The sequence below is a fragment of the Castanea sativa genome, chromosome 6 (genome assembly GCF_040712315.1).
Source record: "Castanea sativa cultivar Marrone di Chiusa Pesio chromosome 6, ASM4071231v1".
NCBI classification, from domain to species: Eukaryota; Viridiplantae; Streptophyta; class Magnoliopsida; order Fagales; family Fagaceae; genus Castanea; species Castanea sativa.
Genome location: NC_134018.1, coordinates 56,144,538 through 56,216,313, shown reverse-complemented (window position 1 = coordinate 56,216,313; position 71,776 = coordinate 56,144,538). Strand labels below are relative to the sequence as shown.

Genomic DNA, 71,776 nt, shown 5'->3' with positions numbered 1-71,776 from the left:
TAATTTTTTTTCTTTTTTAATTAAAAAAAACACAAAAATATATATATGAAACTTAGCGAGCATTTTATCAAAGACTTTGATATTGAAAGGGTCACAAGAACATATCAACTATGATAGATTAGATCTGTATCAAATCAAAGGTAATAAAAGCATTTTGTCCTGATAAATCAAAGGTAATAAATCAAAGGTAATAAAATACGTTGCATTAATGTGAATATAAAATTGCAAAAAGCCTGTCTCTAGCCAATGTACAATCGAAACTAGAACAAGGATTTAGGCACAAAAATAATAATCACCTCCAATTATTGATGCTAAAGCAACCAAGGGACCTTGTTGTCCTGATAGAAGAATGACTATTGAACTCCAAGCAGAGAGAATCCCGATTTTCTTAATAACTAAGTTTTCCTTGCCATCTAAAAATTTATCTTTGTTGAACTGCCGACCAAATGCCAGTAGTAATAATTGCCCAAACCCAATTGCATAAATTATTTGAGGGATGCAATTTACGCCAATGACATTAGAAACCGAGCAAGACTCCTTATGCTACTTTCTGAGGCCCAATGCACTGCTATGAGAAAATAACTTAAAATGGTTCCCATGATCACGTACTTCCATATCCCTCTACAAGATCTGCTAGAAATGGTCTTGTATAGCAAGTATGCCAATAAAATCAGCACTAGCAATGGCACAACCTCAGCTATAAATGTCCAAGAAGTAACTCCTGAGGCAATACTGGTCATCCATGAAGTAGATTCATTCGAAATTGTGAGGTAGCAGCACTGCTTTGATAGCCCAACTTCAATAGAAAATCTGCGAGAAGGTGATCAAAAGAAGGAAGACAAGCACTGCAATACATGACTGAAAAATTAGCTTCAAGAGAAACAAATCTTGAATAACCTTCTGTAAATGATATTACAATATTAAATACAAAAGTATTAAGAGGGTCTCATGAACCACAAAAAAAAAAAACCACACAAACCATCATTAGTGTAACTGGTTTTGATTTGGTATTATTTGGTAAAAATCATGAACAGGGTCTCAATTTGATGTTTATGAGCTAAAAATTGAAAACCAAACTAAACAAAATATGAACTTTATCAAATACCAACCTAGATTACTATACAGTCTCGACAAACTTGCATATAAAAACATGAGTTTAAGTCGATTTTTTCAGGATGAGCACAGAACCTAAATCCTATGCTTTGCAAACATACCCTATGTACAAATTATAATATCATACCCACAACATTGAAGGTTGCTGAAAAATTAATTACAAGAATCTCAGGCAAAATACCTACTTCTAATAGCATCTTCTTCTTCATGATCGAATAACGTAACTTAACAAAGCCAGTTGTAGCCAAAAGAAAATTTGCTACTTTTCCTTCTTCCACTGATCCCAAGGTTCCCAAAAACAAGGTTGCAAATGTCAGCATATAAGATGGAATGTGCAACCATAAAGCCAAGAAAAGTCGAGAGACATGGAGCTTACAAATAAAACTATTTGAGAGGAAGCTGCTTGCACGTATAATTACTACAAAACAAGCACAAATTAAGCCAAAGGAAATCCCAGAATCTCCACATGAAGTGAAAGAAGCACCATACTGCTTGTTCACCCTCTTGATAGCAAGAAAATGGACAAGGAGCGATACTAACATAATGCCAAAATCAATACCCATCATATTTAGATTAAACTCAGTCCATTTGGAGCGTGCTAGCTCTGCAACACTTGTTAGGAAATTAACATATAAATCAATTTGCCTCTTAAGAACGAGGTAATGAATCACAGCATTCATTTTTATCTAACAATGATTTCTTTGTATGTGACCAATTCTCCTCTGCTTGAGCATATATGTCTGCTATTTGCAACAAGTCTTCATGGGAAAATCCAATGACTGATGACGCTGAATAAACATCAATATACCTTTTCACCTAAACAAGAAGTGTCCTAGTGTTACTGAAGTAATGATTAACAAAAAGAAAAATGTGTCTAAATGAAGAATTTGTAGCCAGCTAATTATTAAAACAATAATAAAACAGAACTAAAAAAAAATTGTGGCTTTCTTAATACATAACGGTTTGGAGGCATACCCCAATGCAAATTTTTAAGGATATAGATCTCTATGCATTTTGATGATATTGTTATGCGAACCTTTAAATTGTAGCCTCCCATGCAATTCTCTACCATCGGCAATCCAGCCACTTTAAATAGTTTCTCCTGTTGTTGCATCACTTAAATGAGGCCCAACCATGGCATTGGGAAGAAAACACAACTAAACGCAACGAACGAGATGCAATAATCAATCTAATAAGAGTACACTGGCTGACATTCTCATCTGCAACAACATCAAAGGTGAAGCGGGACTCAGGGTGCCCAGTCCAAGTAATAGGCTGACCTGACCAATCCTGCACAATATACAAGAAGAAAAAGATTACAGCTCACCATTTCTCAGTAATGTATGCAAATTATAAAAGCATCATGTAGCATCAGAAGCATAATTCAGGATATGTTTGAGATATCTACCTTGAACATTATGGCACTAGCAATGATAGTCAGAGTTGTGAACACACATTCGCCATAAATTTTATTTCCCAGATACTGTAAGAGTCCCATCACACAAGACCAACACATAGTTTAGTAACAAGTTCTCAATAGAACACAAGTACATGCATAATGTTATTGCAAAATATTGCCCACCTTAAAATTCCAATAATTTCTAATAAAATTATTTACCACATTTCAGGTATTGCTTCTTTTTCAAGATTCACCAATTTTGCGTTTTTTAACCCTTATGTAATGTTTGGGCGCGGGGGGAGGAGGCTGTGGGGCATCATCCTTAGGCTCATCATCGTGCTGCAAAGACATTAGATGCATACAATCAATATTCGGTGTAATGATAAGAATAAAGTGAACCACAAGATATATCATTACATTGTTGGTAATGTTATCATACCATAGAGCCGCCTTTGTGTCCTATTTTGTGTCCACCGAGTCCCACAAGTGGGTGCTCTTCTAGTACGTTGTGGTCTACCTCGTGGGGGTGAGGGCTGCGAGGGGGATGCTCGTCCGGTACATCGGTGTCAATCCCAACCGGAGGCCACAAGGGTCGGATGTGGATGAGGTAGGTGGTTAATGATGCTCTGTATAGCTAGGAGTGGGGATCATTGTCATGGGCAAAGTGGGTGCATTGGAGCTGGTGGGTGGGTATGAGGGTGTCTCAGGGTGTGTAGGAGAGGTCATATGAAAATCAAAACCAAGATCAAAACTAGGCTGCGAAGGAGGGGTGGGTGAAGGGACCTCGAGTTGAGGAGATGCATGCAGGATGGGTGGAGGAACCTCAGGTGGAGGAGATGCGTGTGGGCTGGGTGCAAGTACCTCGGGACTAGTTACAACCCGAGGGGTTGTTGCACGCCGACCACGGCCCCTACCTGCACTTGTGCTTGGGCTTGCTGTAGCAGGCCGACCACGGCCCCTAGCTGCACTTGTGCTTGGGCTTGCGGTAGCACCTTGACCACGGGTCGATGTACTTCGGGGTCTTTGGGTTTGTGCTTGGGGTTGCGGTAGCTGTTGACTCGATCTCATGCCCATTGTTTGCCTGCCCATTTGCTGCAAGACCACCACCAAGCCCGGCCACATTATTTAGGACACGTCGGACATGGTTGTGTGCTCGGCTGCCTACGGGAAGCATCTCCAACGGTGCTAAATGGCTTTCAATCTAAAACGGAGAAAGAACCGGTACAATCAGATTTGATCTACTCAAATACTCAACTAAGAACAAAAAGTGTTATTAGAATACTATATGTAATAGAAAGTCTTTTTAATTGGAGGTCGGTCGGATCGAAGCCGGATTTCTTTGAAAAAAGAAATCAATTGATTCTACGTTCCTACATGTGCGAAGAAAAAACAACGTAGGCAATAAAATCTAATTTAACACATTACCATTATATCTAATTTAGCGGCTGTTGCGGTCGACATACTTTCGAGTGACCGAACGGTACCGGCGGTAATAATCATGATTGCGAGGCATCTCACCAATGCGAGGAGGTGCATGGCAAACTCGTTGTTGTCTCGTATCCCATGTAAGGATATACGGTCCATGCTCCTCCCTCCAATTCTTTTCCACCTTCCCACGTAAGTCTATTCTATGCGATCTATCATCGTACACAACATGGTCGGGCCGCTCTTGCGCCAACCCAAACCGTCGAAGGACACGATGCGGGTGGTGTGTCTCTACTATGCAAAAACACACCGGTGGCACCCTTGCCGTCCACGTATCCCTCCTGCAACGCGAAGTCGGGAAGGTGGCCGAAGTACGCCTCATATGGCTGCCATATAATCTACGGTAGAAACAAAATACAATTATCATAGCATCTTAAAATGTGAAACAAAGGAGAATACATAGATAAAGGGAAAAACAAAAATTAAAATAGAAGATATGTTAAAGCAATGATTTCAACATATTCTTAAGGAAAATTAACATAACTTCCACGAAATTTTGTATATTATTACCTGGTCCGGCTGCATTCTAGCTAATTGCTCACGATAATGGATCAACGCCGTGCCGGATGGCCTACTCTTCGGGCTTGGCACCCGCACCCACCTACAGTTACGATCGAATAACATAAGATATTACCACTTAGTTACTAACAATAGTACATTGCATAACACACACTAAGTATCTGGAAAATACTTACTTAAATGCAAGTGGAGCTTTTGGCCATGGGCCATAATCGCATCCGGTGGAGGCTCTATCCTCGGGCACAAGAATGGCAACCTCGCCCATGCCCAATACTGGACCAATTGCAACGCCCCACCAATCTGCGATGCCTCTTTATCACTTGCCCGGCACAACTCTCTATACAACCATGCCAGGCAACCACTACCCCAACTATACTTTGGCGGATCATGAAGGTTCCGTAGGAACTCCAAGAACATCAGATGCACCCTATCTCCCGACTTATCCATGAAAATCTTATCCCCTAGTAGTGCTAAAATATAACACCGGGCATACTGATGTACTTGCTCCTCCGTTGCATCATGAGGCAGTGGCTCTGCAATGCGCTCAACAAGGCGGCTAATGAGAATTCTTTGCCCCACAAATTTTTTGTTGTCTTTCTCGGGAACGCCAAAACCAAGCAACTCCACGCACAGTTGCCTCCAATTCCCATCCACCACAGTAGTCGGCCCAACCAAGACCTCACCGTCTATAGGAAGTCCAAAAATGACCTCCACATCTTCTAGGGTGATTGACATCTCACCATGTGGAAGATGGAACGTATGAGTCTCCGGCCGCCATCGCTCAACTAGGGCCGATATTAGGCAATGATCTATCTCTCTGGAAGGGACCCTAAACAATCCTTCTAACCCCACCAACTTGATAATATCAATCACCCGATTATCTTGCATCGTTATCTTTGCCATCTTCTTAGCGCGACCACGGCATGTAAGTGAGCCCGAGTCCTGTAAAATGGATAAAAATTATAGCGGTCGTTAGAATTAGATATACAACTTTCAAAGAACTTGCTAAAAGTCAAAGACGACGTAAAAATTAAAGCAGTTGTTAAAACTAGATATTTCACCTCGCCATTCCAAATGTCCTCTGATCGATGATTTCGTTGTCGCGTCAACAATGAAGGATCTTGGACCGGGCGCACAATCTCTGGCTCCTCATCGATCCCGGGCTCCATACTGCAAAGAGTGCAACAATATTCCACGAGAATTAAGTCTTCATAAATAACTCTAATGCCCACAAACAATTATATTAAGCCTAGTAAAATTGTTAAAATACATAATTATTTCATTTCTTAAAAGGGCTGTTAAAGTTGAAGTATGCACGCACACGCACACACACACGTGTATATGTATGTATGTACATAACAAGTCTAAAACTAACAATTTAAACACATTAGATTGCATTCCACCTGTAGATTTTGGGCATGTAGCTAAAAAATGGAGGCTCTTACTCTTCCTACGAAACTAGGAAATATAGTAAGCTGAACTCCAATTTTCCTAGGCTCGAATTCTTGAGCTTCTACATAACCATGAATGCAGCCAAGGCTTCTTGGAACCAATCTAAAACAGTTATGAGAAGACAAAACGGGTTGAAATGACATGAGCCCTAAATGGGATATAGTATTCTTAATCGGCAATAGACTGCCTTACATTAGAGTAGACCTGGTTTTTATAGTTCTATATTCTCCTAACAAATACCTACTACTTTCAAGATTCTCTAGAGACCTATCAAACAAAAACAAAAAAGATTACGTAGAGACAACTAACTCAATAATACCAACTAGTCAAAAGTGAGATCAGACTTGTCAACTGACTTGAATTCAGCACAAACTTAAAATAAAGGCTAAAATGCAAATTGCACCCTCTAAGTTTGACTAAAATTCATGTTAGTCTTCTAACTTTACTTTCCTTCAATTGAATCATTTTAAGTTTCAAATTTAGTCCTTTCATCCAATTTTGTTAAAAATTTAGAGAACTCAATTGAACAAAAATAAAGTTAGAAGATTGAAATGAACTTCAGTTAAACTTAGAAGGTGCATTTTGCATTTTAGCCTAAAATAAACGACTTAATAACATAACGAGACCCCTAAATCAAAAGTAAATAGTAAACTACCCAGAAATATTGAAGAGCCATTTTAAGCATGAAATTTAAATCATAGTTGCTGGCTGCATCAATTATCCACAAACAATACAACAATTCAACAATCAATCAAAAAGAGTTATCAAAACAAAAATGTTGCTGAATGTTTTTCAAAAAAATGTATGTTAGTGGTCAAAAGGGTCCACGAAGTGCTTCTTAAAAAACAGTTATATGCGAGGCACCCATAAATGAGTGAAATTTGCGCAAGGGCAAACCATTGAAGCTAAGAAATGATGCAAGAAAATAACACGTATTAGTCTCCACTACACTTGGCTGCCATGGGGACCAATTGTAGACGGCTTCCTTTTATGTAGCAGGTATTCCAACATACGGCTTTCTTTTATGATGCTTTCGAAGGTTGGGGAACCGTTTAAAGGGCGCACCTGAAAATAAATGGTGAAGATTATATAGAATGGCTGCCGGCTGCTAAAAGCAGATTTCTCTTAATCTTGTCCAAAAGAGATCCTTCTCCAAGCATTGGTTGGGAGGATTTTGTTTAATAAAATAAGAATTTTATAAAAACTCCTATACTTTAGTGGTTTGTAGTCAAAGGTTAGCTACAAAAGCCATGACTTTTTGGTTGAAAAAAGTGTGTTGTATTGAATCTGGTGCATTATATGCCAGAAAAAATCATGTTGGTGAAAAGCCTTAAAATCGAGAGGTTAATCAATTAAGAGAGGTTGTATGTTTAGACTTGACCCAAATTTATGATTTTATTCTCTAAATGGTGGATGGAGAGATTGTACGTTTTAAAATTTAAATTTAGGGTGAAAAATATCAACTTTGAGGCCAAAAACTCGTTTCCTGAGGCTTCTCCATAGGTGTAAAAGGTTTTGTAACCCACAGGCATTTCGGCAGTTTGCTGATTTTGTGATGCAGCTTGACTTTTTAGGCAGATTTTGTTAATCAGCCTTGGGTTGCTTCTGAAAGCAGCTGAAGCTTTTTCCAAAAAGCTGTAGCTCTGAGAAAGCTCAAGCCCTCCTAAGTCCTAACCCCTTAATGGCAGGAAATGTTTATAAAAATATATTGGATTCAGGGTTTTAAAAGATTAACATAAAGGGTAAAGTTTGAGCTTACAATAAAGTAAGAAAACCCAAGTTTAAGGAAAGTCTGAATAGATTTAAGAGTTTTATATATGGGAATTTTAAGGGCTGATGGGGTTTAAAATTGGTTTCAGGGTGCCAAGGAAAAAGAAGAAGAAGAAGAATTACAAATCCTTAAAATCAAAATAATTTAAGTTTCAGATCATGAGGGTAAGAAAAAAAATGAAAATGATAAGTGATAACTAAAAGTTACCCATAAAGATTAAATATTAACTTATTAGATCATTGTCTAATTTGTTTCTTTTTCCCTAGTCTATCAACAAAATATACAACTAGCCAAATAGAGAAGACTTAAACCAGTTGACATGGGTTTACACAAATTCAGTCAATGTATTAGAAGGTTGCGCGTTATTCTCTAACAAATTTGCCAAACAGACTTGTCAATGTGGTGTTGATATGCTCCAACTAGCCCAACCTGTCACCACCCTATCTTAAGTTGAAAAGATTAAAGGTTTGACAAGAAAATAGAATGTAGTGGCTGTATATTCTTACAGACCAAAGCTTGTGCATATAACCTACTAATGCCCCTTGGCGCCTAGAACGGTTGGTGAAACAAATTTTAAAGCCAGCAGAATGCAACAATTCAACAATCAACAATCAACAATCAATCCACAAACAATACAACAATTCAACAATCAACCCAAAAGAGTTATCAAAAAAATGTTGCTGAATGTTTATTCAACAATAAAATTTTTTGAATTAACTGAGGGGAGTGTTACTTTAGAGTTATAGCTGCAAAGTTGTGTGTAAAGATTTTTATTTTTATTTTTTGGAAAATTGTTTTTATAGACTTTTTCTATTGATGGTGAAGAAACACATTCTGCCATTGATAACAATTTACCGTCCTCCTCTCTTCAATCAGCACATTGCATATTATCAACTGGAATAAGCTTGAACACCCACCATATCAGATTTCTACACACAATCAGCATACATATACATATTATAAAATTAATCAATTAAATTTCCACAACCCCACAAAACGTAAAGTGAATAGGAGTTGAAATCTGGGGACATGGAATAGAATTTGAGAATTTAGAATGTGAATAAATTTATAGTTGAAAGAAGTGTTTGCTTCAAATTCGTGAGTAGAAAATCTTTACACACAACTTTGCAGCTATAACTCTAAAGTAACATTCCCCTCAGTTAATTCAAAAAAAATAGAATGTAGTGGCTGTATATTCAACTAAAATGTTGCTGAATGTTTATCAAAAAAATGTATGTTAATGGATATTCGGTTTGGCTATTTAAATATAAAGATGGAGCAAAGAAAAGAAAGATGAAAGGAAATGGAGAGAAGGGAGAGAGGCTTACCGGCGGTGTTACGGCGGACCGGCGATCGGTGTAGCGACGGGCGAGAAGCGAGAGAGAGAGGGTTCGAAAGAGGAGAGAGAGCGTTTGAAAGTGTTTGACGGATTGAGAGAGAGCGTTTGAGAGACCGAGAGTTGAGAGATTGAGAGTTGAGAGAGAGAGGCGAGAGTTGAGAGACCGAGAGTGTTTCAGTTACGCGTTTGAAAGGTAAAGTGAATATTGTGTGGATTTCGAGTTTTAAAATCTCGATTTTTAATGCATATTTCGAGTCTTATAAACTCGATTTCTACGTGGCTAAATTCCTCCAGGTGGAAACTTTGTCCACGTAATCGAAGAACAAACACGATAACTCGAGTTTTAAAAACTCGAGTTTTAATTAAATCTCGAGTTTCTAAAACTCGAGATGTTAGTTTCCCAAATTCTTACAAAACCAGCCAACTAACGAAATCATTTGTACAGTAGCGTTATTTGGAAAGGGTGTCCCAAAACTCATATCCCAAACTCAACTATCACTCAAAAAATCCATCACTTTTGTTTGCTCACAAAACTCAGTCATATATCTCAAATTTTAACTTCACTTTTTGTGACCCACCCACTGACACTACACATAAGAATATGGTTACTACCCGCGTCCCTTTTCTTTTTTGCTCTTCAAACCCAACAACACCGAAACCCAAACCCTTCATCCACCACCATCAACGAAGCTCCACCACCACCACCGGCAAACCCAGAAATCCACAATCATAACCACCACCACCAACAACCCTCAACACAACCACAACCTCCACCAAAAAATCCAAATGAATCAAAAATCCAAACCCACCAACAGCCCTCAACCAAATGTGTTTGGTTGAAGAAGAAAAAAAGAAGAAGAAGAAGCAGCTAAGAGAAGAAACCAGAGTGAAGAAGAAAGAAAGAAAGAAAAGAAAAAAAGAAAAAAAGAAAAGAGAGAAGAAAGCATCAAGTCTCATCACGTTGGGAGATGGAAAGCATCAGGTCTCAAATCCCCTGTCGCCGGCGAAGCTTCCGATCTCAAGGTCCACGTGCATAGCAAACCTAAACCACAAACATATCAAACCCAAACTTCCGATTTGGGCTAAGCTTGAACCGATCTGGGCTGAGCTTGAACCGATCAGGTGGTTCCGATCTTCAGTTTTTCGATCTGGGCTGAGCTTGAACCAATCTGGTGGTTGCTCGTGACAGTGATGACTGGTGTGGTGGTGGTGGCTTGTGGAGGAGCAATGAAGGGCTAGTGAGAAGAGAGAGCTCTGGGTAAAAAAAAAAAAAAATGAAGAAGGAGAAGTGACAGGAACGGGCGGAGAGAAAAAGAAAACAGTGGGAGAAAAAAGAGAGAGGATAAAGTAAGAGAGAGAGAGAGGGGGGTAACAAAATCAACAGATATGGGCCCCACAAAGATAAAAAATTTACACAACTGCCATAGAGTTATGTAACTTAGAAACTGAAAACACCAATTTGGTGTTTTCGGTTTTCATCACTCAAACTCAAAATTTTTGAGTTTGAGTGATGAAAACAAGATTAGAAAATCAAGCCAAACATTCAAAATTGTGTGAGTCTCACATTTTTTGATAACTCAGTTATGAGTTTCCAGTCATATGACTTGAAACACCCCTAATCCAAACAGGGCCGTAATCTCAAGAATACTTAATGATGAGCTTGTCAAAGCATAAAAATCAAATTTGAAGACAGTTTATATATGACAAGGTGTCTTTTACTAAGTGACCAAAATCAGACTCAAGCATATCACCACCTAAGGTTACTTTCCTAATTAAATTCAAATATTTAGTTGCAAATCAATAAAATGCAAACACTAGTTTTTTTTTTTCTAAAAAACAATTAAATTAAATTCACCAAATATCTAAATTTTATAGAAAACTCAATGGATATCATAGCTGAAATATTTCTGTTTTAAATACCAAAAAATAAAGAATCACATTAGATTAGACACTTTAAAATAATTTTTTTATTGATGGGAGGGAAAGGTGGCATTATAAGGAAAATTCTAGATCCGCCCTTGACCAGGTGTAATTTGAACCCAACCTTATATATATATATAAAGAGTAATACTACATTTACAATAAATTTTAGATGATTGTTATTAGTAGATAAAAAAATGATGTTAACATGGGCCTAAATTAGAACTAGTATAAACTAAATACTTAAGATATATTGTAAAAATATTGTGATATAGCATTATTTTAAATCAAGAAAGAAATGAATACAACAAAAATTCACATTAAGTTCTGCTAACATTCTTTATAAAAAAAATAAAAAAAATTCTCTTTGGCCTTTTTTCCAAGAGGATTCTCTAGAGTAGGGGGTGTCCACGGGTCGGTTTGGGTCAGGTTTGTGCCCAACCCGCAATCAACTCGATGACATCAAGTTTCCAACAAGAAAACCTACCACCAATTGCAAAAACCAACAGGTCAAGTCGGATCGGATTTGGTTGATCGACGGTCGGGTCGGTTGAAGCCGACGAAGATGTTGCCTAAGGTTCCTTTTGGCAGCAATCTGTATTTTTTGTCGGTTTTGTCCAAAACTCACTAGATCTGAGCAAAAAAACACCAAATTGTCACTGGATTTGAGCAAAACCCATTCGAGTTTCGCCAAATTTGAGTAAAACCCATTAGATTTTCACCGGATCTGAGCCGTATTTAAGTAAAACCCACAAGATTGTAGCTGGATCTGAGCAAAAACAACGAGATCTCACCAAATCCGATGGAGATTTCATGCTATGTATCTTGATCGATTTGGGTTTCTTCGGGTTTTAGGGAGAAGATTCGAGACCGAACCAACCAGATCAGATTTTGGAGAAAAAGACCCGTCATCGATCGCCAAAGTAGTCAGGTCGGCCCGGGTCTGGTCGAGTTTACCGAGTGGATTGGGCCAACTAAAATGCAGAAAAGTAGTTAAGAAGTGACTATAAAAAAAGGAAAAAAAAAGAAAGAGTAGTTGAGAAGTCACACTGTAAGTCACATGTAATTCATCACCTAACAACACCTTGATTGCTGTATTTTTTGATGATTTTTTTTTTTTTTTGATGAATACCTTCGCTGCTATATATGTGATACATCAAGACACCACCTTATGTCGCACAGCCCAATCCTAATACTCATTGTCGTATTGTAACGTAGTCCTTCAATACACACACACACACACACACACACCATGGCCTTAGATACATTTCTTCTTAGAGAACTGGTTGCTGCCATTGTTGTCTTCTTTATCACCCGATTTTCCATTCGTTTACTCTTCAAAAACCCTTTTAGGAAATTCCCACCAGGCCCTAAAGGCTGGCCTATTGTAGGTGCACTTCCACTTCTAGGAACCATGCCTCATGTTGCTCTTGCTAAAATGACAAAGCAATATGGATCTGTCATGTACCTTAAAATGGGCACTTGTGACATGGCCGTGGAATCTACACCAGATGCTGCACGAGCATTTCTGAAGCCCCTTGATATCAATTTCTCTAATATGCCCCCAAATGTTGGGGCAACCCATTTAGCCTATGATGCTCAGGACATGGTTTTTGCTCATTGTGGCCCAAGGTGGAAGTTGCTTAGAAAATTAAGCAACTTACACATGTTTGGTGGGAAAGCTCTTGGTGATTGGGCTCAAGTTTGAGTTATTGAGCTAGGACACATGGTTCAAGCCATGTATGAGTCTAGCAAAAAAGGTGAGCCAGTGGTGGTGCCAGAATTGTTGACTTATGCCATGGCGAACATGATAGGCCAAGTGATACTAAGTCGCCGTACGTGTGTTTGTGACACGTGGTGAGGAGTCTAATGAGTTTGAGGACATGGTTGTGGAGCTTATGACTACAGCTGGGTTCTTCAACATTGGTGATTTTATAGGGTGAGTTTGGTTTAGCTTTTTGAAATTGGGTTTTTAAAAAAAATGAGGTCTTTAAAAAGTACGGTATGAAACTGGATTTTTTTTAAAAACCGAGTATTTAGTAAAAACTGTTAAAAAGTGTTTTTTGAAAAAATTTAGTGTTTGACTAGTACTTATAAAAATGGAGGTTTGAGTGGTAAATTACCAAAAATGACAATATATATATATATATATATATATATATATATAAAAGAGAATTCTTTGTTTTAATTATCTTCCTTAATGCAAGTTATGGACACAACATTTTTATAAAAATTTCACAATAAAGTCTATGACAAGTTGTTAATGGTAGATAAAAAATAATAATATCACTAGTAGGTCCAAATGAGAATTAATAACAATTTATTGTGTAATATTGTGACGCGCATTCGCTTTTGCAAAAGGTTTCAAAGAGCTGGCCACCGTTAAAGTGCTCTTTCTTCACAATTTCAAAACGCAGCTTTTAGCTAAAGCTACTTTTAAAATCCAACCAAATGCTCATATTATTTTTTTGGTTTCAAAAAGTGCTTTTTGCCGTCTAAAAGTGTAAACAAACGGGCACATAATCACATAAAACTTTTAGTTTTTGCTGAAATAATCACGTAACACTTATTCAAGGTTTTGTTTGACCATAAACATGTGAAGTACTGCATGCATAATGACAATACTCTATATATATATAAACTAGTATTTCTAACACAATATCATAGAAAAATATTCTTTCAAGCTCGTTGACATCTATTATTTCACCCATATATTCATAGGGCAAAGTTTGGTTCTAACACCCACTAAGCTAATTAATATATTTACGTTCATATTTTAAAATTTTAAATGTTGAATTGCATATTTTTTATGTTTTTAACACGCATGTCAAATTTCATGTCAATCGGATATTATTTACATTTTTATTTATAAACTTAATTTTTTTATGCATAATCTTATATTACAAAAAACTTGAAATTTGAATATTTGCTGAAAACATAGCTATTGATTTTTGATTTTCCAGAAATTTTACAAGCATAAAGGATATGAAAAGAAAATATAATTTAGTGGTGGATTTGTCAAAATTCACATTCAATAAAAAGATTTTAAGTAAAGTTGGAACCATTGGCTTCAATAAAGTTTGGAATCAAACTTTGTCCTATCCATAATTAATGCGGGCATGTCACATTTTTACATATAAAAATAGATGTATAAAAAGATAAGTCAAATAGTAGGTGTTAGATAATCAAATTCCTAACTATAAATAAAAAGTGAAACTGCACATCAACTTTTACAATGCATGATTGAGTGGTAGGTTGTGATTGTTTGATTGGTGCACAATAAAAATTATATTAATTGTAGTTCTATGTGAAAGAAATGTTTTTCTAACTCAACCTATCAATCAACAAATTATGAAAAAAAAAATTGTAAACTTTGAGTTACAGTTAACTCAACTAGCAAAATCTATTTTCATTGAATAAGAGATTTGGGGTTCAATCCATGCTTACACCAAAAACCAACTGATATATTAGTTTAATGATAAAGAGCAATCATCATGGAATGAACACTATATGTTTGAAATACTATCTATTAAAAAATAAAAGAATATATAATCACATATACAATCTTTCTATGACACCTAAAAAAAATGATAAAACTCACTTACACCCCCCCCCCTCCCCTGTTTTGGGAAAAGATCATCTCAATTTGAAATAGATTTATTTTAGAGTTCAAATTAAGTAATATAGATTTTACAGATATCCAATGCTATGTTATTTAATTACACTAAATATATATATGTACCTATGTAATATTTAATTTGAATCATAAAATAAATTCATTTAAAATTTTAAATAACGTTAGTGGGCTCAAGTCAACATGTCTTTTTTGATACAAGATAGAATTTGTACTCTAACCTAATCTAAGTGTATTTGTGTGTGAAGCTCCTTCTTGGAGACTTCAACCCCAGCCCTTACCCCCTCACACCCCACAAGAGAGAATGTGTTAAATTTTCGATTAATTTATCAATGCCTGTAGACTTTATCTGACCAACTATATATTTATGATATCTAGCCATAGAAATAATAACATGATTCTTTTATATTATCTGACATTGGCTTAAAAGGCATTAGGTTCACTATATAGTAAAAGAAAATGTAAAAGTTATTATCAATTGTACTAAAAAATACTTACAAATAACATAGCAATAAATGTGATTGATGCAATTTCAACAACATTATAAATACTTTTTAAAATACTTTTTTGTTTTATATTTAAAAAATTTGAGGCATCAATTTATAAGGCTTATAAAATAAAATTTGTAGTGTCTCTACTATCGTTGTATTCAATATAACTACTATTTTTTATATAAACAAAATAATCTTTTCTATGCTTCCCTTCTCAAAGAAAATTAGTACTTTTTGTCATTTCTCTCATCTTTTTCTCTCCTAAACTAACAGTGTAAAAGATTCATCCATTTTCTTCCTTCTATTTCTGATGAATTTTTGCATGTTTTTGAAGAACTTGTTCACGGCGGGCACTGACACATCATCAAGCATAATTGAATGGGCACTTGCAGAGATGTTGAAGAACCCTAGCATCCTCAAGCGGGCATATGATGAAAGGGATCAAGTAATTGGAAGAAACCGACGTCTAGAGGAAGCAGACATAGCAAAGCTCCCATATCTTCAAGCCATATGCAAAAAAACTATGCGAAAGCGCCCCTCCACTAGGTAATTTTAGTGGCGTGGAGGGGCGCTTTCGCATAGTTTTTTTGCATATGGCTTGAAGATATGGGAGCTTTGCTATGTCTAAGTTTGTAGGCTTTTGTTAATGGGAGCCGGTTGGCTATTGTTAAGGATGCATTTTATAGAATAAGATAATATTTTAGTCTTTGCCATCCCTAGTTGAGACTCTAGGTAATTTTAGTGGCGTGGAGGGGCGCTTTCGCATAGTTTTTTTTGCATATGGCTTGAAGATATGTGAGCTTTGCTATGTCTAAGTTTATAGGCTTTTAGTAATGGGAGTCAGCTGGCTATTGTTAAGGATACATTTTATAGAATAAAATAATCTTTTAGTCTTTGGGAGTAGAAAACGATTTGACTATTGTTTGAGTGTGTCAATAAAGTTGGTGAAACTTTAATTATTTTACTAGAAGACTATGATGCCTTTTTAACTTAGATTTTTGGGTAAATTGCAAATTATATACCTAAATTTTGAGAGTGTTTGGATTTTTGCCATCCCTAGTTGAGACTCGAGGTAATTTTAGTGGCATGGAGGGGGTGATTTTGCATAGTTTCTTTGCAAATGGCTTGAAGATATGGGAGCTTTGCTATGTCCAAGTTTATAGGCTTTTGTTAACGAGGGCCAGTTGGCTATTATTAAGGATGCATTTTATAGAATAAAATAATCTTTTAGTCTTTTGGAGTAGAAAATGATTTGACTATTGTTTGAGTGTGTCAATAAAGTTGGTAAAACTTTAATTATTTTACCAGAAGACTATAATGCCTTTTTAACTTAGATTTTTGGGTAAATTTCAAATTACACTCTTAAATTTTGAAAGTGTTTAGATTTTTGTCATTTCTAGTTGATACTCTAGGTAATTTTAGTGGCGTGGAGGGGTTGCATAGTTTCTTTGCATATGGCTTGAAGATATGGGAGCTTTGCTATGTCTAAGTTTATAGGCTTTTGTTAACGGAAGCTAGCTAGCTAGCTATTGTTAAGGATGCATTTTATAGATTAAAATAATCTTTTAGCATTTGGGAGTAGAAAACAATTTGACTATTGTACAAATTTAATTTTTTTACCAGAAGCCTATAATGCCCTTTTAACTTAGATTATTGGGTAAATTGCAACTTGCAGCCCTAAAGTTTAGGATTGTTTGAATTTTTGCCATCCCTAGTTGAGACTCTAGGTAATTTTAGTAGCGTGGAAGGGTGCTTTCGCATAGCTTCTTTGCATATGGCTTGAAGATATGGGAGCTTTGCTATGTCTAAGTTTATAGGCTTTTGTTAATGGGAGCCGGCTGGCTATTGTTAAGGATGCATTTTATAAAATAAGCTAATATTTTAGTCTTTGGGATTAGAAAACGATTTGACTATTGTTCTGAGTAGTGTGTTAGTAAAGTTGGTAAAACTTTAATTATTTTGCAAGAAGACTATAATGCCCTTTTAACTTAGATTTGGGTAAATTGCAAATTACACCCCTAAAGTTTGGAAACTTTTGGATTTCACACCCTGCAGTTTCAAAATTTGGATTTTATCCCCTGAAGTTTGGGGGTGTTTGGATTTTACACCCTAATGTTTCAAAATTTGGATTTTACTCCCTAAATTTTAGTTTATGTATTTTATTAATCAATGCAACTAAGTATTTGAATTTTATTGGGAAAGTAACCTTAGGTGGTGATATGCTTGGGTCTGCTTTTGGTTAGTTAGTAAAAGACACTTTGTCTTATATAAACTGTCTTCAATTTTTTTTTTTTTTTAATTTTTATGCTTTGACAAGCTTATCTTTAAGTATTCTTGAGATTAAATCTCCTAAATTCAAATATATTCATGATATTGGAACATTTGACGAATAGATGATAATAAATATAAATATATTACATAGATAAAACAAGTCATTTATATATATATATATTAACATATAAAAGTACGCCAAAATTCTTGCAACTCAATTGATTGACACCTTTTAGTTTTTACAAGATATTTAGGGTTCAAATTGTTCTTCCTCTCTTGTAACTATTGAAACATTAAAAAATAATAAAAAAATTAAAGTAAAATGTAATCTCATATATAAAAGTACAATGTAGTCTTAATATTATCTCATAAATATATATAATATCATAAACAAAATGCTATGATTTTCATGGTTAAAAGTTTGTGACATGTTCTACTTCGTCATCATGGAGAAAACATCTTCTACTTTAACTAGAAACTATTTCTGTTTTAAATAATAATAATAATAATAATAATAATAATAATAATAATAATTCACATTGGATTTGACACTTTAAAATAATTTTTTATTGATGGGAGGGGAAGATGGCGTCATAAGGGAAGGTTCTCCCAGATGGCTAGATCTGTTATGAACTTATGACTAATGAATGAAAGAATAAGGAAAATGGAGGAAAATAAAATACAAAAGGATAAAAGTTGATTCGGGTTGGGTGGGACGGTAGGTGGATAATTGAGAATGTAGTGGCAGTACAACAAATAGTACACTCTTTTAAGAAGAGCAAGAAGGGTAAAGGATATTTGAGAATTATGTTAAACATGCAAAAAAACATATAATATGACGGAATTGAATTTTCTTAAATCACCTTTGAGTGATACCAAGACAAAGCAACAAAGTTGCCCATATGTTAGCAAAGTGGGAAAAACTCCAACTCTAGGTTGGGTTTGCTTACTCCTTGGGAACTACCTCCCTCTTTTTCGAATTTGGTTACTTGTAAATGTTCGATCTCCTAGGGTCCGTGGCTCTTATTCTACCTTACTGGCTAGCTCTTATTTTCAATTGCTTTGATGTTGCTAATTTCAATAATATGTTGTTGTTAGGTGTATTGTTATTATGTGTCTTCTATTATGATGTATTGCAGTTTTCTCTGTTTTTTTTTTAATGATATCTATCTTTCATCCAAAAAAAAAAACAATTTACCTCTTTCCCTTGTACTACATCTCACAAAATAAAAAATACAAAAAAAAAAAAAAAAAAAAAATCACAAACTAAAATTATTCCCTCATCCATTGGCATGATTTGGTTTGAGACAACAAAGACCATTGATTATTTGAATTTTAAATTATATATTTATCATTAAGCTAATATACTAATTGGTTTTTGACATAGGCAGAAATTGAACCTCAAATCTCTTTATTATTAAAAGATAAAGTTTAAATGTTAATCTTAAAGAAATTTGGACCTTAGATTACTGCTAAAAAATAATCTTATTATTTAAGGGTGTGGGATTAGGAATCTCCCCCTTAACCTTTTGGCCTTACCCGTGTTTGAGGAAATAGTCAAGTGCTCAAAATTTTTGCACGCCTATGTTCATGAGAGAGAGAGAGAGAGAGAGAGAGAGAGAGAGAGAGAGAGAGAGAGAGAGAGAGAGAGAGAGAGAGAGAGAGAGAGAGAGAGAGAGAGAGAGAGAGATACTAATTGAGTTTATGATACTAATTTGAATGTAAATTGAATATTTGCTTTGTCTAGGGTGAACTCCCTAACTTTTCAAATTTATCCTCTTTATTTCTATAAATTTGATAGAATTGCCCCTCTTTATCATATTAATATATATATAAACAGTCGTTCAAAGTATTAATGTCTCATTTTTTTTAATATATAATTTTTACCCACATATATAACTAAAGCATTGTCTTTAAAAAAAAAGATGTTAGTAAAAATTTTTAGTGAAAACCTTTTTTTTTAAAAGAAAAACTCTGTTTCATCTAAAGAGTTAAGAATATTAAAATAAAATTGTTCATTTGGAATAATATGCTATAATTTTTATGATTAAAAGTTTGGAACATGTTTTACTTTATCATCCAGACCCAAAAAAAAAAAAAAAGTTTTTCATTTTTGTTTTTGTTATATACTTTTATATATATTCCTCTTTTTTCTTTTCAATTTAATGAAAAACTGAATTTAGAACATCTAATTGGCCATTTTAAATATTATAAAATTTGTTATGAAAAAACTGTTTTCATACCCTTTTCAAAAAAGAAGAAGAAACGGAACCTCTACTCTGGCATTACTGAGTAGTTTGGTCCAGTTGCAAAATGACCTAGTCTTCCAATACAAGCTTATCAATTATATCCAGCCTTTTTATACTCCCTAAAATTATATGATTATTTTATTGTAATTTATTCCATAATAACGGGTGCAATTTGTGTGTAGCACCCATTAACAAGACTTTTTTTTTTTTTTCTATAATATTTAAGTTGACAAATTTTTACTTGTTTTTATTTAGACCTAGCAAACATCATTTTTATTTTTACTACCCATCTACCACTGACTAATAATTTGCCACGGCTGTGATATATTTTTTGTCTCCTTAAACTTTTCTCCTAAATCTATATCTGATTCTCTGCTTTTTGCACTCCAACTATTGAGATTGGTGTGAGTGACTATTGACTAACCAATTGCTTTCGGTGATTGTTGGTAATTGAAAAACGATATATTTCTTTTTTGGGTAAATTGAAACGATATTGGTACCTAGTTATTTGACAAAAAATTGTTCTGCATAGAAATGATGTACAATGCTTTTGCCAAAATCATTTTTCCAGGATACTTTTAGGCTTTGCTTGGTCGGAAGGATAACAATTAAAAAATGCATGTTTTCTATCGTGTGCGTTTGGCATAAAGGATGGAAAGCGTTAAAGGCTAAATAATAAATTACTATTATTCTCTTATTATTAAAAGTAGAAAAATGAAAAAAGGAAAATAGTGTGTTATACTTTCTTGTCAATGCCATTTTTTCTCTTTTTCTCCCCAAAACAAAATAGTGGGCCAAGTGGAAAACTTTATACGCCCCATTTTCTTCTCTCCCCATTTGCTCCAACAAAACAATAAAAAATCACATTTTTGGCTTGTTTGGAAGAAAGGAAAGTAGAGGAGAGTAGAGTAAAGTTAGCTAAAAGTAAGCTAATTTTGTGCTAAAATCTACTCTACTATACCCCCCTCCCTCTCCCTCAATCCAAACAGACCATTAACCTCCCTCTTTCTTCCACCAATTTTTCATCCCTTCACTTTTCACCCAACTAAACATAGTGATTTTAAAGTAAACCATCCTAATACATGTAAACAAGAATAAAAAAATATAAAGAAAACAGCAAAAGCACTTATAGCCAGAAATAAATAAAGAAAAACAGCAAATGCACATCACATGACCTGCAAACCTTTGTGTGAGTTTTCCATACAAGATCAGTCAAGAAAGTCCCCCTTCTTTTTTTACCCTTAACTCTCCCAAGCTTTCAGAAAGTGCCACAATTTCTAGGTTAACAAGTACAATGTTGGTATCATCAGCTTGGTTCTAGTTTCCACCTAAAAAATTTTCTCGAGAAGCACAAGCTATAATCTCCATAGCCCCACACAATACTCTTGAAACATGAAAATAACAGTGGACCTTTCTTCTTTTTGTCAGCACAAAACAAACAAAATTTCAACCATGCAAAGGCCTTTGAATTGGAGGTACACATTACAGTCTCATATGAAAGACCACCGGAGTAGACCATAAAGCTAAGCTACATTAGCTTGAGTAACAAGCCTATTTGCTGATTAGGAGAATCCTAATTTTGGTAAGTAGATGTCATATATGTTCTCCTAAAGAATGATTAGTTCTGATGGCACGGATTCCTTTATAAGCCTTTCAGGTGGTGATCATGTTGAACTGGAATCTGGACAGCTGCTGTGGGATTGTCGAAATAACAGGTCCATATCTCTGAAATGGGGCAAAAGCAATACTTCAGGCTTCAGACAGCATAAATTTTGAAAAGCATTATGAACAGAGTGGACTGCAAACCACAGTCAATGACTGTCCTACAATTGCAGCTGCGACCAATATAGCAGGTCCTATGTTAAAAGTAGGACCTAGCAGTTATGAACTCCATGCAACACATGCTCCAGGTTGGTCACATGTGTAATGCTTGGTTCACATTTATTTGAGAAAAAAAGATACAGGTGCTGTACAGCCGTGACTATGGCTATAGCATTCTCCTAATATGAGTAAGCATTACTAGGCGTAACATCAGGGAGACCATTATCATCATCTCTTTCTCTGTCTGACACATTTGTAGGATGTTAATGCCTCCTCTAATGACACTTGCCTTTGATTTTGATTATTGGGCAGCGATTGTCAAAAAGGCAATAGGGAGGAAGAGGGCTTTTATGTTGCCATACCTGAACATTATCATAGAGCTCAAAAAGGGGAACAGCAAGCAGTTTCAGATTTTTTGGTACAGCAAAATACTCTCTTTCAGACAAATGAACAATATAAAGCTTCTTACACTCCTGGATCATGAAAAATTTTATAGGTGAGTTCAGCTCAAAAGACAACTTTGATATAAGAAAAACTTGTCCATTGTTTTGAAAGAGATAATGGTTGTACCTTGGGTTTTGTGATGTGGGGAGGGCAGTAAGGATACATCACCGTTTCAAAGTTTGGTCTCCACCAGATTGCCACGCACTCACCAATCTGCAACGAAATGCAACAATCTGTCAAATGCAACAAAGTATTTTGACTACATATGCTAAACATGTTTCCTGCCAATCTAGTAAGATGCCTAGAAATAAGGGCCAAATAACTTGCAACAACATCAAAGCCTTAGTGCGATTTTTTTTTTTTTGAGTTGGCTATGGATCCTCAATAGATTAGTTGGGGTCAGCCACGTGTAACCAATGTGTTTGGAGGACAAAAGAAGAAGAAGGATATGTTGTCTATCCTTACGTTTAATAGCATAAGGAAAAATAAAATTATAAATATGGGATGCAGGAAAGGAAATTACAAGGGAAGTGCATGAAATTCTTTGGCATCCATCATCAGGTAATTTACGACTACACCAACCCCCCCCCCTCTTCCACCCCCCAAAATAAATAATGCTGGATTTTAGCTCTCTCTGTTTGCATTAATCTTCTTCCAAAATTTAGTTGGGGAAAACAAAAGCATCTAAAAATATAGGTACATATGCTTCATTACAAGGAAAATTACAAACCTGCCAATTAGGTTGAAGTGAAGGTTGATTAGCACCCAATTTGCTAGTCAGTTTCCTCTTCAAGCCTTCAATTTCTGCAAAGATAGGCAGAAACATCAGAGAGAGAGAAAGAGATGCAGGGAAATTCCTGAATAAATAGTACCATTTTCTCCAGGCTTCAAACGTCCCCCGGGAAGTTTGCAGAATGTGTTTCCAATTTGCAAAAGAAGAATGTGAGGATGCTTATGTTCTTGCACCTGCACAGTAAAAGGGAAATATTCAGGGGAAATTAAAGAATGGAAGTGTGTATACAGTCAGAGTGTGTTTGGATGAACTTATTATCATTGGCTTATTTTATTTAAAAAATAAGTCACGTGAAAGTACAGCTGGATCTTGAAAAAATAAAGCCTTAAAAACTCGTACTTAAGCTAGAGGTGAAAATACACTGGCATTTCAAGCTAAAACAAACAGTCTACAGAACCTAACACAACTAATTATAATTTCATTCTCTGGATAGTGGTTACAGAGAAAAGAACTCTATGATGCAGCTGTACTTTCTGCTCATCACCAAAGCACAGTTACAATAAAATTTGAAATGACAATATTCTTAATTCTGATGCCAAGTTCTGCAATATGAAGCCTAAACCTCTTTTTTTTGGGAGAACTGGTGATTCCTAATGCATTTTTGTAAGCCTGAGACATCAAGCATTAATTTCACATAGAAACTAATGCTATGTTTCCAAAATTATTACTGATGTATAAAAAAAGGGGGAAAGAAAAGAAAAAACAAAAAGCAATATGCTAAGGCTTGCCTAAGATTCCTATACCTAATCTGTAGTGTTTACACTATCTCACATTGATGCAGGAAGCAAGAAGAAATTTTTATTTCATTTTGGAAGTCAATTGTATTTTATTTAAGGTATTATTTATTAATTGGGTTATTAGTATTTTTATTTAATTTCCTAGGGTCAACGTTATTTTTGTGAGTCAATTATTTTGTTGGCAACAATGGCTTGGGAAACATAATTCCGAAATTTGGAATTTGGTTCCAAGCTGTTTGATGTGGATTATTTAGACAGAACGAAATTGGATTTCTTTTGAGGATACTGAGAAATCTTTGGCTTAGTTGATAGATTTGTGCTAGCGGACTCTCTTCGATTGGTTTTGGTGTTGGGGTCTCTCAGACTGTTCTTCTCCTAATGATTTACTTTTGTCTCTTAGCATAGCTTTTTGATTACTTTGTTTCTCTATTTTTCGTTTTGTTCTTTGTTCATTATCGTGAACACCCTGTATTCTTTCTTCTCTTTCTTTTTTAATAATATTACTTTCTTGCCTATCAAAAAAAAGAGATTTCCCAAGTCAATTACAATTAGGGTTTCCTAAGTCAACCAGAATTAGGGTTAAGCCATAGTCTATATCAGCACAATATTGCACTCCTATGGAGACAGTTTACTTTACACGTTTATGATGAATAAAATTGCCGTTAAGAGATCTTTCCAATGCTCTGGTGCAGGGTCCAGCCAACCCTGGGTGTTGACTTTAAGTTTGTTCTCTTACTTGGTCCAGAGTCTCCTAAGTCCTAACTCCTAAGTTATCTATCTTTACACACAAGCAGCCATACAACACAAATGGGCAGTAATAAAATGTATAAATTAGGTAGAAGAAATAATTATTCAAACATCTAAACAAAAAAGAAAAAGGTGGCTATTTTGGATTGAAGTGGCAAACACTGACCAGTAGGATTGCTTCAACACTAGTCCTCATGCCTTCTTTAAAATAGCTGTAAACAAAAAGGAACTTGTCAGTCCACCCATCATAACATGAAGACAAGTTGGAATATCAGATTGGTTCAATCAATTATACAAAAAATCAATTAACATTATCAGTCAATTCTCCCTAAAATCAGCTATGAAAATTAAGAAACATATACCTAAGTGGGAACCTCTTATCACAAAGTAAGCTCTATGATATACACATATAACAAGGCAAGCCCGCATGATCCTCCTAATCCTCAATATATAGGTTTAAGAATCAGTTCAATAGGGGGGAATCTAAAATTGGTCAAAATGCAGAGAAATAATCAAAATATGACCTTTTATCAAGTACAATCGTATTAAAAAAAGGAGATAGATCAACCACACAATGTGCATATTTAACTACTCCCAAAGAATTACAGTATCAAGTTGGTACATTTTAAAAAACCTAGAAAATAAGAGGAGGGTATGCTGCCAAATACAGTCTTCCAATCATACAATGATCTCAATATCAACTATCATTAGACTGTTCAACACTATCAAAAGTTCTACCATTTGCCTCTCTGGCCAAATGATCCAAACAACATACAAGGGAGTAGCACTCCAAATCTTTTATTTCCTACAATGATGAAATTTCCATTGCCAACATTCCCACAAATAAATCACTGTCTTCAGCTTAACCCAAGATACACTGAAGAGAGTAAATAAAAATGACCACGAATTTCTCACTATCAAAAAAAAAATCGACTGACTCTGCTATTCTTGCACGTATAACACCAATTAATAATCAAAATGTGACATTTCCAAAGATTATCCACTGTTAGTAATTTCCCTAGGGCTGCCATCTAAGAGGGGGAGGGGGGGGGGGTGAGAAGAATGAGCGATCTTGCAAGGTACCATACATCAAAATTTCCAATCTTATATAAGCTCTATGAAGTTTGATCCTAAGATTAGCCTTGTGGAAAATGAGATTTCAACAAATAAAAGAAACTAGTCACAAGTTCCAGCTCCCAATCTTGGAAAGGCTAACAAAATCAAGGGTTCCAATTATGACCAGTCTATTTTCAAACTTCCCTCAGTGATGAGCATAATACCCTCTAGACTACCAAATGAAATTTGTTACATTCTCCATTCCTTCCCCCCTCAAAAAATAAAAAGAGAAGGAAATTATCTTTGAATCTTTTATATAACCTATTGACAGTGTGGATGGGCATGGTAAAGGGTGGCATGAAAAAGCTAAAGTATGTTTGGTAATTGTTTTTCCTTAATTTTTTATTTTCTAGACTTGAAAACTTGCTTGGTAATTGAAAACAAATAGAAAACAAAAACGATTTTCACATGTCAATTTATAAAGGAAACTAAAAACAAGCAAAGAGGTGCTTTTAATTTTCAGTTTCCAAGGGAGCTTGAAAACACTGATAAAACAAGTTCATTTTACTATGAACTTAGTGAAGTCCAAGCTTCAAATCTTGGTGGGAACAAAAACTAAAACCAAAAGCTTTTTAAACTAAAATGACTACAAATCTACAATTATATCCATTAGTACAAAGTGTAGATTTTTCCTCCAATGGCGAAGGTGAGATCGTGTTCTACTTCAATTCCCCTTCTTCTTTGTGTTCTTCTTCACACACACCCACTAAGCTCTCTCATGATGTTATTGTTTATCTAGAATTGTAAATATTTTTTGTAGACTTTTATTTTTGTGATAAATTTTAATAGTCTGTGTATCTTTTTTTTTGATAAGTAGTCTGTGTATCTATATATAATCTCTTAAGATTTCCAATTTTTAGTCACCAAAGTGGTTGCTTTAACTGAATTATGCATTTGTCTAGTGGGTATCATTAAACAATGTGTACCAACATCAAAAAATAAATAAATAATAAACAATAATACACACCCCTTCTGCTAGGTAATATCACTAAAGAATTTTTGCTTAAAATTCAACTACAGCAATGTTGTAAATTTATAATAGCCTTCATTCAACAAGGTATTGAGTGATTGTCTTGATACACTACCTATGTGCTCACTTATTTGATTTATTTGTTGATAATTTTGGATAGTGTTCGACTTTCAATGAGTTATCAGTATTTTCTTTTTTTTTCTTTTTCTTTTTTTGTCTCAAAAACTATTTCTTTAGCTAACAATCCAAACAAGTTTTTAGCATTCTATTCTCGGAAAACAATTTTTTTCCCTAAATTTACCAAACATGTTTCTAAATTTGAAAATAGAAGAAACTATTTTTTATTTTTGTTCCTAAAACCAATTTTTGAAAACAAAAAACATAAATGCTTACCAAACATAGCCCAATATATTTTTGAGAATAGTGACCTCCCCCTTTTGAAAAAGCTTGTTCCATCCTGCAAACCTCCTCTCCATTTTTCCTCAATCACTGTATTTGACACTGCGGAAGCCTTAAGAGGAGATCCCAATGACAAGCCTAATATGTCATAGGTATATGACCCAACGTACATAACTACCATGCAGTTTGGTTGGGGTTTGCGTCCTGAGTTTGAATCCATGAGCCATGATGTTGGTTCACTTGGGATTCCCACCAACTGATGCTATAAGACCCCTCGTGGGGTTGAGATTATTAGACTATGAGTGAATGCACCTAAGGAGCGTCTTTGTGCCTTTGTGGTCCCCTTGCAATCTAGGGCATTGGTTCCTAGGGGGAGGGTTTCCATGACTGGCCACCACCACCCTCTTAACAACTTTGTATCGAATTATCGAATTTTAACCCGCACTCCAAAATTTCATGCTAATCGAATTTTACTTACTATCTGATCCATAAACTCCTCATGATTTGTGTATAATTCTAACCACAACAACAACAACAAAAAAACCCTAAAATTTGAATATTTTACTGATGAAATAGTTATTTATCTCTAATCATCTTGATATTTTATTGATAGACAATGAAACAAGTGTCATTTGAATCCAACCGTCACAACTATGGGATCAATCAAAAAATAGAAAGTGTGATAAATAAATCACTTGTTACTATAGATTGTGTGCAAATTACATCACTAAGCAAGCCCAAGAAAATATCACAAACTAAATAATTAGGATCAGAAGTAGTCTAGGGTTGGATTTCCATTAAGTTTGAAATTCCCAAGAAAACAAAAACCACTCTCAAAATTGACTTGCATTGTATTGTACCATTCCACAATCTAATCTTCGAAGCGAAACTTCAACATCCTAACAGTACAATGCACTCGTGCACAGCATACACATACAATGGAATCTCAAAAACTTCAAAATGCAAATGAGGCCCTCAAAAAAGAACGTGTTCTTATGGTTTTTTTTTTTTTCCCCACCAAAAAAGAAAAAAAAAATCAGAAAAAATATAATTTTGATGCAACCATTTCTTTTCTCAGCGACCAAACATAAACAATAGAATTCAAAAACCAAAAATTTGGTTAGTGGTATGAAATGGGATTCAGTTTCAAAACCTAAGTTATTTAGAGAGCTAATGTTTGGTTACCAGATTAGAAGTTGAAGGAAAAAAGAGGGCTAGGGTTTAGGGGAGAGAGAGAGAGGAGGTACTTGAGTTTCATGCGAGCGAGACGATCGGCGACGGAGGAGTCTTTCTCAATCTTGGGCTCTTTGGTACCGAAGGTGTAGCTTGAGAGTGGGTACGTGTTCACCACCGTTGAGCTCACCATATCCTCCATTGATTGATTGATTGATTGATTGATTTTCACTCACTGATCCAAGACAAAGGCTAGCTGAGCAGAGAGAGAGAGAGAGAGAGAGAGGAGCCGCTTTGGAGTTTGGCACTTTGGCCCCAAAAAATAACGTATTAAAACGAAGCAAAAATATTTTCTAAATCAATACACCATATCTGGAAATATCAATCTATATATATATATATATATATATATATATATATATATATATAAAAGCAGACGCCTCGTATGAGAGAGTATGAGGTTCTGCCATGTGGTGCACTCTATGAAGAGAATTAAAATATCTTAACTCACATTAAAGGTAAGAACAAATTAATTATTGACTTTTGGTTTTATTTCGTTTACTGTTTTAAGACTTTTCTAATTAAAAAAAGATATTCTTTGTATTATTTGGTTTAATGTTTGAAGATATTTTATCTCTCACACATACATACAAAACACTTTGCATTTGAATTCACTTTTTCACCTCTTGTACTTCTAGCCTTTATATATACCTACTTATTGCCCTTCATGCTATCCCATGTCAAATACACATAGACAAAAAATAATGTCATTTACCTTCAATCTTTCAACGACACCTACCTAACTCTAACATTATTGCTTCATCTGCTCCTACCCCGTTTGAGTTGGCTACAACCAAGGAAGGAGGGTTTGCGTTTTATATTGAGTGACAATAGCGATTACAATTTTGATGTCAACGTCGGATGTTGTAAATTTGTGAGTTTTGTAAACGATGTGATTAATCGTGGGTGTTTGAGATGTGTATTTTGTTTTAGAATTAAGGAGAGAGAAAGACACATTCTATAAGAAATTTTATTCTATACTTTTTCTTCAAAGTTTTTTTTTTTTTCATTACTTCAATTGAATAATTATAATGAATATGTGTGTGTGCAATTTATAATTGTTGTTTTTTTTGATAAACTCATTACTAATAAAGTTTTATAACAACTATGCTATAATACATCTATAACATTCTCCAAAATCATCTTATATAAAATATTACAATATTATCCGTGCATTGCACGGATAACTTGCTAGTTAACATTAAAAATATTGGTTTATGAAATATTTTTTTTAAAAAATAACTAATTTTTTTTATAACTTTTTATATTTTCTATTCTATACGGTAATGGTAACAAAACCTAAAGTGATATATCTTTCTCCTTCAGGTTTACCGACTATTATATACGCCCGTGTCAAAATATGGTTTTCAAATAAAGTTCCAAATTAGTGAATGCTATAAAAGAAGTGATGTCAAAATATAATTTTCAAGTAAGGTTTCAAATTAGTAGATGCTGCCAAAGTAGTGACATAATTTGCCTTTAGAGGTGACTTGATAAAATAAGATTATCAATTTTACACTTCTTTGATTTTAGCTTTCGTTGGAAAAATATTTTGCGCTAAATATGGTGGAGATAAATGAAGGGTTTAGATTGTCACATGAATATAAGTTTAAGGTTTCAATTGGCATAATAAAAAAAAATAGGGTTGAATTTGTCATTGTCATAAAGCTATATGTTTTTTTTTCCTCTCCCAGAAATTTAATTAATTTTCAAAAATCATTTAAAAATATTTACTTTTGTCTTTTTTGGATTTTGGCCCCAAAAATGAAAAGCTCCGTAATTTGACTTGATTTCTTCACAGTTGTACACCGGCCCATTACATTACAGCAGCAGTTTCCCAATTTCATCACCTTCAACAAAGCTTTTGCGGTGAGTCTATCTTTCTCTCAAGCATTTTTAGTATTGTGTACCTGACCAAATAAAGACATCTTTTATTGTATACTACAAACCAAAAGGATGAGCTTTGCTAATACAAAGTAAAATTGAACCATTTGATTGCTAATTTGGGGGAATTAATGAAGGTTATGGACTGGTAGTTGAAAAATAATTAATGGGTTTTGTGTGAGATGGATATATTGACCAAAATTTTTGGACATATTTTGATGGCCAGAAAATATCATTTTGAAGGCTTTCAAATGATTGTCAGTAAGCTGGACTGGGATGGGTTTGATATAAAATTTTAGAGTTTCTTCTTAAAAAATAATAAACAAAAAAGCTTAGTGCTTCCTTTGGTGTTTGTGAAAAGTTAGTGCTTCCTGGAAGTGGTATTGAAAACCCTCCAATATTTTGGTGCTTAAAGCCATATGAGCTTAGGTACTCGGGATAATTCCCTGAATATTTCCAAAATGATGGACTTTAAAAGTAAAAAAAAAAAAAATTTATGTACATGAGTTATTCAAGGTGATACTGATTCTCTAGTAATGCAGATTTGTACACATTTTTTGTTTATATCTTATAAGGCGGTAAATCTTTGAAGTAAATGGAGGGTAAGGCTTTGTTTGCGGTTTTGAAAGAGTTTTTTTTTTTTTGAAATGGCAAAACTTCTACTAATCTTGTGCTTCTACTACTTAAAATACATATTTGATAATTGTTTAAGAGTATCAACAATGAAATGATGAAATATATGACATGATGTGAATTGTGAACTGTCTTCTTTTAAATTAGAAAATGCGAAGGAAATGTTAAACAAACAAGCTTCAAGTGTCTATGATCTCAATAAAGTTGGCTTTTTAGATGGCTACACAGGATTGATATTTGATCGCTAATTTGTTAGCAGGACCAGTTTGTAGGGAGCTTAAGGTGACAATGGAAAGCCAGGACAGAGATGAAATTCATAATTGTGTGATCAAGCTGGTAGTTTGCCTTTCTTTCCCTTCAATTTCTTTCATTTTGGTTGTTGTTCATTTGGCATGGAGAAGCAGTGGAAGAGATGAGTATGTTGAACGTTAACTGCAGAGAGTTAATCCTCAAAAGCGAAGGGAGAAGGTTTATATTGGCTGTGGAGCTGGGTTTGGAGGTGACAGGCCAATGGCTGCTCTTAAGTTGCTTCAGAGAGTTAAAGAACTAAACTATCTCGTACTGGAATGCCTAGCAGAGCGTACTCTTGCTGAACGGTATCAGTTTATGGTGTCTGGTGGCGATGGTTATGATTCTTGGAGTATGTGTCTGCTATTCATACACAGTTCTAAATTCTAATATCCTTTTCAATAAAGTTCATATATAGTCCACCTTCAATCAACAAATTTTTTTAAAGCTCGGTGACATTTAATTAATGGTCTGGTTTATGTCCCCTCTAATGTTGCAAAAGTTGGGATATGCACTGCCTAGCATAACTATTGAGCAGAACTCTAACCTTTTTGCTAGATTTGTGGACTCCTTTAGAAAGTAAGTGTTCGGTTGTTTGTAGATAGGCAATTTACATATCCAGAGACCAGGGTTTCGTAAAACTCTGTATTTGCACTCTTAATTGCACAATGCGAGGGTTATATCATAAAAAAGCAATGACATAACTCTGAAAGCTGTCCATGCATGTCTTAATTTTATTATGCTGATTGTATCTAGTCAGTTTTGTGATATATAGTTCTTATACTTTTTTCCCCTGGGGTTATTCTCTGATACTTTTTGATGGTTTTGTAGTTTCTCATTGGATGCGTTTGCTTTTACCTTTGGCTATGGAGAGACGAACTTGCTTAATTACGAACATGGGTGCAAGTAAGAAACTAATATTAGCCAATAATCTTTAAGTCAAATGGCACATCTCCTTCTATTGTAAGAGAAAGGTGGGGAGTGAGGTCATGGGTTCAAGACCCATTAGGTGCATGTGTAACTTCCTATAAAAAAAAAATTATAATGCACTTTGCTTGGTGCTTCTTTATGCTTTTAATAGAGGGCTAATGTCTTATTCTTTGCCTTTTGAACCTTTCTCGTTCCCTTTCTGGAAAGTGGATCCTTGTGGTGCCCAAGAAAAGGTCATGGAAATAGCTAGCAGCCTGGGGCTTAGTGTCTCTATTGCCGTGGCTCATGAGACTTTTGTCACAGAATCAGGTACTCTTAGTTGCATAAGAGAATGCTAAATGAATTATATAAAGATTGTCACATTACTGAAAAACCACTATCGTGCAACCTTTATATCTATCAAGGTCAATTAGGAAATTGAATTGAATACCATGCAGATGTTTCTTTCCCTTTATGTTTTGATGCAATGACTTTCAACTTACAACCCAATTACTTTCATTATTTATCCAGGATCACCATCCTCACTCGGGAAATCGTATTTAATGGAAGGTGTAAGATTCTTGTCTTGCATGTTCTCTTCATTAGTATTTGATGTTCAAATTAAAAATACTTGCATACTCTGTTTTATATTTTTTTATTTTCAAACTTCTGTTGTTACATGTTAGCCACATACAGTGTAGTTAAAGGCCATCTGGACACTCGTCTAGACTCTTGCCTTCTAGGCAACCGCCCGAGCAGCTTAAACTGACTGTAAGGCATTTGAGGCAAGAGTCTCAATGAAATTCAGCAAAAAGGGAAAAAAATAGGCAGTTTTGTAATTTGGCAAAAAAGGATAGTTATATACTTCAATTCAAGTTAGTGGGTGTGTCTTTCTCTTGCGTTCTTCTTTCTCACCTCTCTCTCTTTCTGCATCAATTTAGAAATATATATTTTTTAGATTTCAATCACAATCTTTTAGATTTAATAGTTGGTTCTGTCCTCTTTTTTTTTTTTTTTTGAAATTGTATATATGAGATTACTGTAAAGTTTGAAAAATTCAAACCGTGCCTAACAAGCATTAGATACATACAATTTATAATAATTATATTTAGAGTTCGGTAACATGGTTCACTCAGGTGAGCACTTTTTTGTCAACTCACAAGGATGTGCCTTAAGGTCATTTTTTCCCTTTGACTACACCGGCTACATAATCTGAGGCACCCTTTTATTGGCATGTGATGCTTGCATAAATAAACCTTTTCTTTTAATGAATTATTTAATCACTGTTGAAATTCCCCTCTTTTTTAGTACTACTTTGTAAATCTGAATCCTATCTTTTTGTCTTAATCTCTTAAGGGTGCTAGTACGTATCTGGGAGCTGCTCCTATTGTTGAATGTTTGGAAAAGTACCAGCCAAATGTGATAATAACTTCCCGGGTTGCAGATGCTTCCTTATTCTTAGCACCAATGGTATAAAACCTAATTTCTTCATATCTGCTCTTCTATACCCTCTTTTTGAATAAATTAGTAACATGTTTACCGAATTATATGAAACTGATTTTTTTCAAATCTGTAATGTCGTTTCATGCATGCAATATTGTTTCAGTTTTAAATCCTACAAATGATCACATCTATCAACTATGCTGTTGAAATATACCAGCCATCAGTGTGTTCAATGATTGTACTTTTCTCCCCCTTCTCTTTTGGTCCAGATTATAAGTTGAAGTTAATGTTCTGATATATAACCAATTATTGAAGATGAATATTTGTTAGGTTAACATAGTTTGAATACAAAGACCAAGTACAAATAATTTCTTACTTCCTAGAAGAATTTTGCAACTCGATAAAGACTTGGGTTTACACATGATGAAATATTGTTGTACTTTGTACTATGTAGTCAATTATTTGAGTAGCTATTTACCTTTTAAGTTTTCCACTGCAGTATGGAATAATTGAGTCCTCCCATCTTGTCAACATCACTGTTCTCTAATTTCCTTTTGGATAGTTAGTTTAAATTCACATTGGTACATGATTAGGTCTATGAACTAGGTTGGAATTGGGATGACCTACAGCATCTAGCACAGGGGTCTCTGGCTGGCCACCTTCTTGAGTGTGGTTGTCAACTCACAGGGGGGTACTTTATGCATCCAGGTGACTTTGTCTTTTAGCTTGAGGTGAAATCAGGCAAAAGTGGTGTTCTAGTATGAGTTTTATACGTGTGTAATGTTTTTCATTTTTGCTATTGCAGGAGACAAGTATCGAGACATATCTTTCCCTCAGCTCCTAGATTTGTCACTTCCTTATGCTGAAATTAGTTTTGATGGAAATGTATGTGTGGCAAAGGCAGAAGGTAGTGGTGGGGTATTAAATGTCAGTACTTGTGCTGAACAACTTCTTTATGAGGTTGGTGATCCAGGTGCTTATGTCACCCCTGATGTGGTAAGTTGGGTATGTGTGGAATCAGTTTTTATGATTGTAGATATAAATGTGAAACAATAAAAAAAAATTGTCCTTGAACACAGATCATTGATACTCGGGATGTTTCATTCCACCCAATGTCAAGCTCTAAGGTTCTATGCATTGGGGCAAAACCATCTGCTGCATCAGTGCCTGATAAACTCCTGCGGTTGGTTCCAAAGGTATCTCTAGTAGGCATTATTCTGATTTAAGGACCAATTTTTTTATGGCCTTTGATGGAGTAGATCATTCTGCCTATGTAATTAAATAGCATATTTTGAGGGCATTGTTTGATCGGATTCATGCTCTACGCTGTATCCCCTCCATGTCTTTTGAGGGCATTTTTTGTCTTTCCCCTTTATTTTTATAATAAAATTTTTACTTATAAAAAGAAAGGGACCTATTTTCATGATTATCACGTTTCTAGCTTGCAAGTTCAAGTTGGCAGATCTGATGCTTATGTACAGTCTTCTCACTTAAATTATATCATGTGTTTGAGTGATGCCCCAGCACATTCTCTTTGTTTATTTATTTATTTTGATAAGCATTCCCCTTATTCTTAAGTCATTTACATATATATTTTTCTAATGTTTTAATATTTCTAGTTTTCAGGACTGTGGATGGAAAGGATGGGGAGAGATATCCTATGGAGGATCTGAATGTGTTAAACGTGCTCAAGCTGCTGAATTTCTGGTAGATAAGCATACTAGCTTTATATCTTTTAATAGTATTTTGACATAATTTAAGTGTGAACTAAATTAAATTTGACTCCTCAGAATGATCTATATTGATTCTGCTGTTTGAAGGAGACTATTTGGAACATCAAATTAGTTTTGCTTATACCTTTTTCTGAGAAGTAATATTACTTTAATATTTTATTAGGTTAGATCATGGATGGAAGAAGTATTTCCTGGTGTTAACTTCCATATACTTTCTTACATAATTGGACATGATAGCCTGAAGGCAACCAGCATCGATGACAATGCTTCATTGTTGAAAACCATTGAAGATATTAGGTTACGCATGGATGGATTATTTGAGTTGAAGGAACATGCAGTCCAATTTGCTAGAGAGTTTTCAGCTTTATATACAAATGGACCGGCTGGCGGTGGTGGCATCAGGTCAGTTTCTTGTCAGCTTGTGCATCCATGGGTTAGGATTAAGTTGCACTTAGTGTAACTCTTTGTAATATTACACTAGTCCATAATTATTTATTGGATGAATAATTTGAAAATCCCACCGTTGGATTACATATTCTCGTTGTTCTTAATATGCATGCCAAGTTTCATGTTATTTGCTATATGATCGACAAACTCATATTTTATTTATATTTTGAACATTAAAAAAATCTAAAATTTAAACATTTTATGATGAGATAGTTATTGAGCTTAGATCATATTGATGTTATACAAGCATAGAGAGAATATGGAGATAATGAAATCGAACTATTGATTTGTAGAAATACTCTTTTACTGAAAAGCTATGGAGGGATGTAACATTACAAAGTATTAAGAAATTTGAAATTGACCTATATATATTGAGAAATTTACTGTGAAACCTTGCTACCTGTAATGATGATAGATTCACTACTATACATGATTATTCTGTTTGTTTATTGAATGCAGCACTGGACACAAGAAAGAGATTGTTCTTAAAAAACAATTGGTACTCTCTCTCTCTCTCTCTCTCTTCCCCCACCCCTCCCCCCAGTAAAGAATTATAGGAAAAAACAATATATACCTGCAGTCAAGATCACGGTGCTCCTAGGATTAGTACTTGGAGAAAAATTGGTCCAAGAAGTCAATTAAGGAACATGAAACTTTGTTGTTATTAAGCTATAATCTAATAGTTTTACTCTTCCTCTTATTTCTTTGAATACTTCTCATTTGCAGTCTATAATGTTGACTGTCAATTTTAATTGAACTAAAACCTGTGATAATCTTCGCTAAGCAGGTTGGCCTGTCAAGTATATTCAGTAATTGATCAAAACCATATATTTCACTTTGACATTATGCAGTACAAGTGAAGAAATTCTTGATAAAATGTTTGGTTATTCAGGTTGATCGTGAACATGTTCTATGGCAAACTGGAGTGAAACAGTCTCTAATAATAGAATCCAGTGGCCAAGGAGCTGCTGTTGAAAGTCTAACAAATACGCATGTTTTGCATGAATCTGTTTTGCCATTGAAGACACATGCTGATACTAGTAACCTTTTCACGGATTTACCATCTCCCAAAATCAATCACTCTCTTGCTCCATCTGGCCGGAAGATTCCACTCTATGATGTAGCACATAGTAGAGCTGGTGACAAAGGAAATGACTTGAACTTTTCCATTGTCCCACATTTTGCTCCAGATATTGAGCGGTTGAAGTTGATCATAACTCCCCAATGGGTAAAGGAAGTAGTTTCAACTCTTCTAAATACCTCCGCATTTCCTAATTCAGATTCCAATGATAAGGACATATGGGTTGATGAACATGTCAAGGTCGAAATATATGAAGTTAAGGGAATACAATCTTTGAATGTTGTGGTACGAAACATTCTTGATGGTGGTGTCAACTGCTCTCGAAGGATTGACCGGCATGGAAAGACCATCTCAGATCTCATATTGTGCCAGCGAGTCGTATTGCCTCCCTAATAGGGTGGTGCAAGCTACAATGTAGCACGCTTGTCCTTATGGGGTGAACAATCTGCAGTATTACCTTTCTTTCCCTCTTATTTTCAGTATGTTGTACACAATACAATGTTAAAACTTTGTCATACAATAAGTGTAATGGAACTTCAGAGCTGCTATTTGAATGTTTAAGTACATTGGATCTTGGATCTTGTTTCTGGTAATTTATCCAATGCATAAAAGGGCAATAATTTTTTTTTTGGGCGTTTTTAAAAATTCTCTACCAGTAGTGAGGTTCTCAGGCCTTTTGTATTTTTTCTTCCTTTTTTCCCCCGAAGGATACATTCTAGTATGGGATTTATTACGTAATTGTCATGAAAAATTACTTAAGAGTATTCCCTTTTCCCTTACTGAATTTATTATGCAATTGTCATGAAAAGAAAAGGTGGATGTTCTTAAACTATGATTTCTTACTGTTAGTCTTCTCCAACTGGTAATTGATTATAGGCAGTTGGTAACTGAAAAAGAATAAAACCTTTATTTCTTTTCAATTATCATGAAAAGAAAAAGTGGATGTTCCTAAACTCTTATTTCTTAGTATTAGTCTTCTCCAACTGGTAATTGATTATAGGCAGTTGGTAACTGAAAAGAATAGAACCTTTATTTCTTTTCAACTAATACACTTGTCATCGTTTTTTTTTTTTTTTTTTTTTTTTATTTCATCTGCATTCTTTCATTGATGTTACAACAAAATTATTATTATATTTACATATATATATATATATACACACACATATATATTAAATTTTATAATTTGTCTTTGAAATTTTTTTATGGTCATAATATAATCAAATTTCTTATGTGCCTGGGCACCTAAACTAGGTTTTTTTTTTTTTTCCTGCTAGTGGCACACTTTTTAATGGTAATATGCCCTATTGGCTATTTTTTTTTTCTCCGATGAATCAATTTTTTTGAGGAATTCGATAGAATTTCAATGTATAGCATTTGCTCTATGATAATTCATATTTTTCAGCAAACTAGGATATCAATTAGTTTTTGGTTTAGAAGTTGATGAATCAAAATTGGCTATACATTCTTTTGTTAATTCTCTAAAATTCTGCCTTGCAATCTAGGATGGCTCTCAAAATACCACACAGCTATTGTTTGTGGAGGGAATTTCACATTAAACTGAGTGGACGGTAACTTTTGACCTACGTGATTTCACTGCTTTACCAGAAACCAAGCATATATAGGCTGGTCAAGGGATGTTGGTCTTATTTCAGAAACTAGCTAGTCCAAAATCCATATTTCAATCTAAAAAAGGCCAAGAATAGTAATCCTATTTGTATTGAAAAGTAAATTATAATTTTGTGTCCATTTGAAAACAACTTATTTAGTTTTTTGCTGAAAGTGTGCTAAAGTATACTTGTCCTTTGACAAAGTAAGAAAAAAATGAAATTTTAAAAAACTGTACATAAAATATTAAAAAAAAAAAAAACTTATAATCCAGTGCCAGTTGCAACCTAAATCTACGCAGATTTTCTCGCTGTAGCTTAGTTCTTTTGCTAGTTGCAACCCCTTAACGTTTAATGGTTGTACCTTTGGAATACAACAAAGTACACCCCTAAAAATCGAGGATAGAGTGGTAGCAGATAACATGAGACACACAATTATCTGATAAGATGGTTGGCTTTCCTATCAACAGTCTGGAGTGATTCACACAATTAGGACCGTTCGCATATTATGACACTCAAAACAATTTATCTATAACAGACATAACTACCTACCAAATCAGCTAGTAATAAAAACAGTTGGCTTTAATTTTTCATGCCAAAATTTTTTTCACTATTGACAAAGTCAGAGTACCTACCTTATTTTGCTCCATTCATTCGGAGTATCCACAATTACAGCAATAAATTTCCATCTTTGCCTCGTAATAATGGGATCTCCAATCACTTTTCCACCATGAACTAACACCGATTAAGGATCCGTCATAATCTGATATAAATGAGATTTGTTTAGAAAAATCAAAGACTTTGTTCAATCCCATTTGTCTGGGGTACCCGTGACCGTGCTTTTGTATTGAACTTCCCTTTGATCCTCAGACAACTTGAAATATATCAAAATATTTCATTTTAATATTTTATTATCATTTTCAAGAGCATTCAGAGTTTCATATCTTTGCCTAAAAAGAAAAATAAAACATAATGGCATTTACAGGAACTCTAGATAAATGCAAGGCTTGTGACAAGACTGTGTATGTGGTTGATATGATGTCCCTTGAAGGGGTACCATATCATAAATCATGCTTCAAATGCAGCCACTGCAAAGGATTTCTTTCGGTATACATCTTTTATCACAGTTTTCTTATTTTGGTTTGAACTCCCAATATTCTTGTAATTATTTATTGTACCCAATCTTCCAATGTTTAATGATGTTTCTTAACCCCCACCCCCCCCCAAAAAAAAAAAAATTATTCTATATATCATATAAATGCGGATCCCATATTCATAACCCACAAATGGATCCACCTTTATGTAAGAGGATGATGTAATAAAATTTTCAATCCAGACCAACGGGACAGGACAGCATACATGCATGATTCACAAGAGAGGATGCTAGTAATGGACCACAAAACAAATAGAAATGACAAATAGGCATTTGTGTTGCTTTTGAAACTAAACTGATTTTCAATTCAAAGATACTTTAAATAAAAGCTTCACATTGATTCTTACATTGTCCTGAAAGCACAATGATTCAAATAATCAAAGAGGGGCTTACCATCCTATGGTTGACAGATGAGCACCTACTCCTCCATGGATGGAATCCTGTACTGCAAGCCTCATTTTGAGCAACTTTTCAAGGAATCCGGCAATTTCAGCAAGAATTTTCATCCAGGTAAGACTTTTCTTTCAGGCCATTATTTATGCTGTTTTAAACATTTTATTCATATTTTTTTTCTTGGTGGCTAACTATAAGCTGTATTGTGTTCAAAATTGCAGTAGCAAAGTCTGCTGAGCAGATGGTATGTTCATCCTTCACTCTATTAGCATGTGTGTTTGGATGTCCTGTGAATTAAAGGTCTTTATTTTTTCTTTTTATGGGGGTGCCTTTAAATGCTATAAAAGATCTCATGGGACATTCAAATACACCTACAAATTTATCATTTCTGTTTGCTTTTTTACTAACAATAACATATTCAATTCGATATCTTTTATAGGCTAGGCGTCCAAGCAAACTTTCTTCCATGTTCAGTGGAACCCAAGACAAATGTGCCGTTTGCACAAAAACGGTGTATCCTCTAGAGAAGGTTGGTTTTACTTTCCCACTTACATTATTACATCCCATCTTGCTTGCAAGTGGTAACAAAAATGTGAACATTCAGGAAAGAGAAATAAGCCATTGTTCAAGTAAATGTAACAGAGTTATTTGCTTTAAAACTTGGTTCATGAATAAGTGGATTGTAATCTGACCCTGTCAAATAACTCGATGTAGTTATGAAGCTGGTTGATTATTATTTTCTTGGTTTCCAGGTGACACTGGAAGGAGACTGTTACCACAAGACATGCTTTAGGTGTGCTCATGGTGGGTGCCATCTAACACATTCTTCCTATGCTGCTCTTGATGGAAACCTCTACTGCAAGCACCATTTTGCTCAGCTCTTCATGGTGAAAGGAAACTACAACCACGTCCTCCAGGCAGCTGCACACAAGAAGAATGGAGCCACACCACCTGCTCCACCAGCAGACTCAGAGCCAAAGCCGGAACCCGAGAACAACGTACAAGAGCACTCGTCTTAGAAAGCACGTACTATGAATGGTTCCTCCCTATCTTTCAGAGTTCTTTACAAACAAAACAAAGCAAAAAAAAAAACAAAAAACAAAAAAAGGGTGCAGACCCTCTCATGTTGTTGAAATTCATGTCAAACTTTGTTTACAAATTATTTTCAGTTAGTAAGCTTATTTGAGAAGCTATTAATGTCCTTAAAACAAAAACAAAAACAAAAAAAGAAGAAGAAGAATGGAGCGATGTACTTTTCTTTTTTCTTTTTTTTTGAAAACTATATGTTATGGGTTAATAATCAGCTTTAGTTTTAATTGAGTTTAGATACCATTCTTCAATTTCATGATTCTATGGATGTTTTCTAAAGAATGCTCATAATGTCAACTTGGGCAGAACCAGAAATTTTTGTTTGGATAAGCCTTGTTGTGATACTAAAAGTACTAACATTTTAGTCATTATAATTTTGAGGGTTCCAAAAAGTAGCAAATTAAACCTCAAACATAATGGATTGAAGTTTAATATATTACTTTTTGAAATCTCAGAATATAATTTGTTACTTTTGAAACTATAGTGTACACTTTGTTTCTTTTTGAAATTCCAATCCAATGTTCAATTTATTAGTTATGAAATTATATGGTTCAATTTGTCACATCTTAACTTATAATGTGCAAAACATATTTTTTAAGCGCACCATTGCACTAACTCAAATATTTGGGACACCAACACTAAATTTTATAAGCTAAATCTTCAAAATGCTCAATATTTTAACATACTATAAAAGGATTTTTCAAATTTTCGTGGGGGCCATGGCCCCAACTCTTGGGAGTGGTTCCACCCCTAATGTCAACATTAGTTGATTTTACTGAATTTCCTTGAAATTCCACTTCTTGCATGTGAAAAAAAGATGAATAATTTACGGCTACTATACAAAAAATAAGAAGTTCACTGCATGCATAGATCTTTACCTAAATATGGTTTGATCCATATAAGAACAAAATCCAAAACTGATAATTTATGAAAAATTAAACTAACTAATCAGGTAATCTGAAATTAATTTGTGAAAAAAATGTTGTAGTACTTTTTTGCATTATTTGCAAGCTTATATATCTAGATCATGTTTCGATATAAGCCATAACTTTGTACTACGCTAGGCAATCATAACTTGGCATGGGAATGAGAATGAATCAGTAGAATTTAAATCCCTCTTTCCACTTTTCCGTCATGCGAGGCAGAAAAATATATTCTCAATCAGAGTTGTTGATGTTGGGTTGAGAGCGAGAGAGGAAAGAGAAAGCAGAAGTGAGTATAGAAAGTCTTACCCTAGGTTAACCATTAAAGACTTAAACTTATCCTAGGATATACTAAAAGTTAGGATAAATGCTCTCTAAAAAAAAAAAAGTTAGGATATATAGTTCCAGCGGTACAATTACATTGAATCTGAACTACCATTACTCTATTTCTAATGGGTAAATACTAGTATACAAGACTTATTTCACACAAACGTACACACAAATATACATATGATCCTCGGTTTTGCTGAAGTATCGGTCATTTATTTTATAGGGAAAAATATTATTGGAATTTTTTTTCCAATCCCAATATCATAAATTATTGAAGACTTTTCACTATATCAATATTTGGATGTATTAGAAATTATCTTCTGACAGTCACTATGTGGCATTGTTCATTTGTCACTATGCACTATGCAGCTACTGTTCACTCAGAGATTTTCTCACTGTGCAAGAATATAGAAGCTCATCGCAAAAATATATCAATCATTTTCCCTCTATCAGTCTCTTGTCAGTTTAAAAAAATCCTTCGTTGTATTAGAAAAAATAATCCCTATATCAAAAAAATCATGCTTGTATTATTTTGAAAATTTTGAATGAGTATCAGTTTTTGAGATATTATTCAAGTAAGTTTTAATCTTTTCAAAATAAATTTTCATTATCAGTTTATATAACTATGGTTTCTACGGCAAAAAAAAGGAAATGATAGAAGGAATTTTTACCTTAGCTCGTTTATACCATTTTGCACATCAATCAATATATATATATATATATATATATATATATATATATATATATATATATATATAAAAGCAAAAATTTCATGTTGGAGAATATGAAATTGTGTCATATGACGCATTCCTTGAAGTTCTCTTTATTTATTTTTCTACTTCAACAAAGTTTGCATTTATATATTAAAGTATTTGTTTATTGAATTAGCCAATAGAGTAAATGCATATATTAATTATTTATATTAAATGAATTTATATGATTATTTTTATAAACTTTATATAGAAAATAATTTTTAGTTGAAATAATAATTATAAATTTAGAATATGACATTCTTACTCATATTTAGTTGTTTTGACAACAATTGTCACAAAAGCCATACAAAAACGAAATATTTGTGAATTCACTAAAATTAATCTTAATTCTTTAAATTTCTTAACTCCTTTGTGTGTATACGCGTGTATGTGTTAGTGTGGAACTAACACTGTAGTATGTATTCTATGTAATTAGCAAGATTACAAATATAATAAATATGTTTATTTTGTTACATTAATTATTTTAAGCATAATGAAATTTTAATATAATTTCTCTAAGATTTATATGAGAAACAGTGAGTTTTATTTTATTTTATTTTATGTGTGAAATAATTGATTTGGAATATGGCATTTTTATTCAAATTTAGTTGTTTTTGCAACAATTGAAACCATGTCCAACAAAAAGGGGAAAAGTTTTTTAGTAACACAAATCAAGAATGTAAAAAATAATAATAATTGAAAGATATATGCATTTTTTAGTAGGCATAAAACATGCTTATCTATATTAGCTACTATATCATGCAATTTTCAATTTGTAAACACACACACATATATACATATATAGTATGATCAAATCACTATACTACTCTTAATGTATTTTTATTTTGTCTATATATAAAATAACTAAATATTACAATTTTTATAATAAAATTTATTGAAATATCTTTTTTATAGTTCGATAGTTGGGGTTGGGAATCTGAATCCTGAATGTTTCTATTGAAAATTGAGGTGCCAATCAATTGAGTTATAAATTTTGCCTTTGAAATATTAGAGAAAATTAATAATCTAATAATAAGTTGTACCGCACGTCGTGTAGGAACTTAACTAGTAAATCAACAAAAGCTAGGGAAGCTTGCAAAGGTGGAAAAGTTTCCAAAATTTTAGAAAAGTTAAATTATTGACCGTTACTACTATCGATTTGGATAAGATTGAGATATAAAATTAGATATATGTAAAAGTAAAAGACTTTGTTACCCCTGATTTGATTTTTTAGGAATATCAATTTCAATAAAACCATAAGGTTAGTATTGGAAATAATGTAAAAAAACATAGGTGTCATATTCGATTAACGTATAGAATTTCACTTTCCAAAATTTCTGTATAGACTTTTCTCTCTGGACATTTTTACAAACACTTTTACATTGAGATTCAGGATTTGTTTGAGAATAACTTATTTAACTGAAATTGAAAACTTTTGTTGAAAATATTGTAGATAAATATAAAAGTTAGTTGAAATAATATAGTGAAATCCATAAACAGTACAAAAAAGTGCCATAAAATCTATAAATAGTAAAAAAATAAACTGAATAGTAAAATAAGTTGACAAAAATAATCAATGCCAAATGCACACGTCACAGAAGCCAATACATTTTAAAATATTCTGATTTGATTTAAAAAGGAATTACATTAATTTGCTTTTTTTTATGCGATGGTTTTTTATTTTAATATGTATCTTGACGGCAAAAGTAATATGTATTTTTAGCCTTGTTAAAAAAAAGTATTTTATTTTTTATATAAGTGATAGGTAACATGTATTTTTAGCCTTGTTCATGAAAAAAAAAGTTTTTTTTTTTTTACATAAGTGATGTCTTAGTCTTTGACTATACTATTATTTCATTTCCTACTCATAAGACACTTCTAAGTGTCATAGACCGATAGTGCAACGGATTGGGTCAATCAATGAGTTCACCACCCAAGCATCTTGTGGGGAATAAAAATATTAAATATGTATCTTCAGTTCTTTACATTGATCACTGATGAAATTTAGCCATTTTTGTGCTACTTAGCCTTTTCATTTAATTGTAATTTTTTTAATAAATATTCAAAATTTTAAAGTTTATATTCTTTAAGATCATATAGTTATATTTTTTCTCAATTATTGTTTTGAACAAAAAATAATATTTAGAATGAGCTATACTATTTTTTGGGATATTTTCCCTTATATTTCAAATAGTTCACAATTCTCTCTCTTATCTTTAAAACAAGCTAATTTCATTCTCTATGTTTGGGAAATGAGTAAATTCTCCAAATTAGATTTTTTTTTTAGTTAAATGATTACAAATGCAATCTAAAAAAACAATACCATCTTTAAAATTCTCTCTTTCTTATGGAAAAATTAGGTACATTTGCTCATTTCTTAAAAAAAAAGATGGTTGATTTAAAAAATAAGGAAATAAATTGGGAGAGTAATACTCAGGACACAAAAAAGTGCACAATTTTGTGCTACAACTCGCCACATGGCGAGTTGTAATTGGTGTGAGTGTGATGGTAGACCATTTATAGATATACCTACACTAATCACAACTTACCACATGGCGAGTTGCGACATAAAATTACTCACTTTTACCTGTCTTGAGCATTACTCAAATTGGGACTACCAAAATAAACAAATAGTTGCTCCGCATAAGGATGACGTGTACTCACTATCTGACTATCATAAGTAACGTTTCTTTACAAAGATTTTGCAAAAATAAACAAGAGGTTCAGCTCACGCGCTTTCAGAGAGATTGGTCTAGCACCCTGGTCCGTGCCGGGACAAATACACTGTCCGAGCTTATTTCGAATGCATTAGCCGACAAGCGCAGCCAGGCAGCACAAATCATTGCACCATTGGACGGTGTCCTCCACGCGCACCCAGGTGCGCGTATAAATTTAATTTCCCAAAGAATATCCATCAGTATATATCTGCGTCACCTACTATTAAGTATTAATATCACGCATCCAAGCCCATTCTCGTAAATTCCTCCCACAATTAAAAAAAAACAACTAACCCACCAATAACCACATTTTCTCAGCTAGCTCTCATTTTCTCGCACTTTCTCATCTTCCAAACAAACGGCGAGAAAGTTGAGCGAGAAAGCAAAAGCTACAGAGACCAAAAAAATAATAATAAGCAAAAAATTTGTAATCGTTAAGTACTAAAAAGCAAAGTCCGAGTATAAAAGGTCAAGTCGATTTGTTTTCAGCTCCGTCATTTTTTTTCAGACACTCCGGCACTGATTTTCTCAGCTTGATCCTTCGAAGTTGCTCTGTATGATCGGTTAGTCCAGCACATTCGTTTACATATGTATCTAGCTGTGTATTACATGCATGTATGTGTATTTGTACGCATGAATGTGTAAATATATTGTTTAAATTGGATTCATCATTCAATCGCATTTTTAGTTTATGTATTGTATGAATACGTGTATTTATGTATGTGCGAGTGTGTGTATGTGATATCACTGTGCTTTGCATGTATACGTGGTTTTTTAGGGTTTAAGGAAATTTTTGTTTTTGTGTAAAGTAGTGAGGATTGGCTGCGTTGTACTGATTATTCGTTTTTTGTTTTTGTTAAATTTAATTTTGAATCACCAGGTTGTTTTGAGTAGAGGAAAAAGTGAGTATGTGAATGGATTTTAGCGTGTAAAGTCAAAGATTGTGCACTGTAGAGTATTGGTTTCACTACTAAGGTTGAGAGAATATGGATATTGCCTGTGGTTTTGGGCAGCCTAGTGCGTTTCATGGCTGTGAGGGCACGATTTATAAGACTTTGGATCGTTTTGATTTGCATTTGCAATTTAAGAGTAGAGGTTTCGGGTGTAACTTTCTGGGTGATTCGAGAATTGTTTTGAAACCGCATTTGAGTAAGAAGATGAAAAGGAGTATTGTTTCTAGTGGTTATAGCAATTCGAATACGGTTGCTTTAGGAGAAATTGATAGTCAATTGTGGAGTTCAAATCTGAGACGTTCTTTATTTTGTAATTTGGACAATGTTTTTAAAGGGTCAAGAACAGTTCGGTCGTGGTGTCAGGGTAATGATTCTTTAGCATATGTAAATGGGAATGGTCGAAAAGTGGAGGTCATTGAAAGTAGTGATGAGAGCCCAGGGGTTGATGGCGGTGAGCTAAATGATTCTAGAGAAGAAGAGGTACGGGGAGAAGAAGTGGAGGTGCTTAGTCTGGATGAATTGAGGGAATTGTTGCAAAAGGCAATAAGAGAACTAGAAGCTGCACGACTTAATAGTACTGTGTTTGAGGAAAAGGCTCAGAAAATATCAGAAGCTGCAATAGCCTCGCAGGACGACGCTGCAAGTGCTTGGAATGATGTTAATTATACCCTTGATACTGTTCAAGAGATTGTGCATGAGGAGTGTATTGCCAAGGAAGCTGTTCAAAAAGCAACAATGGCTCTTTCATTAGCTGAGGCAAGGCTTCAGGTGGCAGTAGAATCTTTGGATGCTGCAAAAAGAGGGAATGATTCTTTGGAAGGTTCTAGAGAGAGTGATGGGGAAAATAATTTTGATGAAGAGAAGAAAGCACTTTTAGTTGCTCAGGAAGAGATAAAGGAGTGTCAGGAGAACTTGGCAAATTGTGAGGTTGAGTTGAGACGCCTGCTGAGTAAGAAGGAAGAGTTGCAGATGGAAGTGGACAGGTTGAATGAAGTTGCAGAGAAGGCGCAGCTGAATGCTTTGAAAGCAGAGGAGGATGTGGCGAACATAATGCTTTTGGCAGAGCAAGCTGTTGCCTTCGAACTTGAGGCCACACAATGTGTGAATGATGCAGAGATTGCATTACGGAGGGCAGAGAAATCTCTGTCTGGTTCTTATCTTGATTCTCAAGAAACTACCCAAGGACAGGTCTTGAGTGATGAGGTTATTGTTGAGGAGGAGAATGTGTTCCAAGGAGTTTCTGATGAAGTTTCTGTTGAAAGGGACAGTGATGTGCCACTTGATGGTAATTCTTTGGTTGTCAAGCCATTACCAGATAGCCTGTCTCAACAGAGTTCTGAAGACTTGAGTCAATATGATGAGCTGAGCGATCATGAGAATGGAAAGTTAGGTTTGGACTCTACTAAAGAAACTGAACTAGAAGCTGAAAAATCAAAGACTGTGGTTCAAATGAAAAGGCAGGACACACAGAAGGAGACTTCACCCTCTAATGTTCCCAAGGCATTATTGAAGAAATCTTCTCGCTTCTTTTCTGCATCATTTTTCTCGTTTACTGTAGATGGGACCGAGTTCACACCAGCATCAGTTTTCCAGGGTCTCATGGAATCTGCGAGGAAGCAATGGCCAAAGCTAATTGTTGGTTTGTTGCTATTTGGAGCAGGGTATGTATGAGAATTGCAACTTCTTGTTTCACTTATTATCACTGAATCTTTTGTTTTCTTTCCTGTAATACTGTTTTACTGATGGATAATATGTCATTGTCTGCGTTCATGAATCATCTGATCTAATGGCATTGCATTTCTGTGTTTTTAAGCAACTCTGAGAGAGTGAAGTTCATTTCTTTTCGAATGTTATGTGTTGGTACTTAGGACAGACTCTTTTTTATTCTAATAAAATTGATCTTGCCAGTTTCATCATTTCTTCATATTTCTAGTTTTCCGATTTGTGCTTTTCTGTTGTATAATTCTTGGGTCATTTACTTGGATTATGCCCTCTTGATTTTTTCTAATAAGGTTTTTACTTGTTAAAAGAATAAAAAAGGAAGAAGTCAATAGTTGAATGGCTTATTTATATAGCATTTCTTCCTTAATTCTTCAGAAGGCCTACTTTGTGTTTTGATTGTTTCATTAGGGTGTTACATACAGTGTAAAAGTTGATCTTCCATTGATCACAAGATGCTGAAATTTATCACAGGGTCAGCTTTTATGCTAATCGAGCAGAGAGGAATGCTCAGCTGCTTCAGCCTCCAGATGTCATCACAACTAGTATTGAAGCTGGTATTGAAGAAGTTTCCTCAAGTGCAAAGCCTCTGGTTCATCAATTACGGAAACTACCGAAGAGAATTAAAAAACTGATTGCGACACTTCCTCATCAAGAGGCATGCAATCATATTTCCCTTCATTACTTCTGCCTTTTGGTCTTAAGTCCTGCATATCTAACGCTTTGTGATCTGACCATCAATTCAATTATTTCTTAGGTGAATGAGGAGGAAGCTTCCCTGTTCGACATGTTGTGGTTATTGCTTGCTAGTGTTATATTTGTGCCTATATTTCAGAAAATTCCTGGAGGTATTTGAATTCCTATATACCTTTCACTAGCCTTGGAATTTTTATTTACATTATTGAGTTTAAGAATTTGGATGCATTTAGTGCAAGATTCCATATATCAATGAACAGAACTTTTAATCCATTAATTATCAAAAAGCTTTTTTGCTTATATTTCTCTTTCCTTGTTTGTCTTCTATCTGCTTTCTTGAACTTAGCCCGAAGTGGTATGATTTAGGAGTTTAATGATTCTGATGACAAAAAATGTTACTGGTCCTTTACCTACCTGATCATCAGCTGCACACATATCATGGGGCCTTTATTTCTTTTTTAGTATTTGATGCCAAAATTTTATATATTGTTACATTATGGTGTTTCTTATCTGCTGCAACGTATAGGAAGTCCTGTTCTTGGGTACTTGGCTGCTGGCATCTTGATCGGGCCCTATGGTCTCTCGATTATTCGTCATGTGCATGGGACAAAGGCAATTGCTGAATTTGGAGTTGTTTTCTTATTGTTCAATATTGGCCTTGAGGTGGGGTTTATTTTTATAAGTCTTGCTGTTGCCTTCGCATTTTATGTGTCCTCATGAAAAGAATTAACTGAAGCTTTGAACTCAATGTTTTAGCTCTCTGTTGAAAGGTTAAGTTCCATGAAGAAATATGTTTTTGGATTAGGCTCTGCTCAGGTGATTGGGAAATATAATCTTTTTTTGGTTATTATTTGTGCCTGGTGACACCTTAGATTATTAATATGCATAACAAATGCAGGTTTTAGTGACAGCGGTGGTGGTTGGCTTGGTTGCTCATTTTGTTTGTGGGCAGCCTGGCCCTGCTGCAATTGTCGTTGGGAATGGCCTGGCATTATCATCCACAGCTGTTGTCCTTCAGGTAAGAGGTAACTATAGTGTGAAATCTTGCTTCCATTTCCAAGACATTCCGGTTTCAGTACTAGGATTTCTACCCCGCCCCCCTCCCCTCTTCCCTTTTTTTTATTTTTTATGAAAAAGATATTATAATAAAATAATACCTATTGTGATGTAAGCCTTCTAAAGGATTTCACTAGTGTAATATCCTAAAATGTCTTATACTATCCAATAGACCGAGTCATTCTTTGAATCATCTTACATGTTTCCAATGTCTGATGTCTTGCATAGTCTTTTAAAACCACTTGTCTTACTTGATCCATTATTACATACCCATGTGGTTCATCACTGCCTCTGATGCCCCTTGTTGAACTCATCACTGAATTCTGTTTCTAAATCATTCAAACCTGCAGGAACCTACTATTTGACGCTTTTATTTAATAGATAAGTGAATCAAATTTTGTTGAGTTCCTTTGCAGGTGTTGCAGGAGCGAGGTGAGAGCACATCACGACATGGACGTGCTACATTTTCTGTCTTGCTTTTCCAGGTTGCTCTACAGTTTTGACATTCTATTTTTAAGTGCATCTTGTGTGGAAGCAAATGCCATGTGCAAGATATTGCAGCTCTTTTATTTAGTCAATATGCCTGATGGAATTGCTTCTTACTTGTTGACATATATGTCGCTTTCTCTACCATACTGGTGTGTGTATCTTCACAGTTAGCTTGGATAATAGTACCAATCTAAAACCTAAAGGTGCATGATACCGTAATGAGCTGTGAAAATTAACATATGTGCACCCTATGCATCAATATCCTACCAGATAAACCTAACAAGAATTTTGTTGTTTTTTTTAAGATGATTTTTATATTATTGGTATAAAAGGTTCTTTAGACTGTATTTAGCTTCCATGTAGCCCTGATTTTTCAAAATAATGTGTAGACATAAATTCCTTGTGTTTGCCTGAGCTACTCTTTGCTCCTTGAATTATTTCCTTAATTTTGAGCTTAGAGGAAAAAAAATGAATCTTTGACTCAAATGAATTGTTTTCCTTTTCTTTTGTTTCTTTCAGGATTTGGCTGTTGTGGTTTTACTGATACTCATTCCTCTTATTTCACCTAATTCATCCAAAGGAGGGGTAAAATTTTCTTGTACTTTTATTTTTCTGTTTTATCATTTTGTCAAATATGGTGATGAATGTATGATTTTTTTTATCTTTTCCCCTGAGGCACTATTAGTACTTTTATCATGATTCAAATATGTTCTGATCAAATGTAGTTAAAACCATTATGGTATAAATATATATAGGGGGTTGTGTGTGTGTGTGTGTGTCTTAGGGCTAAATGTAGGTGATGAGCAATCAGATGAAACCGTAAGAAAATATGGTGAAGTCAAGGCAATTTATTAGCTGCATCCAATATTTTCAACTCTGTTTACCTTTCCCTCTCCATAGAACTTTGTTGGGACTGCATCTACGCTTCATTACCAAGGGAAGTAGAGACTTGTGGATGTTTTTGTTTTCAGTCATACATGTTTACATGCCAGGAATTACATGCAACCTCTGCTGTTGTTCCTTATATAAGCATGTGGTATTCATAGGTCAACCCTGAATTTCCAGGTCCATCCTTCTACATTCAGTTTGATGTTGATCATAGGATGCAGATTAATAAATGTATTCTTTTAGAAGTATAAATCAGGACATTATGTACTTGCTTCTGTAGCTGTTGCTGTTATTATTGGTTTTGACATGGCTATGCATTCTCGTGCCACTTATTCTGTCAATCTGGGAAACATTATCTGTTGTTTTTCAGATTGGTTTCCAAGCCATTGCTGAAGCTCTTGGACTGGCTGCTGTTAAGGCGGTAGTTGCCATTGCTGCCATAATTGCTGGTGGACGCTTGGTAAGTTTAGATGTCTCTGAGATTAATATGACATTGGCTGTTGGCTCTACTTTTCAGTGGATACTTCTGATTATATCATGACTTAAATCTTCTACAGATCCATTAAATGCTAAAGGTCAGAATTAATTTTGTAGATTTGATATGGGGTTATTTGTTACCATTAGATATTATCTTAGAAGATCTTGATAAAGCTTCTTTTTAATTTGTTGAGCCATTTTTTTCTTTTATAAGTTTTATTGTGTTGAACCATTGGGAATTTGGGATTTGCAAGTGAAAAATGTACCTCTTTGGGTTATTGATGTATGAATTATGATTTGGATCAAAATCCTGTCACTAAAATTTTTTCTTAGAACTGTTAAATAAAACAAGGATTACTTCTCCTTTTTGTGCCTATTCATAAGATGACTTCTGGGAAGGTTGTCTTTCTGTTAGCACTTTGATTACACTGGCTGCTAATTTTTATCTTTATGATATTTTCATATAATGAAAACAGCTTTTGTATAACCTTTGTTTTCCTTTTCTGTGGTTTTTGCAGTTGCTTCGACCTATCTATAAGCAAATTGCAGAAAATCAAAATGCAGAGATATTCTCTGCCAATACGCTTCTTGTTATTCTGGGGACTAGTCTCCTCACAGCGAGGGTATGACTCTGCGTTTTATTAATTGTTTTATTTTGTTATCTTTAAGTAACAAACTTCCCTTATTGTAGCACAGGCTGGGCTTTCCATGGCATTGGGAGCATTTTTGGCAGGTTTACTTCTTGCAGAAACTGAATTTTCCTTACAGGTTGAGTCAGATATTGCACCATATCGTGGTCTTTTATTGGGTCTCTTCTTCATGACGGTAGGTACTTTATGTTGGCATTTTATAAGATCCTTATTTTGGGCATTCCATAAGCCCTGTTTCTATTGATGATAAAGCTACTTGTTGATCATCTGTATTAGATAATAAATTCCTATGTGAATTTGACATAAAATTCTTTCTTTGTACTGCTTAATATCTTCCAGCCTGTTGGCCATTTGCCTGTAAAGCATCATTTGGTTATTTTTGGTACTTTTATCTCTTACTACTTATCACTTCAGCAGCTAGAAGAATGCTACTTGGATATTTGACTGGGACATTGTTTATGATTTGAGCCCATTGATATTGCTAGTTTATTGAGCAGTGACGCTTTGTTACGTACACTTGATGAAATCATTTTGTGATTTTCAGGTTGGCATGTCTATCGATCCAAAACTTCTTGTTTCAAATTTTCCGGTCATTAGTGGGTCATTGGGACTCTTGATTGGTGGCAAGATGTTATTAGTTGCTTTAGTTGGTAGAATTTTTGGTATTTCAATCATATCTGCAATAAGAGTTGGTCTTCTTCTCGCGCCGGGTGGAGAATTTGCATTTGTGGCCTTTGGTGAAGCTGTTAATCAGGTTTTCCTTCTCATAAACTAGAAGTTTTATCTGCAAGAATAGTTGTTTGCATTTAACAGTTTATCCTGCTTTACTACAATTTTCAACTGTGTCCTGGATGTTACTGTCAACAGTATACTTTCTAGATTCGTAGTAGCCCATCTCCAATATTTGGACAGGATCCTAGATGTTTGGTATGGCTATTTAAGTTTTTTGTCTCATTTCTGCTGAAGAATATTTTGTATTGCTGATGAGCCTAGTCATCTTCATCCCCTCAATCTTCCCCGCCCCTCCCCCTCTTTTTTTTTCCTCTCCACAAAAAAAGAAAAAAAGGCTAGCAGAGAGAGTAACTAGTTGAGATAAGGGAATATAGTTTGTTTTCTTTTTCATGACTGTCAATAATACAAGTTCTGTAAAAAAAATGATATCCTTGCTAGCAGAAGTTCTATTTCTCTAACTGGAATTTTCTGCAGGGTATAATGTCTCCTCAGTTATCATCATTGCTGTTTCTTGTAGTGGGAATTTCAATGGCCCTCACACCTTGGCTAGCTGCTGGAGGCCAGTTAATTGCCTCTCGATTTGAGCAGCATGATGTTCGAAGTTTATTACCTGTTGAGAGTGAGGTAAATTTCTAATATGAGAAAACACTGCTATTGGTTGCAAAGATTGTGAAGTTTCAGCTAAATTGGGCATTATCACTAACAGTTCATAACTTCATATATTGTTTCAATAGTTTACAATTAATGGATTCGGTGAATTGCAATTCAGGAGTCCAGTCATTTGTTGACCAGTATGATACATTTAAGTGATTTTCATATACTTGAGAAGACGAAATTTTACTGATTCCATGTAATCTAACTATATTAAGTGCTAAGGGAGGGGCCAAAATAATGGAAAGTTGACTGATTGACTATTTTGCTTAACTGCATTGCTATGGCATTGTTTTGATCTGCTCCTAAATGCCTTTGTTTTGAGGTTGTGGAAATTTTTTTTGCATCCTCTTTACAGAAGCATATGCCCCTTTTGTAGTTTCAAATGTCCTTAGCTGTTGTAAATCACTAAAAGTACACTATGAAAGTACTCGATATGTAATCTAATTGAGATCCATATATTGGGTAAAATTCCCTTCTTGGCTTGTTGCTGGTACTAGTTCATTGAAGTAATGAACTGGAATTATTGTACTTATCAGAGATTCTCTAACTGAAGTTCTGACCACAAAACTTTTAACCATTCTTTGAAAGAGAGATGGTACTTATTGTTTGGTGATCTTCACTTGTGTCTGAATAATCTTATTGGGAGGTTGGTTGGATTAGTTTCTTGATAGTAGGTAGGGTGATATATCCAACTTTAACAAGAAAGTTTCCTTCTTTTATGTTTTCCTTTGTTTTTTTTTTTTTGCCTTTAATTTATGAGGTATGCTAGTGACAGTCACTGGCCATTCACAACTTCCATGCTTTAAATAGTTCCAGCCACACAAATGGGCTCTAACAGTAATTCAATATATGCGTGGGCTGGGCTGTCTGTCCCATTCAAGATCTGGAAATTTGATTGGCTCTCTATCATTTTCTATATTTTATTTTTGAAAACCTAACATTTTGACATCTGACTATTTTTCTTAATCTTTGCATTTCAAATAGTAGCATGTTCTCCTGTTATGTTTCATGTAATTCACCCTTGATGCATTTGATGTTTTTTAGAATTATATGGTTAAATGATTAAATTTACCATTCCCTAATAACTTAAGCTTTTAGGGGAATTAGTAATTTAACATGGTATCAGAGCAAAATGTCCTGAGTTTGATCCTTGACTTTACCCTTACCTCCCATTTAAAATCCCACGTGTTAGGCCTCATCTGTTAATAGGGAGTTTGAGCCCACATGTGAGGGGGAGTGTTAGAATTATATGGTTAAATGATTAAATTTACCATATCCTAATAGCTCAAGCTTTTAGGAGAATCGATAATTTAACAATTTTATTATTATTATTTTTCTAAGATGGTGACTGCAGTAGTCATATTATTTGTCCATATGTTATCTGTTTGACAGGCTTGGCATGGAAATTATATAGATGTATTAAGTCATTAGTCTTGATTTTATTTTTCAGACAGACGATTTGCAAGATCACATAATCATTTGTGGATTTGGACGGGTTGGCCAGGTATAGTCATAATTTGCAGTTGTTTTAATAAACTTGTTTTAAATCATTGATGTCACAAATCTACTATATAGAAAAACATACGAGCTTTCATAACAGCACCATCTTTTTATCTTCTTTTGGTTCACAGATCATTGCCCAGCTTCTTTCAGAGCGACTGATTCCATTTGTTGCTCTTGATGTAAGGAGGTAACCAATTAACTGTTAAATCTCTTAGCATTATATTGGTTGTTGCTTTTCCAGGACTATTAATTATTATTTTGCTAATGTGGTATTGGGTTGCCAATGAGTTCTAGCTCAAATGGAACCCCTCTGCCCATGTAAGAGCAAGGTGGACTGGAAGGTGAGGTTGTGAGTTCGAGACCCACTGGGTTTGTATGTTACCAATAAAAAGAAGTATTGGGAATTGGATTGTGTGGACTTGTGTCTTCTCTATTAAAAAAGGATACATTCATAATGTTGCTAAAGTAGAATTCTGACTTAAATGTGTTGGTTTGATAGCATATATGTGCCAACTATATGTCACAGTCAATTATGTGTCTGCATGACAAAGCTTATCTGAGAACATTATATCTTCACATGCAGGCAAATTCAAAAAATAATATTTCGTGATATTTCCTTTAGCCTGAAATGTTATAACAAGTAGGTGCCAAATAAAATATTGCTGAAAGTAAATAACAAGGACTGACCATTTGAGGACTGCAAATTTTTTTCTTCTTTCAAATTGCTCTTTTTACTATGCTCTTCTGTAACATCTTTAAAACCTTGACTGAATACAACTTTGAAAGAAAAGGCAAAAAAGTGAGTGTGATTTTTCACTTATGTTCTCTATTGTCTTCAGTGAGAGAGTGGCAGTTGGACGTGCCCTGGATCTTCCTGTTTTTTTTGGAGATGCTGGCAGTCGAGAGGTATGGCAAATTGTATCAGAAAGTATTATATGTGCAGGTTCATTATCTGACTTGCTTTATATTGGTTACTAGGTCCTTCATAAGGTTGGTGCTGAGAGAGCATGTGCAGCTGCAATAACTCTAGATACCCCTGGTGCAAATTATAGAACTGTTTGGGCTCTGAGCAAGTATTTCCCCAATGTGAAGACCTTTGTCCGTGCTCATGATGTTGATCATGGCCTTAATTTGGAAAAGGCGGGGGCTACAGCTGTAAGTTGTCTTCTGCCCATGATCTATCAATTAGTTAAGCAGAACAAAGAGGAAAGGTTGTTCTAGATTTCATCTTTCCTACAGAGCTCATGCTTTCAAATAACTTACAGGTTGTCCCAGAGACCTTGGAACCAAGTCTACAGTTAGCAGCCGCTGTTCTTGCTCAGGTAAATAACTTGAATGTCTCTATAGTGCGTATAATTAGCTGCTGATAAGCACTGGTTTTTCATTGGTGCTTTGTCATGTTTTTTGTGTTGTTGAGTGATGGCATGCAATGTGCAACGAATTGGGGTGATGGCAATTGTATGCAGTTAATTGAGTTTCATATTTTATAATTGATGGAGAGGAGATATTATTCCCTTCTTGTCAGTTGTGCAGAGATTCTGTCCTCATGGAAAGGAGCTGTTACCCACAGTTCTCTTACTAATATTGACATTCTGATAAATGAGCGAATTGATCAGGTTTTGGGTTTGATGGTCCAACGATAAGTATCAGTTTTCTATGATACAGGGTAGGATAGTTCATGCCTATTAGTTCAAGATTGTGTGTGTTTAAGAGGGGGGCAATGGTTCTAGCATAAGGGAGAGAGAGAGAGAGAGAGAGAGAGAGAGAGAGAGAGAGAGAGAGAGAGAGGGGGTGTTGGTGCTAAGAGGGACTTAAGCTTACTGTAAGATGTATTGGTTATCCTGATACAATAGAGCTGACATTGGGGGAGGGGGGATTTGAACCCTGGTTCTTTTTATAAAGGAGAGTATACATTGCTATTGAGCTATAAGGCTCTTGGCAAAGGTCTAATATGTCATTTGGTCGCCTTATTTTTTGTGTTATTTGAACATCGCTCAAATAAGGTGAATAGAAAGCATATGCCTCCATGAATAAATTAGGAAATTCCTTTAAAAACCTTTTCTCTTCTAAACGCAAAAGCCTCCACTTTAAATAACATTAATTACGTTGAAGTAGCTTAAAAGTAGAATGAGCTTCACAAATTTTTTAAGTTGGCTATATTATCGAATATTGATATTCTTATTTGACGGTATAAGTAAATTATGGGGAAATCATCCCTCATTGATGCATATTTTAAGAGAAAAAGTATTCAAGATCCAAAGATAATGTCAAATGTTGAAACTTGAAACTATGGATACTAAAGCCCTTGAAAGCTTCAAAGATTTGAACCTAAATAAATAGATATTACCTCCCTCTAAGGTGATTCTAGATTGAGATCACATATTTTTAGCCATTAAGATTGTCAAAACAAAAACTTCATAAAAAGGTGGGAAAAAAGGGGGGGGGGGGGGGGTTGTGTGATTGTTTTAACTGTGTATATAAAAAGATAGATTGCTAGGAAATTTAGTACAAAATTAATTATAGATAATTTAGTACTATAAATGAATGTACAGCTCCACTTTCTTAAGCAAACACTGAACAATTTATGAAAGAAAATATTTGTTTGAGTCACAGGAAGGTTATCTACATACAGATATTACTATATAATAAATAATAACATATATTGAATCATGTTAAAAGACATGCTTTGTGTATATACCCACACGTGTGCACACACATGCACACATAATATCACCTCTCTTGAACCCTGCAAAAACTGGGAGTTTTGTGCAATGGGTACTACCTGTTTTATACAATGCATGCACACTGCTGTCACTGAACAAAACTGTGGTTTGAAATATGAAAGAGAGGAAAAGGTCTTCTTTTAGCCCTACAGAAAAAGGTAAGATTTAAGACAACAATGTCGTGAAGATGAATACTTAAATGTCTCTTTCTGGCTAGCATGTTTCTTTCATCTTAGCTTTTCTTGTTTCCCTTCAGGCAAAACTACCCATGTCAGAAATTGCAGCGACAATCAATGAATTTAGGTCCCGGCATCTTTCAGAGCTGACTGAGGTAATATTTTTCCCCATATATATATATATATATACCATATTCAGTATGCCTTTGACTAGGAAATGCAGAACCATGTACTTTGTTTGTCTCATATAAGAGTGATTTCTGAAGGAATATAAGTAATTTTTGACTGTATGAAGGGATATATTTTATACTTATAATTTATGGTTTTGTTTGTGCAGCTATGTGAATCTAGTGGAAGTTCTCTTGGTTATGGTTTTTCTCGGGTTGTGCCAAAGCCCAAAACTCAATCCTCAGATTCCTCAGATGAGAACCTGTTCACAGAAGGGACGCTGGCAATATAGAGAAATATAAACCAAGTAGGGAAAAAAACTAGAAAAAGGAAAAAAGAAAAAAACGAAAAAAGAAGAAACATGAAGAACTGTACAGCGGATTACATGTTTTTGTAAATTGTACAGATATATACTGAAAAGAAAAACACAGACATACTCTCCATTAATCATTTTTGTTTTTTTTTTTCTTTTTTTCTAGAATTCCCGATAAGTTTTTATATACTGTTGTCATTCAAGTTTTTGTTTTAGACGGACACGGGACACCTTTCCTTCTTGTTACTGATATTCGTTTCTATATAATCATCCTGTTATTTTTAGTTACCACGAAGACGTAGGATTAGAAAAAGGGCTATGACTTGGAATCTCAGTGTCCAGTTCAGACTCAGAGAATTGAAGAAGAGTTATAGAGAAACAGGAAGATGAAAGGTGAGATAGGTAATAGGCTATCTGTAAGTGCTGTGGAGGAGTTCAACCAATTCATCAGTAAATTCCCATCCAGAACGGAAGATGCACCTAAAACATTGCTTTATTCTTGTGGCAGGTGCATGCGAAGCATGAGGGTTTATTGTTTTTAATTATTATTTTTATAAATGCAATGTGCGATATCAATAAAAGCAGGGACAGACCAAATTTTTTTTTAGTTATAATATTTTTTATTTTTATAGTTAGGCCCCTTCCAAAACCCTAGGTTCTTTTTCTCCACATTTAAGTCTAACTAACCTCACCCAAATAGTAACTATCCAACCAAAAAATTTTACAAAAACAATAAAAATATTCACAATAGTGATTGTATTTTAGCCAAAAAAAAAAACTATTTTACCACTGTGTGGGCCATTTTTGCAAATGTTGGGCTGGGTCGCTTCCTACTGTACTAGGCCCAAAGTTTTTTGGATTAAGGAGTTGAGACCGGTCCAATAGCAACCCTCTTTAGTCCAACTTGTGCGCTAATGATGAGTCCAAGTTCTAGGGAAGACACTGCAAAGTGGGCATATCCTCTGTTTCATCTGCAGAAAGAACCTTTCTCCAGTTTTTGCTGCAGGTCTTACTTTTCTATTATATAGTAAAACTGTTTGCCGTGGGCTTATTCCTTGTTTTTGTCGCAAAAGGAACTTTTCTCTAGTTTTTGCCGCAGGTCCAACTTTTCTACTGTGCAGCAAAACTATCTGCGGTGCAGTAAAATTGTCTGTTGCACGATAGAGCTTTCTGCTATGCTAATAAAGCTGTCTGTTGTGTAGTTAAGCTTTTTGCTGTGTTAATAAAGCTTTACGCTATGCTAATAAAGCTGTCTGCCATGCAGTTAAGCTTTCTGTTGTGTTAATAAAGCTGTCTGCCGTGTATTAAAGCCGTCTGCTGTAAAGCTTTCTGTTGTGCAATAAAGTTGTCTGCTGTCAATGACTACTCTTCATTTTCTACAGAAATATTTTTCTACTTCCTGCACATAAACAAATTTAAAACCGAAAGAAAATACCAATCAAGCAAGTGTTAGCTTACATGAGTTAGCATATTCTCAAATATATACATACATATATTCATAAATATACTTATACGTATGCACAGAACATGAGAAACAAGATATATGTATATATATACTTACGACAGGACAATGGGTCAAAAGTAAAACACGTAATAACAAAAATAAAGAAGAAAGTTTTGGCAGGAAAGGTTTAGATAATATAATAGCTAACACGGTAAACATAATAAAAACGCGTTACAGCAGAATAACTAGTACAACAAGTAAAGATTCTATAGCAGGACAATTGATGCGGCAAATGTAATAAAAACGTTCTACAGCAGGATGACTAAATATGGTAGATATAAGTTATAATAAGAGAAATCAAATATATTTGCAATTGAAATCAAGTATTAAATCTTCCCATAGAATAAGTAAACCAAGAAAGAACTCAAATCCCAACTTGAACAACCTTGTTATAGGCTCCTGCCATCAAAGTTGTGCATTTTGGAGAATAGGCCTAAGTGGCTACTAGCTATTACTTTTTGGAGACTTCAAAGAATGGGTTTGCTAAGAGGGAGGGAAAAGATGGTCTATTGTTGCATGCCCCTATTCCAACCGCATTTTCTCTCTTCTTTTTACCACTTTCTTTCTTTCTTTCTCTTCGTTCTTTTTTACTCTTAGTTTCCTCACTACTCTCTTGTCGTAAGTTTTTTTCTCACTTGGGTCTTTTTCTTTAGGTGCTTCCTCTCTTGGGTCCCCTTCCCATTGGGTCTCCCGTGCTTACTCTCCCTTTCTCCTTTTATAGTGAGCTAATTTAATGGGATTTCTCCCTTTTACCCTTAGGGCTTCACCAATTGTTTTTGGTTCGTTGTGGGCATCCATTCAAGACTACCCACTGACCCATTGGTTGCCTTGACCACTGTCATTGCTTAGTTTGTTTGCTCTACCATTACTCATTTCAAGACAAAATTCCCTTTTGTTTGTTCTTGCTGTATACCTCTATCTCTAGGTTCATTGGGCTAACTCACTACCTAGCTCTATGACATGCATCAGATGGCCCCAACCATTTATTACTTCTTTTGTGTAAGATACCATCCCAGCAAGGTATACTCTCAAAAGAAGTTATGGCAGGAAACCAACTATAGACCCCCTTTTCCCCCCACCACCAAACCACACTCTCTGAATCTCCTTGACCGTGGGCCCACCTCCCTTGTATTGGCTGGGTATAGGTTGGTGGTGTTTCGGCCCTTCTGTTTTTGTCTTCTTTCGTTCCCACGCTGTTTCTGCAATAGCAGATTAGTTTTGTTTCGTCCTGCTGCGTGTTTTTTGTCTTATTTCATCATGCGTTTCCTGCTGCATTTGTCATTTCCTTGGGTTTGACTTTTCTTTCCTTCACGTGATTCCTGCTGCTGACACTTTCTGCTGTGTCTTGTTTCTTTTCACCATGCTTCTCCATATTAGCTTTCATGCCTATCTCTTTTATACAAAAGGATTTGGGCCTTTGTGGGCCAAATAATGATGAATGGATCAAAAAGGTCTTGGACCCAATTTATCTTCATCTGCCGAAACCATCCTGCCAGAGAACTGTATTCTGCGGCAAAGCTGTATTCTGCGGTAGATTTGTATTCTGCTATAGATCGCTACTTCTTTCTTTGGACCTTACTTTTCATTGGGCTTTCCTCACTATGGGTTTTTGCGTCTTGCAACTTATTGGGCTTTCTACCTCATAGGCTTTTGGGTATGGATTTGCAAAAATGAGCATCAACAACCACTAAAGAATCAAAAAATCGTGTGTTATTAGAGAAGTTAAAGCTAAATTTTTTGCAATTATAGTAAATTGATATAAATACCAGTTGATTGAAGCAAGTTGTTAAAAATAAAATAAAATATTTTATTAAGATTATATATCTTTTTTCAATTAAAAAATTCAAATTTTCTCGCTTCCTTTATTATTTTAATGAATTGTTTATATTATTTAAAATGAAGCTATAAAAAAAATGGAACATTTGATATTGAATGTATTGTAAAGTGAGGTGGTAAAATAGATAAAATAACTTTTTGAGTGCTAAAAGTTAAAATATTTAGCACTACCAATGTGAATGTTCTAACTTCAATAGAAAAAAAAAAAAAAAATCCTAGCCATCCTAAGATTAAAAAAACATTATTTTGTTTTTGTTTGTCTTTATTGGTAAATGATTTCGTCTTAATGCATTTAGAAATAACGATTTTACGTATTTATAATTTTTTAATAATATATGGATGTTTATTTGGAGTTTTTTTTTTAAAAATACTTCGGCCCTCGATAATTTATATCCTGGGTCCGTCCCTCTTATAAAAGAGGGGGAAATAGTTGCTAAATAAAATATATGCATGTGATCTTATTACCATGGAAATTAGCCAAAAAATTTATAAAAAGAAAAATTAAAAACACAAAAACAAGACAGTAACAATGTTATTACCATAGTAAGAATTTGGAAACAAAAAATAAAAATGTGAGGGGTAACTACCAACAAAACATAATGACAATGTGATGCAATTAATATCATTGTTTATTTTTTTTAGCTGTAAACCCACCCATATGAGGCACAGGAAATGTATTGGAAAAAAGAAAAGAAAAGAGGGGGTGTTTGGTACCACAATTTAAACAACAATTTTTCATTTTTAAACAATATTAAATGTATTTTTATACACTTTTTCACTCACACGTATTTCTAAAAAATACAAACAATATTACTAGAACAACATTACGAAACAGGTTCTCTTGGTTTTTTTGTTTTTTCCTATTGAACATGGTTATATACGGTATATTTTTGGTTTAGTTTGACATATTGTTTTAAGATGGAAATTGTTTTAATCATCATATCATTATGATTGACCAGAAAACATTGTATAGTTTGTTTTAAAAAAATATATACATAAATGCATAATATGCTTAAAGAAGGAGATGATATATATATATATATATATATATATATATATTAATAAATAAAAATAAAAATACATATTCTCAAAAAGTATGTTCATAGGCACCAACAACCTCACTTAAAACATGCATTATAATATCCAAGGCTGCCTTTGCCACCACGTTCACTGGCAGTACCAAAACATGCATTATTATAACTTAAAATGTATTGAAGACGGGTTTAAAAGCATATTATCAAATGGTGGACCCATCTCTCTCTGCTCCTACTCATACTATATGCTGACTAATCTCAAATCACAGAAATGCTAAATCCAGCGTTTGTAGTACGCATGCATTTGCTAAAAAATATAATGGCACTATACAAAACTAAAATAGTTTTAACTAATGAAATATACGGATATTGATGTCACATGAAGTGATTGGCAGGCCAAAGAATCAAATTCAATATGTTTATCTTTTCTTGTAACTTTATAGGTGAAGGAAGTTGACTGCCAGAGAGAAATTGAGCACTTTCGCGAATAAATTCAGGCAGAAATTAGCCAAAATCCATTATTTTTTATATATAAAAAAATAGTGGTAATGTGTAAATTTGTGAGGAGTTTAAAAGCTTACGTAACATATAATGAAGATGTCAAGAAAAAATCAAATGTATTAAAAAATACATTCACAAAATATTATACTACATAATTTTACTATAAATGGACTATCTATATTATAAATAATAATTTGATATCTTATAAACTTATTTATAAGCTTATATAATCCAATCCCAAGGATATATAAATATAGCTTGAACTTTATAAATATAAACATACAATATTATATATACTTTATGAATGAACCTAAACAAACTTTGGTTGAGTCTCATATACTTTGCAAGCTTGTTCAAAAGCATATTTTTATGTTTGACTCCGAGTTTTCGCCTTGTATTGACTATATATACTTTGTTAAAAAATAATTATATCACTTTAATCAGGGTAAATGAATTAAACTTTTTTTTTTTTGGAAAAGGGGTAAATGAATTAACCTAAAAAAACTTTATTTTTGAATTGAAACCTCTACCGTAAAAGGACAAGATTTGTTTGAATTACGTACAGATATATATATATATATATATATATATATATATATATATATATTAAAAAAAATATTAATACCTATTGAATCTATATTAAAAAAAATATTAATACCTATCTCCAGATTCAATAGTAGTCCTACAAAGTGAGTATATTGAAAGCCACTCAAAAGAAAAAATAAAATAAAATTGAAAGACTCAAAAAAGGAAAAAAAGAAAAACGAAGATAAATAGTAGTAAAAGAGTATTACCAAAAAGAAAAGATAAATAGTAAAAGAGAGTGGAGCCCTACGTATTGATATAGACTATGTTGTAGTACATCTCTTTCAGTGACAGAGAATTGGAAAGATATTTTGGACTGTAGGGTGTTTGTTCTAGACGTGAATGTATGGGTAGCAAAGGAGAGAGCCCTGCAATAGGTATCGATCTGGGGACGACGTACTCATGCGTGGGAGTGTGGCAAAATAATCGTGTAGAGATAATACCCAATGACCAAGGAAACAGAATGACACCTTCCCATGTTGCCTTCACTGACAAAGAACGATTGATAGGTGATGCTGCCAAGAACCAAGTCGCCAGAAACTCTACCAACTCCATCTTTGGTATTCATCATCCTATTCTCCAAACCTTCTTTTTTTTTTTTTTCTTTTTTTTTGTGTGTAGGTTGATCATTGATGTGTTAGCCTCGAGTTGGATTGGGTTTAGATTTAAAGTTATAAGAAAAAAAAAAAAAACCATTCTGACCCAACCTAACCGACCGTGACCTTTTTTATTTTTAGTTTGATTTGGTTTTGATATTTTGAGAATTATATTTGATGAAGTTGGAATGAAATTTAAGAAAATTATGGGAATTGTAATAATTTGTTAAAAAAAAAATCTAGTAATAACTAAGAATTGTAATAATTTGTATCTTTGTCACGTGCAATTTGTCTTCTTTCTATTGTTAGTTATGCTAAATTTACAACCAAGTATGTAGTTCAAATAATCATTACGTGTATTGATTAGGCATTAAATAGTAAATACCAACTTTTATGGCATATCACATGGCTTAGTAAAAGAAATGTTATGTCCACAACAATTTTACCCACCAGCAACAGCTAGTAATAGCTTCTTAGGATTTGGTGCGTAAATGAGAAACATGATATTACTTGCTTAGTAATTGTAGTTGAGTAAACTTCAATTAAGGCTCTCAGTTTAATATTTCCAAACTTTTATTATATATCAGCAGTGATCAAATCTAAAACTTTAATGTGAAATATCAATGTTATCAACAGCTCTTTTGATATATATTTTTTGGCTTACATATTTATTAGCTATAAAATTTCCACTTCCATTCCTGAATTTTGCTGCTTCTTGTACTTCTTTGTTGTCAAATGGTTTTAACCTCTACTGTTTATGCAGATGCAAAGCGGTTGATTGGCAGGAGATTCAGTGATCCCTTGGTTCAGAAAGATATCAAACTTTGGCCATTCAAGGTCATTGAAGGTCCTGGTAATAAGCCTATGATCATGGTGAACTATAAGGGAGAAGAGAAGCACTTTGTTGCCGAAGAAATCTCGTCTATGGTCCTAACAAAGATGCGTGAGATTGCTGAGGTGTACCTAGACACAACTGTGAATAAAGCAGTTATCACTGTCCCTGCCTACTTCAATGACGCTCAGCGTAAGGCCACAAAGGATGCTGGAGGCATTGCAGGCCTGGATGTCCTGCGTATAATCAATGAACCAACTGCTGCAGCCAATGGTTATGGTCTTGACAAGATGGCAGGTAGGGTTGGCAAGAGAAATGTGTTGATTTTTGATGTGGGTGGTGGTACTGCTGATGTCTCACTACTTACCATTGAAGAGGGTGTCTTTGAAGTGAAGGCTGTTTCTGGAGACACACATCTTGGAGGTGAGGACTTTGATGACAAAATGGTAGAGCATTTTGTTGAAATATTTAAGAGGCAGCATAAGACGGACATTAGTGGAGACTCTAGAGCTGTTAGGAGGTTGAGAACTGCTTGTGAGAAAGCAAAGAGGATTCTTTCTTCTGCAATTGAGACGACCATTGATGTTGATTGTTTATATGATGGTATTGATTTCTTTTCAACTATTAATCGTGCTAAATTTGCAGAACTCAACATTGATTTGTTCAGGAAGTGTATCGAGCCTGTGAAAAAATGTTTGGCTGATGCTAAGATGGACAAGAGTTTTGTTGATGATGTTGTTCTTACAGGTGGCTCTTCCAGAATTCCCAAGTTGCAGCAGTTGTTGCAGGACTTCTTTGATGGGAAGGAGCTCTGCAAGAGCATTAATCCAGATGAGGCTGTGGCTTATGGAGCCGCTGTTCAAGCTGCAATCTTGAACAGAACGGGTAATGAGAAAATTCAAGAGATAACACTCTTAGATGTCACCCCTCTGTCCCTCGGTGTAGAGCTTGATGGATTAGAGATGTATCTTTTGATTCCAAAGGAATACCGCAATTCCCACCAAGAAGGAGAGAGACTACACCACTGTCTTTGACAACCAGACTTCTATATGGTTCCAAATTTACGAGGGTGAGAGAGCAAGATCTTGTGATAACAACTTGTTGGGAGAAATTACGATTCCTGTTACTCCAGCACACAGGGGTGCCGCTTATGTAATAGTTTGTTTTGAAATTGACATCAATGGTATCTTGAATGTTTCTGCTAAGGATATGATCACTGGTGTGACAAGGAAGGTCACTATTACCAATGAAAAGTCAAGACTGTCCAAAGAAGAGATTGAGAGGATGGTCTGTGATGCAAAGACATATATGGATGAAGATAATGAGCACAGGAAGAAGGTTAAGGCTAAGTTGGATTTGGAGAACTATGCCTATGACATGAGAAATGCTATCAATGACAAGATGATTGGCACCTTGCTTGACCCTGAAGTTCTGAAAAATATTAAAGATGCGGTTGAACATGTGATTCAATGGTCGTTAGATGACATCCGGGTTGTGGATTTAAAACAATATCAAGACAAGCTGAATTGGCTCGAGAGAATCTGCAATCCCATTAGAGTTTGTAGGCAACTACTCTAAATTTGAGTCACCAGTGTTCCTATTTTGACTAAATTGTGTCTAAAACCTTTTGTTCTAGTGTTTTCTTTCTAGTTATTAACGACACCAACCATTTTTTCGCCTTGTTCAGTGACCAAAATCCAGCCACAAAGCAACCCAAACACACACAACATTGGCCCTTTGACACAGTTTAGAAAATTAGGAATTCCTGTAGTGTGTTAGTTGTGGTCAATGTGGTGAGAGAGAACGTTCCTTGACTGTATTTGGAGCTTGGATTTTGTGACAGGAGTAGAGAATGTGATACAATAATTCTCTTGATAGACTATAGCCTCCAAATTCCAATCATGGTGGTGGCTCTTCCAACCAAGTTTCCAAGTCTAGAATTTTACAAGCATATTGTGCAACCTTATGGGCAGCCTTGTTACACATTCGACTGGTTAGTGTAAGCCTTGAGCTGGGACTTGTTTCTTCCAAAAAAGGATGTCTTTAACCATGATGTCTTATTTGTGGAAAGGTCGCCTTCTATTAATAACCGCTATAACTCTTTTCTTTGATAGCCATACTCTCCATCACCTATGAGTTTGGTGTCATAGGAATTTTCCTTGCCAAAGCTGTTATTGATTCTCTTTTATCATCTGTAATTACAATTTCAATACCACCTATCTTACTTTCTTTGCACCTATCCATAAATGCAGGCATAGACTCCGTTTATATGTTATCTTTAAAAAAAAAAAAAATTATGTGCTCTTAACAGGTTTACATATGACCTTATGTTTTTGATGGCATATATATATTTGTGTGTGTGTGTTGATTTAAATATTACTATTGATAAAGTAATCGAAATACCAATGTGTTGCCTTAGTGATTAAGAGGCGCACTAGGATGAGTTGTAAATCCAAATGTCCTAAATTCAACCTCTAGCTGGGAATTTATCCAAACTCAAATGATGCACAGGGCTAGGTGGGTTTTTCGTGCATTTGGGATTTATTTGATAAGAGCGGGTTCAAATGGCCCAACCTTAGAGAGGTTACACGTGTCATTAAAAAAAATGTGTACTATTTAGAATTTTGATAGCCAGCAAAGATTTTAATAATAATAAATTAAACAATATTGTAAATATTTTTATTCTAAAAAAAAATATTGTAAATATTTTATTTTTAATAGAGGCTCTTCTATAGTACCTCTAATATTTTTTGGGTATGAAATTACATTAAGTGAAATAAATTCCTTGGGCTCCAGACCACCAAAAAAATCATAAGATTTATCTTCTTTTTTTTTTTTTTTTTTTTCCTTTTTTTAGGAATGAATTTATCTCTTCTAATATTGAAGTTTTTGTAAAAATGTAATGTTCTTTTAGCAGTTAACCATGCCGCCATTCCTGCTTTAAGGAATGGACGGAGTAAGAGCAACCACATCAGCTCGTTCAAATTTTGTCTATTTTACACGAAAAAACATACTTTTTCTATTTTACACCTCCACTTTTACAAAACACCCACATCAGTTTATCTATTCTACACATTTATTCAATAAAATATTCCTTCTTTTTACATTTTTTATTATTTCTTTCCCTTCCTCACTGCGTCTTCTCTGTCGAGCCACTTTCCCTCCCTCACTGCATCTTCTCCGTCTCCCTCACTATGTCTTCTCCGTCGAGCCACTTTCCCTCCCTCACTGCGTCTTCTTCGTCGAGCCACACACCCAGCCAGCCACCCTTCAACAAAATCCTTCAACAAACCACACCCACCGAGCCACACCCACACCCATCCTTCAACAAACCACACCCACCGATCCGTCGAGCCAAACCCACCGATCCGTTGAGCCTCACTCACACCCAAACCCATTCATCGCCCACCCAATCGGCGGCAAGATAATCAAAACCCACCAACCCACACCCACATTCAACCAAAAACTAGAAAAAAAAAAAAAAAACAACAACCAACGAATCGGAGCAAGATCGACGCCTCGTAGCACCGCCACCTCCTCGCGATGGCCGTCCGGCGACTTGGCTTGCTCGACCTTGTTCTTATCGGCGACGATGGCGATCGGCGGCTAGAGGAAGAAAAATGGATGAGATGAGAGAAAGAGAGAGTTGTGCTGTGTCTGAGAGAGAGAGAGAGAGAGAGAGAGAGAGAGAGAGGGAGGTGAGAGTCAGTAGGGAGGAGAGAGAAAAAACTATAAAAAAATCAAATACACCTACTACAGTACCCGTGTAAATTTACACGGTACTGTAGCAGAGTGTATGTTATAGATGAGTTTAGAGGCACTGATGTAGAGACTTTTTTGCTTAAAATGTGTAAAATTGATGACTTTTTTTCATTTTGCACATTTATACACATTTATCCATCCACTGATGTGGATGCTCTAAGGGATTAAAAATATTAAAAATTTGTAAGAAAAAAGAAAAATTGGTAGTGATCCACGTGGTGAAAGAATATGTGATATTTTCATTAAAAAAAAATGTGATGTATATTGGAGTGACGTGGACTATTTTGATGTGTAAGAGCAAACTTTTTTATTAAACTAGCATTTATTTAGAAAGAAGAACATTTCATGCTCAAGCAAGTCATAATAAATGAAAAGCTAGAAAAGACAACACATCAATATGAAAAGATAACACATCAAGTCATAATATATATGTCCTTTATTAATATTTTTTAACAATATGAAATTGTCTTGATTTAGATAACACTTTTGACAAGGGAAAATGATATCAAATTTATTAATTAGAATTTCCTTAGTAAGGTCTCAAATTGAAGAATTTATGTAGTACTTCTCCAAAAAAGAAAAGAAAAAAGGGTAGACTTCAAATTTTTTATGACATTTGGTGGGGAATTTCAATTGGAGTAATTTGACCTTTTCATTTAAGAAGTTTTAATTTTTCTCAAAATAAAGTATTAAACAATATACAATAAGACGAAATGTGATTACCTCGTAAAAACAAATGGTATAAATTTTATATACAATATAATAAAAGTTGAGTCTTAGAGATCATAAGATCATAATGTGAATAGGTGAAGACAACTCTCTTAGTGTAGATGTGGTCTCTGGGCTTGCTAAATGCTAATTGCTATCACTTCTCTCCACTTTATTGGCAAGCAAACCTATCCCTCTCTTCCTCACTCTCTTTGCTTCTAATATATATGCTGATTGCTGACTAATCTCTAAAGACAGAAATGCTAAATCCAACGTTTTTATGCATACATTTGCTAAAAATAATGGCACTATAAAACTATTTAAGAATAGTTGTAAGTAATGATACATACGGATACCTATGTCGCATGAAATGATTGGCTACCTAAGAATCGGGCAGAAAATTGAGGACATAAATAAGCCAAAATCAAATTTTTTAGAAAATAAATAATAGTGGTGGTGTTTAAATTTGTGAGGAGTCTGAAGCTCAGGTGCATACTGTCAAGAAGTCAACAAAAATATATATACTAGCAGTAACGGAACTATACATGGACTTGGGGGCAGCGGCCCCAAATTTTTTCAAATTTTTTTAGTGTGTGTGTGTGTATATATATATATATATGTATGTATGTATGTATGTATGTGTATTAATTTTAACAATTTGTTTCAATAAATTTGCACTTTGCCTCCCTCAACAATAATATTAATATTTTTAAAGGCTATCAAAAATTTTATTGATCTAAAATCTGAAATAAATTTAACAAGCTCAAAAATAAAATTTACTAATAACAAATTTAAGCCCAAACAGTACCCGAAAACAAACCCACGCAAGAAACAAATAAAAAATAAGATAAAATAATTCTTAAGCCAATTCTAACTAGTCTAACTGAACACCCACACACATCTAACAACACACAAGACACCCAATTATTTTTTTTTTTTAATCTTAACTTTCTAAATTGAGAAGTGTTACGTCGACAATATTTTCACAACAAATCACATGCGGTAAGTTGTTATTGGTTCTAATTTGAATCCACAACTTAAATTACTTTTTTACCCACTCATAACAACCAATAATAACCTACTGCTTACAATTTGTTATAAAAATATTATGGACATAGCATTTCTCTTCTAGTCGAATACTTATTTGGAGTTTCAAAAAAAAAAAAAAATTGTTTGTACTTTTGCCCACCCTAACTCCAAGTCCTAGCTCCTTCCCTGTATACTAGTTGCAAACTTGAGAGATGCACCCAAAAATTTGACAATTTTTAAAAAAATGAAAAATGAAAATAGTAGATGGGTATAAGTGTTAGTCTTAAGAAATTCTTAAAATTAGGTGATTGATACAATATATTATATTTTCTAAATTAAGCTATCTATATTTATTATTTGAAGGTGTTTTAAGTTTTGTAATTTTTTTTTCTAGAAAACATAATGCATTTCACATTCAATTATTATATAAAGCAAGATATTTTGTTAATAATGTAATGTGTAGTTGGAAATTGTATCTAGTACCATAAGTTGAAATTCCCTCTCTAAAAAAAAAAGAAAAGAAAAGAAGGAAAACTCCTCCCCTAAAGCATCACTGAAATGGACTAAAATGGACCGAATTGGATCGATTTGAACTGAATGGACGAAATGGACCGAAAGAACTGAACTGGATCTAAGTGGACTGATAGGACCGAAGTGGATCTAATTCGACCTGTAGATCAAAATGGACGAGATAGACCAAAGTAGACCATAATGGACCGAATTTGACCGAAAAAAACTGGATTTAAGTGGACTGAAAAGACCGAAATGGACCGAAGTGAGCCTATATAGAGCGAAATGGAATGAATAGACCGAAGTGGACCAAAATGGACCGAAGTAGACCATAATGACCAAATTGGACCTTACTGAATCACAGTGGACTGAATAAGACTGAAATGGATCGAAGTATACC

At 34.4% G+C, this 71,776-nt stretch overlaps 4 protein-coding genes and 3 pseudogenes across 7 annotated transcripts; 5 read left to right on the top strand and 2 right to left on the bottom strand.

The window, feature by feature from the left end:
- LOC142640231 (uncharacterized) overlaps positions 1-2,629 on the bottom strand; it is a 5,179-nt pseudogene extending 2,550 nt beyond the window's left edge.
- A 9,621-nt stretch (positions 2,630-12,250) lies between these two features.
- LOC142640230 (flavonoid 3',5'-hydroxylase 2-like) lies at positions 12,251-15,673 on the top strand (annotated as a pseudogene).
- A 5,109-nt stretch (positions 15,674-20,782) lies between these two features.
- Positions 20,783-28,213, bottom strand: LOC142637915 (pre-mRNA cleavage factor Im 25 kDa subunit 2-like). 2 transcript variants are annotated; one of them, XM_075811880.1, is made up of 7 exons: positions 27,918-28,213; positions 24,352-24,397; positions 22,781-22,874; positions 22,639-22,712; positions 22,035-22,121; positions 21,827-21,937; positions 20,783-21,368 (listed from the first exon to the last, which is right to left on the bottom strand). In XM_075811880.1, exons 1-7 carry the CDS (start codon positions 28,043-28,045, stop codon positions 21,297-21,299), a joined length of 612 nt encoding a protein of 203 aa, XP_075667995.1. In that variant the 5' UTR covers positions 28,046-28,213; the 3' UTR covers positions 20,783-21,296. The 2 variants fall into 2 exon arrangements, with proteins under 2 accessions (XP_075667995.1, XP_075667996.1); XM_075811881.1 differs by lacking the exon at positions 27,918-28,213 and adding an exon at positions 26,665-26,860.
- Positions 28,214-29,631: 1,418 nt separating this feature from the next.
- On the top strand, positions 29,632-36,895 carry LOC142638082 (uncharacterized). Of its 3 annotated transcripts, none has more exons than XM_075812082.1 (14): positions 29,632-29,772; positions 30,680-30,756; positions 30,859-31,060; positions 31,540-31,614; positions 31,846-31,947; positions 32,149-32,189; positions 32,974-33,087; positions 33,654-33,768; positions 33,866-34,056; positions 34,140-34,256; positions 34,687-34,767; positions 34,957-35,195; positions 35,700-35,739; positions 36,133-36,895. In XM_075812082.1, exons 2-14 carry the CDS (start codon positions 30,709-30,711, stop codon positions 36,712-36,714), a joined length of 1,947 nt encoding a protein of 648 aa, XP_075668197.1. In that variant the 5' UTR covers positions 29,632-29,772; positions 30,680-30,708; the 3' UTR covers positions 36,715-36,895. The 3 variants fall into 3 exon arrangements, with proteins under 3 accessions (XP_075668197.1, XP_075668199.1, XP_075668198.1); XM_075812084.1 differs by having other exon boundaries at positions 29,651-29,772; positions 30,686-30,756; XM_075812083.1 differs by having other exon boundaries at positions 29,664-29,772; positions 30,677-30,756.
- A 1,977-nt stretch (positions 36,896-38,872) lies between these two features.
- LOC142640229 (LIM domain-containing protein PLIM2b-like) lies at positions 38,873-40,490 on the top strand. Its single transcript, XM_075814308.1, has 5 exons — positions 38,873-39,032; positions 39,489-39,588; positions 39,693-39,715; positions 39,911-40,000; positions 40,224-40,490. Exons 1-5 carry the CDS (start codon positions 38,898-38,900, stop codon positions 40,488-40,490), a joined length of 615 nt encoding a protein of 204 aa, XP_075670423.1. The 5' UTR covers positions 38,873-38,897.
- A 5,050-nt stretch (positions 40,491-45,540) lies between these two features.
- Positions 45,541-58,743, top strand: LOC142638982 (K(+) efflux antiporter 2, chloroplastic-like). Its single transcript, XM_075813061.1, has 21 exons — positions 45,541-45,845; positions 46,163-47,896; positions 48,429-48,612; positions 48,712-48,802; positions 49,177-49,313; positions 49,407-49,466; positions 49,549-49,668; positions 50,123-50,191; positions 50,715-50,780; positions 51,454-51,543; positions 52,079-52,183; positions 52,257-52,385; positions 52,755-52,964; positions 53,417-53,566; positions 55,047-55,100; positions 55,228-55,286; positions 55,939-56,005; positions 56,078-56,254; positions 56,365-56,421; positions 58,079-58,153; positions 58,336-58,743. Exons 2-21 carry the CDS (start codon positions 46,269-46,271, stop codon positions 58,456-58,458), a joined length of 3,651 nt encoding a protein of 1,216 aa, XP_075669176.1. The 5' UTR covers positions 45,541-45,845; positions 46,163-46,268; the 3' UTR covers positions 58,459-58,743.
- Positions 58,744-64,285: 5,542 nt separating this feature from the next.
- Positions 64,286-67,520, top strand: LOC142637899 (heat shock cognate 70 kDa protein-like; annotated as a pseudogene).
- The last annotated feature ends 4,256 nt before the right edge of the window (positions 67,521-71,776 follow it).

Coding starts and splice junctions, on each gene's coding strand:
- LOC142638982 (XM_075813061.1), top strand. CDS start 46,269: ATGGATATTGCCTGTGGTTTTGGGCAGCCTAGTGCGTTTCATGGCTGT. Junction 49,467..49,548: donor TTGGATTAGGCTCTGCTCAG/GTGATTGGGAAA, acceptor TAACAAATGCAG/GTTTTAGTGACAGCGGTGGT. Junction 55,287..55,938: donor GTTGCTCTTGATGTAAGGAG/GTAACCAATTAA, acceptor TATTGTCTTCAG/TGAGAGAGTGGCAGTTGGAC.
- LOC142638082 (XM_075812082.1), top strand. CDS start 30,709: ATGGAAAGCCAGGACAGAGATGAAATTCATAATTGTGTGATCAAGCTG. Junction 33,769..33,865: donor GGGGTACTTTATGCATCCAG/GTGACTTTGTCT, acceptor TTGCTATTGCAG/GAGACAAGTATCGAGACATA. Junction 35,740..36,132: donor TTGTTCTTAAAAAACAATTG/GTACTCTCTCTC, acceptor TTGGTTATTCAG/GTTGATCGTGAACATGTTCT.
- LOC142637915 (XM_075811880.1), bottom strand. CDS start 28,045: ATGGAGGATATGGTGAGCTCAACGGTGGTGAACACGTACCCACTCTCA. Junction 22,122..22,638: donor CACTTCAACCTAATTGGCAG/GTTTGTAATTTT, acceptor ATTTCGTTGCAG/ATTGGTGAGTGCGTGGCAAT. Junction 21,369..21,826: donor AGCTCTATGATAATGTTCAG/GTATGGCAACAT, acceptor GCCCCATTTCAG/AGATATGGACCTGTTATTTC.
- LOC142640229 (XM_075814308.1), top strand. CDS start 38,898: ATGGCATTTACAGGAACTCTAGATAAATGCAAGGCTTGTGACAAGACT. Junction 39,589..39,692: donor CAGCAAGAATTTTCATCCAG/GTAAGACTTTTC, acceptor TCAAAATTGCAG/TAGCAAAGTCTGCTGAGCAG. Junction 39,716..39,910: donor CAAAGTCTGCTGAGCAGATG/GTATGTTCATCC, acceptor TATCTTTTATAG/GCTAGGCGTCCAAGCAAACT.